The sequence below is a fragment of the Heptranchias perlo genome, unplaced genomic scaffold (assembly GCF_035084215.1).
Source record: "Heptranchias perlo isolate sHepPer1 unplaced genomic scaffold, sHepPer1.hap1 HAP1_SCAFFOLD_52, whole genome shotgun sequence".
Lineage (NCBI taxonomy): Eukaryota > Metazoa > Chordata > Chondrichthyes > Hexanchiformes > Hexanchidae > Heptranchias > Heptranchias perlo.
Window position 1 is genome coordinate 2132329 of NW_027139537.1, and position 72089 is coordinate 2204417.

A 72089-nucleotide genomic window follows, 5' to 3' on the forward strand; every position below is an offset into this window, starting at 1 on the left:
ACTAAACTATATTTCAGAAAGTTTACCCTCGATTCACTCGCACCGATTATCTCATCTTTGCTCCCCTGGAATTCTGTGACGTTCAGAACAAATGAAGCTCAGCCTTAAATAAAAACAGCCAAACACAGGCAACTTGGTTCGGGCACAGAGTAGCCACGTCTCTACGAGGGCGGAAAGGAAGGGCATCCAAAGCTCGAGCTCCCTGGATGACTAAAGATACAGAGATTTAAATGAAGCAGAAAAAGAGACTTCTGACGAATGTAAGGTTCTTAAGAGAGGAGAGAACTTGGCTGAACACAGTAAGTACAGAGGCGATCTAAAAAAGGGAATAAGAGGGACAAAGAGAGAGTATGCGAATAGATTAGTGGCTAAAAGAAAAGGGAATCTAAAAGTCTTCTATAAACATACAAATAGGAAAAGAGTATTCAAAGGAAGCGTGGGACCGATTCGGGACGAAAAACGAAACCTTCTTATGGATTAAGAGGGCAAGGCTGAGGTACTAAATGAACACATCCCTCGTCACTAGAGGAGAGGATGCTGCCATTGTCGCAGTAAAGGAGGAAGTAGCATCGGTATTGGATAGGATAAAAATAGATAAAGAGGAGGTACTTAAAAGATTGGCAGTAATCAAAGTATAAAATCACCTGGTCCAGATGGTTTGCATTCTAGGTAACTGAGGGAAGTTAGGGTGAAAATTAAGGAAGATCTGGCCATAATCTTCCAGTCCCCCTAAGATACGGGGATGGTGCCAGAGGATTGGAGTATTGCATCTGTTACACCCCTGTTCAAAAAAGGAGAGAGGGATAAAACCGACAATCACAGACCAGTCAGCCTAACGTCAGTGGTGGGGAAAATTTTAGAGGCAATAATCCGCAACAAAATAAATTGACACTTAGAAAAGTGTGGGCTAATAAATGAAAGTCAGCACGGATTTGTTGAAGGCAAATCGTGTTTGACTATTGAGCTTTTTGATGAAGTAGCGGAGAGGGTCGATGAGGGTAGTGGGGTTGATTTCATATGTATGGTCTTTCAAAGGGCATGTGACAAACTACCAGGTAATAACTTATTAGCAAAATTAAAGCCCATGGAATTAAAGGGACAGTGATGGCGCAGATACAAAATTGTCTAGGGGACAGAAAGCAGAGAGTAGTGGTGAACGGGTATTTTTCAGACTGCGGGGAAGTTCCCCAGGGTTCAGTATTAGGACCACTGCTCTTTTTGATATATATTAGTGACCTGGACTTGGGTATAGAGGGTGTAATTTCAAAGTTTGCAGATGACACGAAACTCGGAAATGTAGTAAACAATGAGAAGGATCGTAACAGACTTCAGGAAAACATAGACAGACCGGTGAAATGCGCAGACAAATGACAGATGAAATTTAATGCAAAGAAGTGTGAAGTGATGCGATTTGGGAGGAAGAATGAGGAGAGGCAATATAAATCAAATAGTACAATTTTAAAGTGGGTGCAGGAACAGAGAGACCTGGGGTGCACACACACAAATCTTTGAAGGTGGCAGGACAAGTTGAGAAGGCTTTTAAATTGGCATATGGGATCTTGGGCTTTATTAACAGAGGCATAGAGTACAAAAGCAAGGAAGTTATGCTAAATCTTTATGAAACACTGGATAGGCATCAGCTGGAGTATTGTGTTCATTTCTGGGCACCACACTTTCGGAAGGATGTCAAAGCTTTGGAAAGGGTGCAGAAGAGATTGACTAGAATGGTATCAGTGATGAGGGACTTCAGCTATACGGAGAGACTGGAGAAGCTGGGCTTGTTCTCCTTAGAACAGAAAAGGTTAAGCGGAGATTTGATAGAGGTGTTCAAAATCATGTGCGGTTTTATCAGGGAAAATAAGGAGAAACTGTTTCCAGTAGCAAAAGGGTCGGTAACCAGACGGCACAGATTTAAGGTGATCGGCAAAAGAGCAAGTGGCGACATGAGGAAACATTTTATTACACAGCGAGTTGTGGTGATCTGGAATGCACTGTCTGAAAGGGTGGTGGAAGCAGATTCAATCGTAACTTTTAAAAGGTAATTGAATAAATACTTGAAGAGAAAAAAATTACAGGGCCGTGTGGAAAGAGCAGGGGAATGGGCCTAGTTGGATAGTAATTTCAAAGAGCTGGCACAGGCACGATGTGACGATTGGCCCCCTCTTGTGCTGCAACTACTATGAAACTATGATACATCCGTTTAAAGGGAACGTGCAAACCCTCCAGTGATTAAGTCATTGTCCAGAAACTCTGGTTAACCTTCACATTCAACGGAATTTATAATCCAGCATATGAAGATCGGGATATCAGTAGGCCATTCAGCCCCACAAACCTGTTTTCCCATTTAATTAGATTATGGCTGACCCGTACTTGAAATCCATTTAACTAACTTTGATCCATTTCGCTCGATACGCTTACCAAATAAAAAACTGCATCTCTCAATCTTAAAAATTTCGATTGACCCAGAATCCACAATCTTTTGGGGGAGGAAATGTTACATTTTCCCTTCACCTTTTGTGTGAAAAACTTCTTCCAGATTTCACTGCTGAACGGCCGAGCTCTATTTTAAGTTTGTGCCCCCTTGTTTAGGACTCTCCCATCAGAGGAACTGCCTTCTATGTACCTGCTGACTGTGAGGTATTACATTTCGTAATAAGTGTGAGGTATTACCTTTTGTAATAAGTGTGAGGTGTTACATTTCATAATAAGTGTGAGGTATTACATTTCGTAATAAGTGTGAGGTATTACATTTCGTAATAAGTGTGAGGTATTACATTTCGTAATAAGTGTGAGGTATTCTATTTTGGTAGGAGGCCACATACTGCTTGGATAATAAGAGTTTAATTGGGGTGGGGAGCAGAGGTTTCTGGGTGTACAGATACACAGATCATTAAAAGTAGCGATGCAGGTTAATAAGGCCGTAGAACCGCAAACAAAGCACTGGGGTTCATTTCGAGAGGGATAGGTTTGAAAAACAGAGATGTTATGTTAAAATTGTATAGAAACTTGGTTCGACCACACGGAGTACTGTGAACTGTTCTGGCCTCCATATTATACAAAGGATATAGAGGCACTGGAAAAGGTGCAAAAAGGTTTGCTAGAATGATACCAGAACTGAGAGGTTATACTTATCAGTAAAGATTGAGCAGGCTGGGCGTATTATCTCTGGAAAAGGGAAGACTGAGGAGTAGCCTGATAGAAGACCTTAAGATTTTAAAAGGGTTTGATACGATAGACTTAGAGATGTTTCCACTTGAGGGGGAGACCAGAACTCGGGCCATCGATTTAAAATATTCATTAATAAATACAATAGGGAATTCAGCAGAAATTTCTTTACCCAGAGAGTGTTTACAATATGGAACTCACTACCACAAGGAGTAGCTGAGGCGAATAGCATAGGTGCACGTTAGGAAAGATGTGAAGACCTTAGAAAGGGTGCAGAAAAGATTTACAAGAATGATTCGAGGGATGAGGGACTTCAGTACCGTGAATAGACTGGAGAAGCTGGGGTTGTTCTCCTGAGAGCAGGGAAGGTTGCGAGGAGATTTGAAAGAGGTATTCAAAATCTTGAAGGGTCTCGACAGATTAAAGAAACTGTTCCCATTGGCGGAAGGGTCCATAACCAAAGGACATGGATTTAAGGTGATTGTCAAAAGAACCAAAGATGAAATGAGGAAAAACTTTTTTAAACAGCGAGTGGTTAGGATCTGGAATGCACCGCCCGAGGGGATGGTGGAGGCAGATTCAATCATGGCCTTAAAAAGGGAACTGGTGAAGTACATGAAAGGAAATATTTGCAGGGCCACTGGGATAGGGCAGGGGAGTGGGAATAGTTGCATTGCTTTTGCATAGACCCGGCACGGGATCTATGGGTCGAATGGCCTCCTTCTTTGCTGGAACGATTCTATGATTCTACGATCTGATTTCACCAGAAAGGCTGCTCCGTGTTCTGAAACAAACGAGGAATGTTTGTGTTGAAATCCATCCTGAGGTTTGACAGCAGCTTTCACACAGAGGGCGGAGTTCAAAATCTCACATCACAAGGTTCAGATCAAATTCATAATTAATGACTTGTTCAAATAAAACAAATAAATTGCACCTGATTGGTTGCAATGAAATAACAAGGATACAAGTTGCAAAATCGACACGGACATTGAGAGAGAGAAAATCCTTGCGGGATTAAGGTAAGCTATTGTAGCTTCTCAGCTGCATGTTGCAATTTTATTATCGTTTCCTTCCCTTCCTCTTTCTTTTCAAAGCCGATTTCCCGCGGTCAGATATGTTCCCCGGCGTGGGGAGCTCTGTATTCCTCGCGGGTGTAAAAATTCACTAATTGTTCGCTCGGACAGTGACTGAAGGCGGGATATTTTACACCCCGGATTTCTTGGCTAAACCCTCTTCGGGTCTCCACTGGTCTCCCCACAGACACAATATTAAAAGAGCGGTTACTGGACAGAAAGTAGGAACATGAACTCTGGGGATTTACCCCATTCTGGTCCAGCGGCGCCTCCTCCCTATTTTACAATTTGAAGCTCAGTAAACAGGCGTGGATAGCTCGTCATTTCTCAGTCCATATGTATTCATTTTTACTGTAACACTGGCTCTTTTTACTCACTGGACCCTTTGGTGCCCGGTACACTTTTATTTAACTGATAAAAGGCGGGACCATCTGTTCAGACCGAACACACAGTTCAGCTCAGTGAAGGGTTCACACATTCGCTCTGGCCGATTATCGATCTCAGCTGGGCAGCTGGAAAATCAGCCTCTGGTAACCCGAGGCCGGACTGAACGCGATCCAGTCAAATGATAGGAGCAATTTCGGAGATAAAACTTGATGCAGATTAATTACAATAATTCATTTCTGTTTAATGTGACAGTGTCAGTTGGAAACGGATGTGCATTAGGTGGGAAAATAGAGCAGGAAATTCCGCTTCTGCGAAAATAAGTTCGAATTACTGAGGAATTTATTTGCCAAACTGACTCAACTGAAAAACGGAGACGCCGCTCCCTTTAGAGAGAAAAAAATCAGGAATGTTTTGATGGAAACCGTTTCAGGGCTGAAACAATCTTTCACGCAGATAGGAGGTTCCTGATCATTAATTAAGGTAATTTGTGGGGATGCTTTGAATGTCAACAGGTAGGAGGGTCCATCAGTAATCTTTATATAAAAAATAACTTCATAAATTACCAACAGGTAGGTGGGTCCATCAGTAATCTTTATATAAAAAGTAACTACACAAATTACCAACAGGAAGGAGGGTCCATCACTAAACTTTATATAAAAAGTAACTGCACAAATTGCCAACAGGTGGTAGGGTCCATCACTAATCTGCTGATATTATAACCTTCCAGGATTGATAAACTAACACCAAATGGATAATATACACCGCCTTTGTCTCCTTGACTTTCTCTTCACAGATCGAAGCCCCACAATTTCCGAGACCCTGCAATTTCCGACGATTGTCGGCTGTTAAATATCAAGATGTCCACCCGGGATAGAATAGAAGAGAACAGGCAATTGATGAATATGTGGAGGGGGGCAGCTTTGTATTAAGATACAAGAAACTTTTCAGTGATCAAGGATATCAGGTAAATTGAAACAGCACAATGCTTTTGATTTAGTTCAACATTATTGGATCGATGTTCGATGTTATAATTTATTTTGGTGAAATAGATCATGCAGTAAAAACAAATCAACAGGAGGATAATGAAAAATATTTTTCTTCCGTGTAATATTAGAGATCTGGTATTTATTCCCCAATGGCCTCACTGAAACAAAGATAGCAAAGTGACGATTGACTAAAGTTCCTGTTGCTTTCCGTGTAGTTTGTGTCGATGAAACTGTTGGTGATCTCACAGCGACATGTTGTGAAAAATACAACACAGAGCACCCTGGAGAATTACCGAGGTTTATACTTACCTGGGTGCGGATCATGTGTCACGGATCAGTTTATTCAAACATTGAAATGGGAACGAGGAAGTTACCACATTTAATAAAACAACATTTCAGTGGGTGTCGGTGTATTTCTGCGTCTTTGAGGAGTCAGTTTAGGGCTGTGTCATTGGGGTGTCGATGTGGGACTGGGTCCGTGGGGTGTCGGTGTGGGACTGGGTCAGTGGGATGTGGGTTTATGACTGGGTCAGTGGAGTGTCGGTGTGGGACTGGGTTAGGGGGATGTGGGTTTATGACTGGGTCAGTGGGATGTCGGTATGGGACTGGGCCAGTGGGGTGTCGGTGTGGGACTGGGTCAGTGGGATGTGGGTTTATGACTGGGTCAGTGGGGTGTCGGTATGGGACTGGGCCAGTGGGGTGTCGGTGTGGGACTGGGTCAGTGGGATGTGGGTTTATGACTGGGTCAGTGGGATGTCGGTATGGGACTGGGCCAGTGGGGTGTCGGTGTGGGACTGGGTCAGTGGGATTTGGGTTTATGACTGGGTCAGTGGGGTGTCGGTGTGGGACTGGGTCAGTGGGGTTTCGGTGTGGGATTCGGTCTGTGGGATGTCGATGTGGGACTGGTTCAGTGGGGTATCGATGTGGGACTGGGTCAGTGTGGTGCGGGTTTAGGACTGGGTCAGTGGGTTGTGGGTTTAAGACTGTGTCAGTGGGGTGTCGGTGTGGGCCTGGGTCAATGGGATGTGGGTTTAGGATTGGGTCCGTGCGGTGTCGGTGTGGGATTGCGTCCGTGGGGTGTCGGTGTGTTACTGGGTCGGTGGCGTGTAGTTGTAGGACTGGGTCAGTGGAGTGCCGGTGTGGGGCTGGGTCAGTGGGGTTTCGGTGTGGAGCAGGGTCAGTGGTGTTTCGGTGTGGGATTGGGTCAGTGAGGTCTCGTTCTGGACTGGGTCAGTGGGGTGTCGGTGTGGGACTGGGTCAGTGGGGTGTCGATGTGGGACTGGGTCAGTGGTGAGGGTGTGGGACTGAGTCAGTGGGGTTTCGCTTTGGGACTGGGTCAGTGGGGTGTCGATGTAGGACTGGGTCAGTGGGGTGTCAGTGTGGGACTGGATCAGTGGGGTGTCGATGTCGGACTGGGTCAGTGGGGTGTCGGTGTGGGACTGGGTCAGTGGGGTGTCGGTGTCGGACTGGGTCAGTGGGGTGTCGGTGTGGGACTGGGTCAGTGGGTTGTCGGTGTGGGACTGGGTCAGTGGGGTGTCGGTGTAGGACTGGGTCAGTGGGGTGTCAGTGTGGGACTGGATCAGTGGGGTGTCGGTGTCGGACTGGGTCAGTGGGGTGTCGGTGTGGGACTGGGTCAGTGGGGTGTCGGTGTCGGACTGGGTCAGTGGGATGGTTGTGGGACTGGGTCAGTAGTGTCGGTGCGGGTCTGGGTCAGTGGTTTGTTTCCTGAGGTAGATGTCAGCTTTCAATCAGCTACATTTCAACGATTTGATTTTTTTATTTAATATGAGTAAGGGAATATTAGTTTGACCTTTACACAGTCCATATTTTCATCAACTATTCTCCTGTAAAGGGCTTTAAACTAAAAAAGTGGGGAGGGGTCAGGTGAGGAAAAATTTAGAAATCTAATGAGAACATTTAAGACAGTGGAACAGTTTGGTGACTTGGGTAAAGATAACCAGAGTGCGGCAGGGAGGGACAGAGAGTTTACCAATAATAATGCAACAACAAGGAATGTCAAAGCGGGAAAAACTGGTAAAAAGTCAAAATTTAAGGTCCATTATCTGAATGCATGGAACATTCGTAACAAGATAGATGAATTAATTGCACATATAGCGAAAAATGGGTTTGACCTAATAGCTATTACAGATACATGGTTGAAAAATTACGAAGGTCGGGAACTAAATACTCCAGGGAACATGATGTTTTAGAAAAAATGGGCAGAATGGAAATGATGGGTGTGTAGTCCAATTAATAAAGGATGACATAAGGACACGTGCAATGACTTGGATGAAGGGACAGAGGGTCTTGTGGCCAAATTTGCTGATGATACAAAGATAGGTGGAAAAGCAAGTTGCGATGAGGACACAAAGTGTCTGCAAAGGGATATTGACAGGTTAAGCGAATGGGCAAAAATTTGGCAGATGGATTATTATGTGGGAAAATATGAAGTCATCCACTTTGGGAGGAAAAATAAAAAAGCAAAATATTATTTGAATGGAGAAATATTACAAAATGCTGCGGTACAGAGGGATCTGGGTGTCCTCGTACATGTAACACAAAAAGTCAACATACAGGTGCAGCAGGTAATCCGGAAGGCAAACGGAATATTGGCCTTTATTTCTTGGGGTATGGAGTATAAAAGCAGGGATGTCATGCTACAACTGTACAGGGAGCTGGTGATACCACACCTGGAGTACTGCGTACAGTTCTGGTGCCCTTATTTAAGGAAGAACATACTTGCATTGGAGGCAGTTCAGAGAAGGTTCGCTAAGGTGATTCCGCGCATGGAAGGGTTGTCTTATGAGGAAAGATTGAACAGGTTGGGTCTATACTCATTGGAATTTAGAAGGATGAGAGGAGACCTTATTGAAACATACAAGATCCTGAAGGGACTCGATAGGGCAGATTCTGAGAGAATGTTGCCCCTCATGGGAGAATCTAAAACTCGGGGGCGGAATCTCAGAATAATGAGTCGCCCGTTTAAGACGGAAATGAGGAGGAATTTCTTCTCCCAGAGGGTCGTGAATCTTTGGAATTCTTTACCCCAAAAAGCTGTGGAAGCTGAGTCATTGAATACATTCAAGACTGAGTTTGACAAATTTTTGATCAGCAAGGGAGTCAAAGGATATGGGGAAAAGGCGGGAAAGTGGAGTTGAGGTAAAAATCAGATCAGCTATAATATCATTGATTGGCGGAGCAGGCTCGAGGGGCCGAATGGCCTACTCCTGCTCCTATCTCTTCTGGTTTTATGTTGCGAAAGGATCTTGGCTCGGAAGGTCAGGAAGTAGAATTAATATTGGTGGAAATTAGAAATAACAAGAGGCAGAAAACACTGTTGGGAGTATTTTATTGGCCCCCTAATATTACTAATACCGTTTTATAGAGTATTATTTATGAAATAATTGGAGCATGCAACAAAGGAAATGCAGTCATTATGGGGGGCTTTAATCTGCATATAGAATGGGCAAATCAGAATGGCGATGATAGTTTGGAAGACGAGTTCATGGAATGTATTCGAGACGGTTTCCAAGAGCAATATTTCATGGAAACTGCCAGGGAACATTTTATTTTCGATCTTGTATTATGTAATGAGATAGGGTTAATTGGAAATATAACAGTGAAAGAACCTCTGGAGAAGAGTGATGAAAATATGATAGAATTTCACATTGAGTTTTAAAGAAACGTTCTCAAGTCAGAAACTAGAATCGTAAACTTAAATAAAGCCAATTACATAGGTATGACAGGCGACTTGTCAAATAAAAAGGGGGAAATAAAATTAAATGGTTTGACAGTTGAAAATCAGTGGCAAACATTTGAAGAAATATTTCAATATTCACAACAAGTATACATTCCGTTGAGAAATAAAAACTTCACTGGAAAAGTGATCCGCCCGTGGGAACCTAAAGAAGTTAAGGAGAGTTTTAGATTGAAAGAAAAGGCCAATAATGTTGCAAAGAAGAGTAATAAGCCTGGAGATTGGGAGAATTTCAGAAACCAACAAGGACGATCAAAAAATTGATAACAAGGGAGAAAATGGAATATGAAAGTAAACTAAAGTCCCCTGGCTGGAGAGTCTAGAAATCAGGGGCATCGTCGCAGGATAAGAGGTCGGCCATTCAAGACTGAGATGAGGAGCAATTTCATCCAACAGAGGGTCGTGAATATTTGAAAATCTCGACCCCAGAGGGCTGTGGATGTTGAGACACTGAATATATTCAAGGCTGAGATGCATAGATTTTTTGACTCGAGGAGACTCAATGGATATGGGGATCGGGCAGGAAAGTGGAGTTGCGATTGAAGATCATCCATGATCTGATTGAATGACGGAGTAGGCTCGAGGGGCCGTATGGACGACTCCTGCTCCTATTTCTTGTTTAATGTATTCTTATGTTGTGCTGCGTTTCCGGTGCTGAATTTAAAAAAAACACACCTTCAGCAGTGACCACACAAGGAAGTGAATCGGGAGCCTGGACTGTGGAACAACAGCACGGGACTGTGAGAGGGCAAGCTCCAGGTTACAAAGCTTCACTGAGAGAAAGAGATGGCGAAGGTGCTGCATTTTTCTGAAGCAGTTTTGTAAAATGAGAATATTGGAAGCTTTGCATTAATTCTGTAGCCTGCAACAAGCGAAATCCTCTGGTGGAGCAGGGGGATTCTATTGCCCCGCACGAATTACCCAGCCCGAGACTGTGGATTACATTAATCCACAAATTAGACTTGTGTATTTCACAGCGGAGGGTTTGATCAAAGAGACACGGCCAGTTTGACAAGTGGCTGAACAGTTACACATGTGGATCACCATCTCCAACTTCCCTTCACTCTCCATTTTTCTTTGCCTCCCAAATCTTTCTCATAACATCATAATCGAACTAGTTCAATCCATGTTCCGCCCCGACCTCAGCAATGAAATGGCCCAAATTACCGTCACAAATCTCGCCCTCTGTAACTGTGACCGCGGTACTCTATCCCTCCCTGTCCTTATCCCCCTCTCTCGCCCTTTCTGACTGTGACCGCGGTACTGTATCCCTCCCTGTCCTTAGCCCCTCTCTCATCTCTGTGACTGTGACCGCGGTACTCTATCACTCCCTGACCTTATCCTCCTCTCTTACACTCTGTGACTCTGACCGTGGTACTCTATCCCTCCCTGTCCTTATCCTCCTCTCTCGCCCTCTGTGACTGTGACCGCGGTACTCTATCACTCCCTGACCTTATCCTCCTCTCTTACACTCTGTGACTCTGACCGTGGTACTCTATCCCTCCCTGTCCTTATCCACCTCTCTGATCCACCGACACGGTCGACCAAACCATCCTCCGCCAATGCCTCTCCTCCATTGTCGAATTCATTTGGACTGCCTTTTACTTAGCTTTAGTTTGACCTTTCCAGGTGTAGCCAGAGCATCTTCAGCAATGGGTTCTCTCCCCGCGTCCGCAACGTATCTGCGGAGACCACAGCGATCTATCCTTGGCCCCCTCCTGTTTCTCATCTACACGTTGCTGCTTGAAAACATCAACTGAGGACATGGGGTCAGCTTCCACATGTATACTACTGAGACCAAGATGTACCTCACCATCACTTCTCTCGACCCCTCCACTGCCTCCACATTACCAGTCCGCTTGTTCAACCTCCAGTCAAGGATGGGCCACAATTTTCTCCAAATAAACACCGGGAAGTCCGACCCCATTGCTCGCTCGCCACTGATTCCATTCCAGCCCCAGCGATTGCCTCTTGTTAAACTAGACTGTTCACAGCATCGATGTCCTATTCGACTCCCGAGATGAACTTCCGACCAGATATTCTCCCCATCACCAAGACCGCCTACTTTCACCTCCATCGCCCATCCTCGTCCCTGCTTCAGCCCATCAGCTGCAGAAATTCTCTTCCATCTCTTGACTCAACTATTCTAATGTTCTGCAGCTTAGCATCATCTGGCCTCAATGTCCTAACCGGGCTTGTCCCGCCCACCGATCACCCCTGTCCTTGTAAACCTCCATCGGCTTCCGGTCCTCCAGCACCTCCATATTAAAACTCTCATCCTCGTGTTGAAATTCCTTCATGGTCTCGTCACTTCCGATCTCTGTAGCCTCCTCCAACCCTCCAAGCCCCCATCGCCAATATCTCTCTGTTCCTCCGACTCTGGCCTCTTCTACAGATCACCCTCTCCTCACCCCATCCATGGCGTCCTTGCTTTCAGATGTCCGAGCTCTCTGTTCTCACCCGAGACCTCTCTACCTCCCTCTGCTCCTTTTGGACACTTCCAAAAGCTACTTCTTTCACCAATCTTTTGACCATCCCTCCTTTTACCTCCTTTATTCAGCGCCCATCTTTTGTTTGATTCGGCTTCTGTGAAACGCCAAGGGATACTTTTTCGATGTTAAAGGCTCTTTGGCAATGCAAGTTGTTGCTGTTGTGTGTTTATTATTATAGTGTCAGTTTGAGTGAAACAGCAGTAACTGAATTTTAAAAAGTCTCAAACTTGGTTATAATTTAAATCTGCAGAATAACTTCAACTATAGTTTGGAGAAATTACTGATCCGAGACCTAATAATTTTTACATTTCCATTGTGGGGAAAGGAAAGGGCACTGACTGATAGTTTGATTGGGCGCATGTGCGTTGACACATACACAAAGCGAGATAGATGCACAAGTGTAGAATATTCACTGAAAAATTGCCGTCAAATCTACCACTTCTATATTCAAGGTATTTTTTGAGATTGAAAGACCACTAAATATATGGAAAACAGAAATTCTGTGCACATCTAACTGCTTAAAGTTATATGATTCATAGCATTAGACATTTGTGTTAATATAAGTTGAACACTGGTAAATCTCCTCACCTCCTAAGTACTCATTAGTGTTAATATTAGAACAGTGGTAAATCTCCTCACCTCCTACAGTGCTCATTAGTGTTAACATTAAAACAGTGGGAAATCTCCTCACCCCCACAGTGCTCATTCGTGTTAATATTAGAACAGTGGTAAATCTCCTCACCTCCTACAGTGCTCATTAGTGTTAATATTAGAACAGTGGTAAATCTCCTCACCTCCTACAGTGCTCAATGGTGTTAATATTAGAACAGTGGTAAATCTCCTCAGCTCTTGCAGTGCTCGTTAGTGTTAATATTAGAACAGTGATAAATCTCCTCACCTCCTACAGTGCTCATCAGTGTTAATATTAGAACAGTGGTAAATCTCCTCACCTCCGACAGTGCTCATTATTGTTAATATTAGTACAGTGGTAAATCTCCTCACCTCCTACAGTGCTCATAAGTGCTAATATTAGAACAGTAGTAAATCTCCTCAGCTCCTACAGTACACATTAGTGTTAATATTAGAACAGTGGTAAATCTCCTCACCTCCTACAGTGCTCATTATTGTTAATATTAGAACAGTGGTAAATCTCCTCACCTCCTACAGTGCTCATTATTGTTAATATTGGCACAGTGGTAAATCTCCTCACCTCCTACAGTGTTCATTAGTGTTATTATTAGAACAGTGGTAAATCTCCTCACCTCCTTTGTGCTCGTTAGTCAGGTGCTGACACCATGAAGGATGTGGTAAATATATACAAATAGAAGCACCAACCAGGACACATTTCAGTAAACACACGGACAATTTAACTGCCCGTAGAGACCAGAGGAATCACACCCAGCTATTGATTGCGTATGTGGCTAGATCCATATTCATAAAGTACCAGAATTTAATATCAAAACATAATAAATCAAAGATATTCAATGTAGATCTGTGACTATAATGTTTCACTAGCCCCAGACTATGTAAAACAGAGTGAGGGTCATTTGATTGATCAATGAACACCCTGTTGCAGAATTTCCTCCAGAATATTCACTAACTCAAGAATAAGACCTGCACTTTGTGAGTAAATCTTACCAATTGGCGCTCTCAGTGCAGAATCTCGGCCGACGGGGATCCCTCTGGAACTGGGTTGTGGAGATCAGCGGGACTGACTGGGTTTCACTGGGCAGCTGTCTGTGTCACACCTGATGTGGAGTGTTTATTATAACACTCAGGAAATGCTCAATCCCAGAACTAACGGCTATTGTACTGATGGGGGAGGAGGGACTTGGTATCATGTTTAAAAAGGGAACGCTCTCCTGCTCATTTTAGTATCTCTGTCTAACCCTCCTATTAATATTCTATTTCTTACAGAGCATCAGAATCTGGGAACGTCTGTCACCACCATGGCTGACGGTCCAAACAGGGGAGAAGATCCAAAATCTTCAACAAGAATGAGAATGGACACAGGTAGGTTCAGAAAATTATTTAAATGTCAATTGTGACAAGACAAATGGTCCGTATCACGAACAGGAACCTGCAGCTCACACAAGAAGAAATAACAGCACAGAAACTGTGTAGATAGAGGGAAGTGAGTGACCATCTCGAGGGACAGTGCAGTCACATGTGGAGGGATCTCCTGAGCACTGGAACTGTCCAATTGATACCTGGTGTTGGGGTCTGTAAGGTGGATGGAGACATTAACTCAGAGGATGGTCTTCCTGAGTAACAGCGTGAGACCGGGGAGCAGGTGGAGAAGAGGCAGGTGGGACACAGGAATAGGAGAGCGATAGTGGTGGGAGATTCTATAGTCAGGTGACTAGACAGTCTCTTGATCAGCCCTGAGCTGGTCCCAAATGATACGTTTCCTCCCTGGTGCCAGAGTGAAGAACATCCTGGAACAGGTGGGACCATCTCTCGGAAGGAAAGGAGAGCAGTGAATAGTCATTCTTGGAACCAGTAACACAGATAGAAATACGTTTATAGAGGGAATATTCAGACTGAGGCGGTATATCAAAAAAACAAGGATTCCAGGTTTTGATCTCCGGATTGTTTTACACTGGGCCGCTTAAGGGAGGAAACATGAGGCAAGTGAATGTGTGGATGCAGGGCTGGAGCAGGCGGGAAGGGTTCACGGTCTTGGGACAGTGGAGTGAGTTCAAGGAGAAGGGAAGGGACAGTCACGGTCTGAACCGACCAACAATGGTTTGACAGACTGGGTGAATGGAGCAGTGGGAGGGATTCAGTTGATATGACTGGAGGTTGGGAAATATCCGGACCTGAGACTAGAGAGTGGAATTTATAAAACCGTTGGAGGAGCAACAGAAGAGTTATGAAATTGTGAAAAATTATTCGCAGGAAAAAAGGAAGGGGGTTTTGAAGTATTGAGAGTTAAAGCCAATTGGTAATAAAAAAAAACCCGAAGAAACGAAAAGGGGTCAACATTCCAAAAAATCGGAGTTATGGTTGAGTTTTTTTTCTGTGAATCTACAAATCATTCCAAACACATTTGAAAATTCAGAAGCATAAGAGATGTGATCAATATCTATAAGACAGGGTTTGGGTTTTCACAGGACTCAGAGCGAAATGTTCCTGGTTACAACATTTTGAGTTGAACGAAAAATAGTTCTGGACGTCAGTATTAATAAAGGGTTCTATGACAGAGCTTAGATAATTAAACATGCATTTATATAGCGCCTTTAATGTAATAAGACGAACCGGGGCGCTTCACAGGAGAGATTATCAAATAGAATTTGACAGCGAGTCAAATAAGGAGATAATAGGACGGGTGACCAAAAGTTTGGTCAAAGAGGTAGCTTTTAAGGAAAATATTAAAGGGGAACAGAAAGGTAGAGAGAATGAGGGGTTTACTACATAAGGATGTTCCAGGGAGCTGTATTAAGATAGAATCCATATGCACACAGTTCAGCAATAGGAAGGGAAATAGCACAATTCTCCGTGGGTTTTGCAGGCCAGCAATCAGTGGAGGTGAGATAGAGGGGGAACTGGGGGGAAACTAGTTGTGGATTAAGTTTTGGAGGAGATACAAAATATTTCCTTTAGTTTCTAAAAATGATGGTGGAAGTGAAAATGTTGGTGCACTGGAGGAGGATGTGGGACCACAGTTAGAGATAACTGTGGAGAAGGATTTGGATCTGAGAAACATCGCCGAGGTGGATAAATCACTGGGCCCAGAGATAACACACCCGAGGCAGTTAAAGGAATTCAGAGAGGAGATAGGAGAGACTCTGATCATAATTTCTCAATCCTCATTTGTTTTTAAAAATATCCAGGTGGACTGAAGGAGCCCAAGTAATGTTTCTGTTAAAATAGGGAGAGAGGGTCTCCGTCAGTAGTGGGAAAATTCCTCGAATCTGTAATTCCAGTTCGAAATAGTGAACATTTAGAGATACAGGAGATGATCGGGGGAGCGGGAACTGATTCGCTGCAGCTATGTCGTATTTGACAAATTTGATACAGCTTTGTTGAAAGGTGACTATATGGATCGATGGGATGTAGAACATGCGGTGTATATGGGTTTTCAGAAGGTGTTTGATAATGTGACTCACAGGAGTCATCAACCGTTTGTTATAAGAGGAAATGTTGCCGCTCTGATAGAAAGTCGATAATGTGTTTAGTTTTCTCCATTTTTGTTCACAGATCCGAACACTGCAATCAGTGAGTTCCTGACAATGTGCGACGGTTACCAACTGTTCCAGTTGACGAAATTCTACCGGGACAGACTAGAACAGGCGATTGAAGAAGGGGTGGACAGAATCAGCTCTTTGTTAACATACGAGAAGAATTTCAGTGGGCAGGAACATCGGGTAAGTGCGAGGGACACAGAATTTTTTTTTTATTCGTTCACGGGATGTGGGCATCGCTGGCGAGGCCAGCATTTATTGCCCATCCCTAATTGCCCTCGAGAAGGTGGTGGTGAGCCGCCTTCTTGAACCGCTGCAGTCCGTGTGGTGACGGTTCTCCCACAGTGCTGTTAGGAAGGGAGTTCCAGGATTTTGACCCAGCGACAATGAAGGAACGGCGATATATTTCCAAATCGGGATGGTGTGTGACTTGGAGGGGAACGTGCAGGTGGTGTAGTTCCCAGAATGAGTCTGAATTATTTAAACATCAGAGAACGAACAGGATATCAGATCTTAGAATCATAGAATGTGACAGAAGAGAAACAGGTCATATCGGAAAGAAATTGATCAAACTGAAAATACAGTGAATCTGAAACAATGATACAAAGAGGTGAAAATACCCAGTGGAACGGTCAGTGTCTGTACACAGGACAGGGGAACGTTTCGGGTATAACTCTTGTGTGGACTGAAAACAAAAAGGAAACAGTTGAAGTGGGACGGGGAAAGTGAGGGATCAATATATTCATTGTTATTGTTTACAGAAAGTCGTTGATCTCGTGGAGAAGGGAAACAGGGCGGACAGTTCCAAACTTCTCCTAAATCTGGTGATGGAGAAAGGCTCTCAGGCCCGAAGGGTGATGTGGGAATCCTTTGTGAAAATGCACCATGCGGTACCAAAGTTGGACAAAATACTGAAAGAGATGCAGGAACTTGGTACGGTAAAATCACACACTGAATTCAATTTCAGATTGAAACACTGCAGAATTTACTATAATATTACACAGATCGGATTTCATGAAAGCTCATTGATTTAGACAGGTCCTGATCCATTTGTTTATATGAACATCAGACGAGGTTCATCTGAAATACCCAGTCACCTGAAAGGTAAGTGATGAAATTGGGATTTCAAACTGTTTATTTCACTTGTGAGAATCAGAAAGTTTGACTGTCGTCATTTATTAGAGATTGTCACAATCTGGGAATCAGAAATTCAAGGGCTGGGGAAACAGAAATTAACCTCGTTTAGATTTGTCATCAATACTCAACTATTCTGCGTAGATTCAAATTACAGTTCATAAGATTTCTCAATTATCCATGAATATGTGGAGGTTGCATTATTTCACTTAATCCAGCTGCTGATCGTTGTCACTTGTGAAATCCCCATACACACCTGGCAGGATCCTGATGCACTGTGAATTCTCACTCACAACTGGCAGTATCCTGATTCACTGTGCATCCCCACACACCCCTGGCAGTACCCTGATACATTGTGAATCCCCACACACACCTGGCAGGATCCTGATACACTGTGAATCCCCATACACACCTGGCATTATCCTGATACGCTGTGAATCCCCATACACACCTGGAAGGATCCTGATACACTGTGAATCCCCATACACAACTGGTAGGTTCCTGATAAACTGTGAAATCCCCATACACACCTGGCAGGATCCTGACACACTGTGAAATCCCCACACACAACTGGCAGGATACCTAAGTGCCGTCATGACATTCTGGACTCACAAGTAAAGAGCAGTGCCTTGAGACGGATGCTGTGGGTCACCTGCTCCCCGAGATATCTGACCCACCATCAACTGTAGGGAAATTGGTGGAGAAATGCAAAACATTAAAAATGATTTCATTTCACAGCACAAAATGAGACAAATTGTTCGGTCTGATCTGAGAAGATGCACAGATGTTCACACAATTGATCATGAATCCGTGGAGAAATGTGAGGGAAAGACAATGTTCAGGGTAATTAGGAGGTTTTGAGCTGGCTCCACAAAGGCAGTGAGAGAGAGAACATATTCTACTCAAGGAATAGTCCTTTAAATCAGAGTCTTTTTAGACCGAATCGAATGAGTAATGGCAGTGAAAGGGAGAACTTATTCCACTCAAAGAATAGTCCTTTAACTCAGGATCTTTTTAGACCCAATGTAATGACTGATGGCATTGAAACAGAGAACTTATTCCACTCAAAGCATCGTCCTTTAAATCAGCGTCTTTTCAGACCCAATGGATTGACTAATGGAAATATAATTCAATTTCCCAAACCTGCATTAGAGGAAATTCAGACCAAAATGAAACAACGGAGTGCAATTATTAGGAGAACAGTTGAATTGAACCGTGAATGTTTTCTGCTCTAACTTTACTCTGAGTGGGCAGTCGTTCGAAATCTACTTCTAATCGGTGATATGAAAGGACTGTTCGGAAAACACATTCAATGTAGGTGTAACACTGCTGAAAATTTGTTCACAATTTCTGAAACACAATACAACAGGAGAATGATTCGAGACAGGAAAAGGTCATTTGATCCAAATATGCCTGTCCCTGTTAGAAAGATGACCCCACCTGCACCTCCTCTCAGTGAATTCACAGAAACTCTTCCAATTGTCTCTTCACCCCAATTACACTGCCCCTTTAGTGTCATTCCCTGGTAACTGTGTTCCCTGATGTCCGACACATTGGGTGAAAAAATTACTCGAATTTCCATTCTTATTTCTGACTTTCAATTTTCTCCGTTATTAATTATTTTGCTGATTGTGAGCCTGTTTCCTGCACTAATGTTGGGAATTCCATTGAAACATTTCAATACCGAAGTCTCTTGCTGAAACAAAATATATCAAACCCCCACACCCTTCCCTCGACCAATACTCCAATACCTTAAATCATCTTTCTGATTCACCTCTGTACCTTCAGAATTGCTGTAATCTTTACTTGTGCTCAGGTGACAATAGAACTACTAGTAACACCCCAGATAACCAGCCCGAGTCCAGTTTCTAAAAGCTCCCACAACACAGAGGTTAAACAGTGGAACTTCTGTCCATTCACAGTCTGTCGCTCTCCCAGTGCCCACAATATCCCAGATAACCTGCCCGAGGTCTGATACAATAACAGTGGGACTTCTGTCTATTCACAGTCTGTCCCTCTCCCAGTGCCCACAATATCCCAGATAAGCTGCCCAATGTCTGATGCAATAAGAGTGGAACTTCTGTCAATTCACAGTCGGTCCCTCTCCCAGTGCCCGCAATATCACAGATAAGCTGCCCAAGGACTGATGCAATAGGAGTGGAACTTCTGTCCATTCACAGTCTGTCCCTCTCCCAGTGCTACCCAATACCCTATTTCCCATTTCCACAAAAGGTCAGCAACACCGACAGTTTCATAGATTGATCCATTAGAACCTCCACTGTTGTATAACCAGAATCACGTTTCGATTATAATGAGATGTCCATAGAACAGGGCTGGGCTGATAGTGTTAATCATCAAAGGGAAAATATCACCTTCATCGAAATCTCCATGTTCAGTAAATATTGGAATCAAGTGAGGATTTGAAACGTTTATCAGCCATTATTCACTTTCAAGCGAGGTTTTCAGAAACTGAGTTTAATTTCCTGCTTGCACCTCTATTGAAGCTGTGAATTAAATCGCGGAACATTTTAATGAATTTGTTTTTATGTCAATACAACTAAAATTGAGAACTACATTCTGTCTGTTCTAATTGAAGATGTTCAACAGAAACACAATGAAACACTTCAGGTCCAAACTGAAACACTGAGAGTGAACACGATCCTAATAAAGGAGAAGGTTAAGATTTTCCAGCTGGTCACTCTATACACTGAGCTAACGGTCATTTCTACTGTTCGAGATCGGACGCTTGTGGAACATGAACTTCTGGCAAGAGGCCGAAACCATGAAGAGTGGAGAGAGAAACATCTAAGGAGAGAACTGGAAAAAATCCGAACTGATCAATTGTTCCAGAGCAGTTTTTCCCGGAGAAAATCCAAATCTGGGAGTTCAGCAGCAGTGAGTGGAGTCGCGGGGATTGGAAAAACAACAATGGTACAAAAGATTGTTTATGACTGGGCCACTGGGAAAATATACCCACACTTTCAATTTGTTTTCAGTTTTAAATTCCGGGATTTGAACGCTATCAACTGTAGAATAAACCTGATGAATCTGATACTGGATCTGTATCCTTACTTTGGGAATATTCTGGGAGAGCTCTGGAAGAACCCAGAGGGATTACTGTTTATATTCGATGGTTTAGATGAATTCAAGGACAGTATCGATTTTGCTGACAATCGGAGAAATACAGAACCTCAGTACATGTGCACAGATCCTGAAGACTGGTGTGAAGTGTCTGACATTGTGTACAGTTTAATACAGCACAAGCTGCTCCCAGGATGTTCAGTGCTCGTGACCAGCCGCCCCACTGCATTACATTTATTGGAAAAGGCTGAGATCAGTGTCTGGGCTGAAATCCTGGGATTTGTTGGTGAAGAACGGAAGGAATATTTCAACAAGTTTTTTGAAGATCAGGTGGTGGCAGCAGCTGTTTTCAAACATGTGGAGGAGAACGAGATCCTGCACACGATGTGTTACAACCCTTCCTACTGCTGGATCCTCGGTCTGTCACTCGGTCCCTTCTTCACACAAAGAGACAGGAAACATCAGCGAGTTCCCAAGACCATCACCCAACTATATTCCTACTATATTTACAACATTCTGAAAAACCATGGCCGAGAGATTGAATCCCCCCGTGATGTATTACTGAAGATCGGTGAGATGGCCTTCACAGGAGTCTCCGAGAAGAAGATTGTGTTTAGAAATGGAGATTTGATCAAGTACAATCTGCAACCTTCCCAGTTCCTGTCTGGGTTCATGATGGAACTTTTGGAGAGAGATGAATCTGCCCAGAGTGTAGTTTACACATTCCCGCACCTCACCATCCAAGAGTTTGTAGCCGCACTCGCACAATTCCTGATTCCAGATCCAGGGGACATCCGGAAACTCCTCAGTGAAGCCCACAGGAAGGAAGATGGGCGATTTGAGATATTTCTCCGTTTTGTTGTTGGTCTCTCCTCCTCACAGTCAGCTCGGCCCCTGGAGGAGTTTCTGGGTCCATTTCTTCATCAAACAATCTGCGGAGTGATTGACTGGGTGAAGGAGAAGGTTGAAGGAGAGACTGGAAACACAGAGAGTGAAACTGGTAAAAAGAACCTCCTGAACACATTCCACTACCTGTTTGAGTCTCAGAATCAAACACTGGCTCGGGTCACTGTGGGATCTGTGGAAACACTTACATTTAGTGGATTGCGACTGACCCCGATTGACTGTGCCGTTCTGTCTCATGTCATTGGACTCTGTGATACAATAAAACACCTCGATCTACACCACTGCTCCATTCGGTGTGAAGGACTCCGGCGGCTGGTACCCGTACTGCACAAATGCCAGGTGTTGAGGTAACTGTTCATTTGTCTCTAACTGTTGGGCCAATTTTGAAACAGTCACGGATTGTATTGTTGCTCCGCAATGAAGGGAAACAAACAGTTCAGTTGAACCAGGGAGAAGCAAATTCAACACAAATATGACAAATGATAATAGCATCGGTTAGTAATTCCCGAAGGATTGAAGAATCTAAAATGGATTCTGATGAACACGTTAGGATTTTACAGTCTTTATCCGATCAGTAAATACAGGTCACTGAAAGAGTGATAATTGAATTGCAATAAATGATATTTATGGCTGCAGCAGTCTGTGTGTCGAGTTATCCCACCCACTTACCGAGGTGTGGGGGCTAGTGACGGTCACCGGACTGTCAACATGTGTAGGAGAGGGAAGCAGAAACACCAAACATTCAGTAACAAAGAGCAAAACACAGATTTCGGGCAGTCAACCGTCAGTGGGCGAGCTGAGCTTTCCCGGCAGGACGTCGGTCCGTCATGTTAACTCATCAATGACATAGCCCTTCACACTCTCCAATACATCCACCATCTCTTCACCCAGCTGGCAGCACACGTGCCTCTGAGTCAGACGGTCGTGGATTCAGGCCCCTCGCTCATTAATCCAGGCCGAAAATTCAGTGGGATTTGGGAACTAAAATCTGCTGGTCGAAAGGTTGAAATCGAACGGGTTGTGGCGTTTTCGCCCAGGAGTATAGACATACACCGGCCAGCGGTGGGGCCTCACACACAGCGGGAGGCTCCTAGGTTAACCAAGGGGCAGTGAACCAGGGAATTTCCCATAATCTGCCCCCTGTGTGTGAGGTCCAGCTCGGGGAGGGAACTTCAGAAAATTCCCCATAAACTGTCGGGCCCGTTAAACCTAAAGTAAATGTGGAGCCATTTTAGTGGGAATAAAGAGAGAGCCTCCCCTCCCCTATAAACTAGGAGTACAGGGACATTTAAAACTTGTAACGGGACAGAATAAATTCTCCTTGTCACATGAAATCCTGTGGGACGGATTTTACAGCAGCCATGAGCGCCGTTTCACAATATAACTCACTCCGAGATATTGTACAGATTAATATAATACTGCATAATGTACAAGAAATCACCGCTTTATCATTTAATTCGGGGAAAATCATCACATTCCCATTAAATCTGGGCTTTAAGAAGCAGCAGAAATGAGACACGTTTCCCCAAACATGAAGGGACCGTCCAGGAGGGTAATTCTGATCATCAGGGAATGAGACCGGACTGAGGGACATTTAAAGGCTTCACACAGACAGCACTTTATTTAATAAATACATTTACTGACAGTCCGTGAATATATGGGCCGTTGGACAGAGTGAGATTCATTGTCAGTGACAGGGAAATCTGGTTATTAATTTCCTGAAGATTTTTCAATTGTTTCCTGTAATATCAGAGAAATTGTATCAGATCGGGGATTGGATTCAGTTTGTTTCTCACTCTCTGTCTGTTTGTGTTTAGACTGGGGAGGAATGAACTGGGAGATTCAGGAGTGAAACTTGTGTCTGCGGCTCTGGGAAACCCGGACTGTAAAATACAGGAACTGGGGTAAGTACTAGACTGTGTGAGATTGTGTTTATAATAACCGGATGTCTCCCACCGTATATTAATGTCAGTATAAGCAATCATAATACAAATAAATACTGGGAATTTACTCTCATTCCTGTTATCTCTGCTTGTCTCTCTCTCTCTCTCTGATCTACAGGTTATGGGATAACGATCTCACAGATTCTTGTACCGATTATCTCTCCACCGCTCTCAGTACAAACCGGTCACTGACGGAGCTGAATCTGGGTAAGAATAAACTGGGAGATTCAGGAGTGAAACTATTGTCTGCGGCTCTGAGGAACCCGGACTGTAAAATACAGAAACTGCAGTAAGTATCAGACTGTGTAAGAATGTGTTTATAATAACTGAATGTCTGACACTGAACTTTATTATTAGTACAAGTAATAGTGTTATTAATAAATACTGTACATATTATTAGTGTCAGTAATAGTGTTACGAATAATAATTTACAGTGTTTATTAATATCAGTAACAGTGTTATTAATAAGGACTGTACAATTTTATTAGTATCAGTAATATTGTTATTAATCAACACTGGGGATTTACCCTGATTCTTGTTATTTCTCTCTCTCTCCGATCCCCAGTCTGGATGATGTTGGTCTCACAGATTCTTGTACCGAGGATCTCGTCTCTGCTCTCAGTACAAACCGGTCACTGACGATTCTGGACCTGGGATTAAACTCCTTCACAGACCGATCTGTCCCCGCTCTCCGCTCCCTCATACTGACCCGCAGGAATCTGAAGCGGATCTGGTGAGTGTTTGTGTTAATGTTTAATGTAATAAATAAAGTATCACTGGGATTCAGTCCCTCTTATGGGTAATATTTGTCAGTAATTATTATTGAAATATTAACCCCAGTCTCCCTGAAATTTACACTGTTGTTCAATCTGTTTAATTCCTGTTGAATCTTTAATCTGTTTCAGGTTGAGGGGGAATCGGTTCAGTTCAAACGGAAAGAGACACCTGGAGTCACTGCGGGAATCCAGACCCGGACTGAGTGTGGGAGTCTGAACATTTCAATTTCCAACCATTTCTGGTCTCATGAAATGAACATTTTTGGCCGATTCTCTGTCCCTCCCCTTTAACTGGCCGCGCTCCAGGTTTAAATCCTAACGGCCCTTTAACAGGTTCCAGCTCGAGCTGAGCGAGCGTCGTCTCCCATTGTGACGTCAGAGGCCCAGCGACAGGGTCACGAGAATCAGTCACCCGGTCCCACAGCGCTGATTCTGCCGGATATCCGGGACTGGATGGTCCCCAATGGGACACTGGGTCAATGTACAGACAGGAAGGGCCCAGGGTGGGGCTCAGTCTGGGCTGCAGTGGGACACTGGGTCAATGTACAGACAGGAAGGGCCCAGGGTGGGGCTCAGTCTGGGCTGCAGTGGGACACTGGGTCAATGTACAGACAGGAAGGGCCCAGGGTGGGGCTCAGTCTGGGCTGCAGTGGGACACTGGGTCAAAGTACAGAGAGGAAGGGCCCAGGGTGGGGTTCATTCTGGGCTGCAGTGGGACACTGGGTCAATGGACAGACACGAAGGGCCCAGGGTGGGACTCAGTCTGGGCTGCAGTGGGACACTGGGTCAATGTACAGACAGGAAGGGCCCAGAGTGGGGCTCAGTCTGGGCTGCAGTGGGACACTGGATCAATGTACAGACAGGAAGGGCCCAGGGTGGGGCTCAGTCTGGGCTGCAGTGGGACACTGGGTCAATCTACAGACAGGAAGGGCCCAGAGTGGGGCTCAGTCTGGGCTGCAGTGGGACACTGGATCAATGTACAGACAGGAAGGGCCCAGGGTGGGGCTCGGTCTGGGCTGCAGTGGGACACTGGGTCAATCTACAGACAGGAAGGGCCCAGAGTGGGGCTCAGTCTGGGCTGCAGTGGGACACTGGGTCAATGTACAGACAGGAAGGGTCCAGGATAGGGTTCATTCTGGGCTGCAGTGAGACACTGGGTCAATGTACAGACAAGAAGGGCCCAGGGTGGGGCTCATTCTGGGCTGCAGTGGGACATTGGGTCAATGTACAGACAGGAAGGGCCCAGAGTGGGGCTCAGTCTGTGCTGCAGTGGGACACTCGGTCAATGTACAGACAGGAAGGGCCCAGGATGGAACTCAGTCTGGGCTGCAGTGGGACATTGGGACAATGTAGAAACATGAAGGGCCCAGAGTGGGGCTCAGTCTGGGCTGCAGTGGGACACTGGTTCAATGTACAGACAGGAAGGGTCCAGGATAGGGCTCATTCTGGGCTGCAGTGGGACACTGGGTCAATGTACAGACAGGAAGGGCCCAGGGTGGGGCTCATTCTGGGCTGCAGTGAGACACTGGGTCAATGTACAGACAGGAAGGACCCAGGATGGGGCTCAGTCTGGGCTGCAGTCGGACACTGATATTTGGATTCGGTACTTCTGGGTGCCTCTCCCAGTGACGAGTCAGAATCTGGAACGTATCCCTGTGCACTGTGCCTTCAGCTGCCGAGGCCCTAAGCTCTGGAATTCACTCCCTAAACCTTTCCACCTCTCCGCCTCTCTCTCCTCCTTTACTATGCTCCTTAAGAACCCCCTCTTTGACCAAGCTTTTGACCACCTGTCCTAATATTTCCTAATGTGGCTCAGTGTCAACTTATGTCTGATTGCTCCTGTGAAGCACCTTGGGATATTTTACTACTATAAAGGCGGTATGTAAATTTAAGTTGTTGTCCGTGTGCTGTGTTAATAAAACTCCACCGTTTGCTTCAGCTCCGGCCTGGTCTCCTCATTATTTAAAAATAAAATTACTGGTTTTCGTATTTTGAAATATTGAATAAAGGTTCCTGGAAACTGCATCACACATCCTCCAACTGGTACCACAGATGTGACCGGTCGGTCTATTAACCGGGTGGGTCTTGCGCGGGGTGGGGGAGCTCAGCTGGGACTCCACAAAATGGCCGACCGACATGCGACGTAAAATGGCCGCAATGCAATTCAAAATGACTGCCATGCAACTTTTGGAAAATGGCCGCCAAGAACGAGCCAGCAATATCAAGAATGATATTTCACTGAAGCAGTCCATTCGGCCCTTCGTGCCTGTGCAGCCGCTTTGGAGCTGGTCCCATTCCTTTCCCCAAACCGAACAATTTGTTCCTTTTCAAGTATTTATCCAATTTCCTTTTGAAAGTTACCATTGAATCTGCTTCCAACACACTTTCAGGCAATAAATTCCAGATCATAACAACTCACTGCGTAAAAATAATCCTTCTTCATGTCACCTCTGGCATTTTTGACAATTATTTTGAATCTGTGTCCTCTGGTTACCGACCCCCTGCCACTGGAAACAGTTTCTCCTTGTTTACTCCATCAAAACAGCTCAAATGGCCGCTCCTTCCCATCAAAGTTGTCCCATCTCTCCGAAACACAAGCATCATTTTGAGATTATAACAAACCCTCGAAGCCCGTACAGGGGTTCACGTTTCCGACATTAATCTCCTCTCGGCCCCTGTTTGTCTCACTCTGGGTTAACGTGTTTGTATAACATTGCAGGCCGGGCTACTTTAACCCCAGGCTTTAACCTGGTTAAATCACAACGGTCACAATCGAACAGGAACATGTTAAACCGAGGCCCCAAAACCAGGGCCCAGAGAGGAAATGAAACCCCAGGGCAATAAACAGACCGAACTCACCTGGGCCCTGTTTGGGTGCAGCTGTGGAGGAGGCCTCGGTCGGTCCCCTCTGGGTGAGGGCTCGGTCTTTTCCCTTTCCGGGAGGAAGCCTCGGCCGGTCCCCTCTTAGGGAGGCAATGGTCACCCCAGAGTAATCCAGATTAGCACTCTTTATATTTAGGACAACACCACAATAACTGCTACTACAACAACAATAACTGCTATTCACAAAATATATATACATATATATATATATATGCATTTACACATGGCCTGCACGGCGGCAATCTTGGACAAAGTGGGGGCAAGTACGGCGGTCATCTTGCACAAAATTGCGTGAAGTGCGGCGGCCACCTTGGACAAAATGTGGGCAAGTATCGCGCAGAGTGTCCCCAGTGATATCACAGTTTCTGCAGAGTGAACCCAATAACCCCAGTGTTTTCCAGATTGCACCCGGGATCCCAGAGTGTACCCAATCACCCCGGAGGGATCGCAGAGTGGCAGTCTTCATATTTAGACCAGCACCACAACAACAACTACAACAGCAACAACTAGTATTTATAATATATATCTATTTACACACGTCCAAAATGGCGGCATTTTGGACGAAGTGGGGGTAGGTCCGGCGGCCATCTTGTACAAAATGGCGGCAACAATTGCGCACAGAATGTTCAGTGATCACACAATGAATCCAGAGTGCACCCAGTCAAACCACAATGAATCCAGAGTGCACCCAGTCAAACCACAATGAATCCAGAGTGCACCCAGTCAAACCACAATGAATCCAGAGTGCACCCAGTCAAACCACAATGATTCCAGAGTGCACCCAGTCAAACCACAATGATTCCAGAGTGCACCCAGTCAAACCACAATGAATCCAGAGTGCACCCAGTCAAACCACAATGATTCCAGAGTGCATCCCGGGATGCCAGGGTGCACCCAGTCGCTCCAGGGAACATCCAGTCACCCCAGAGTGAACCCAGACTGCACCCAGGCACTCAGAGTGCAGCCAGTCACCCCAGAGTGATGCTCGAATACACCCAGGGATCCCGAAGTGCACCCACTCACCCCAGCGTGATAAAGAGTGCAACTAGGAATCCCAGAGTGGCAGTCTTTATATTTAGACCACCGCTATAACTACTGCGACAACAACAGCAGCTTCTATTTATAAGATATATACTATATATATGTATTTACAAACAGCCAGCAAGTGCCGCGCAGAGTGTCCCCAATAATCCCACGGCGACCTCAGATTGTCCCAGTGACCCTACAATGACACCGGTGTGCACCCAGTCACCCCGGAGAAATCCCAAATGACAGTCTTTATATTTAGACCACCACCACAACAACTACTCCTGCAACAGCAACTTGTATTTACACAACTGCCACCATGCCATCTTTGACAAAATGGCAGTAAGAATGGCCACCGTCTTGGATAAATTGGCGGCAAGAACACAGCCATCTTTAGATCATGGATGATCTGTATATTAACTCCATTTACCGCCTTGTTTCCAGAATCCTTAATAACCTTGCCTAACTAAAATATATCAATCTCCGTTTTGAAATTTCGAATTGACTCCCAGCCACAACAGACTTTTGTGGGAGAGAGTTCCAGATTTCCACTACCCTTTGTGTGAAGAAGTGTTTCCTGACATCAGCCCTCGACGGCCGAGCTCAAATTTTAAAGTTATGCCCCCTTGTTCTGGATTCCCCATCAGGCGAAGTAGTTTCACTTTATCTACCCTATCAACTCCTTTAATCATCTTAAACACCTCAATTAGATCACCCCTTAATCTCCTATATTCAGGGTAACACAAGGCTAGTCCATGCAACCAGTCCTCATAACTTAACCCTTTTAGCCCCGATTTCATTCTGGTGAATCTGAGCTGCAGCCCTTCCAAGGGCAATATATCCTTCCTGAGGTGCAGTGCCCAGAACTGAATGCACTCCTCCAGATGGGCTCTAACCAGAGCTCTGTACAGCTGTAACATAACTTCCACCCCTTTATATTGCAGCCCTCGAGAAATAAAGGCCGACATTGTATGAGCCTTTTAATCATTTTTTAAACTGTCCACCAGCTTTTAATGATTTTTGTGCTTGGACCCCTACATCTCTCTGCTCCTCCACAGTTCCGAGCTCCTCACCATTTAGAAAATTCTCTGATCTATCTTTCTGAGATCCGAAGTGGATGACCTCACATTTTCCCACATTGAACTCCATTTGCCACAGTTTTGCCCACTCACATAACCTCTCAATGTCCTGGGAATGCTTGGTACTTTTGTTTGGTTGGAGAATGCTTTATATCAGGTCGTTATATTAAAAAGATTACAACTGATTTTTATTTTGTACTTTTTGAACAAGATCATTATTCCCCGATCAGTAAAATGTCCGTGTTTTTCGGATCGTGGAGACAGTTCAGAGATGGTTGCCTTTTTGTCTACTTTAATGAAGTGAAATTTTGCTGATTTAAAATCAGCTGTATTTCTAAGCTTGAAAAAGCAGCTCCTCTGTTAGGTGAGGCTTCACTCCCAATGTCTCAGTGTTTCTACTTGTCCTGATATCAATGTAACATTTGAAGGGCTCCAGATAATGAACAGTGAAACCCCTTCAGATTATCTCAGCCCACTCGTTCCATCCAGTGCCGAATAGTGCCTGCTCTTCAGAGGGTGACAGATTCACACTAGACTAGACCTTGTTTTAGACTTTAACTGCCAAACAAATTGATGAAACAGTAAGAGAATAAACAAATAGCAGCAGTAAGACAACAGTTTTACTGTAAAGCTCAACCAGATCCTGATTGGAAAATAAAATAATGAATAATTCACAAATACTATACGAAACTGTGACCGAACTTTCGAACATCCTGGTTCTTTGTTGTCTTTTTCTCACAAACTATGGAAGCTGTCGACTTGATGAACATTCTCAGAGATTCCAAACAGACTCACCAGTTTGAAAAAGACAGGCTGATAAATGCCTTCAAAACAGTGACTGGGAGCCAGTCATTTTAAGCAATCATCTGTTTAATTCAAAAGAAGCTGAAAATCAAAACTGCACAAGAAGAAATGACCCCGGAGGTATGGATCTGAATCAAATGTTTGACTTTGCGAGGTGCAACCTGCCTTTAAGAGGTGTAGCCTGCATTTAAGAGGTGCAGCCTGCCTTTAAGATTTGCAGCCTGCCTTTAAGAGGTGCTAACCACTCACGCAATATCGGGGCCCCCTCCCCTGCTGGTGAGAAGCCGCTCAACAGCGCAGCCAGGCCTGACTGCTCGCAGGAATCAGGTAAATCACCAGGCAGCACCAATCTCACGGACTGTCTGCATCTCAACGACCGGGTTCAGGTTAATCACTCGGGGGTTAATCGACCCCCGCGCCCGGATTCGGGGGATATCCAATTTAACCCCGGACATATCTTTATATATATTTTACATAAAATACAGCACGGCACAGAAATAGGCCATTCGGCCCATCTGGGTAAAGAAGTTCCCCTGAATTTCTTATTTGACAACAACTTCTGGAGTAGAAAATATAATACAATATATAATCAAATATTATATGTATATATATTTAACATCGAATGTACAGTACAGCACAGTACAGTGTCCATTCGGCCCGACTACTATTTCTGTTTTACAACAGCCACTTCTTTTATAAAATACAATACAATATATCTTTATATTAATATTACATAGAATTCAGCACGTCACCGAAACAGGCCATTCGGCCCACCTGGGTAATTAAATATCCCACAGTGTTCCCACAGTGACCAAGTGATCCCACAGTGCACCCAGTGATAGTGCCCCATTGATCCACAGTGTCCCAGTGATCTAAAGTGCACCCAGTGATCCCAGTGATCTAAAGTGCCCACAGTGATCCCAGTGATCTAAAGTGCCCACAGTGATCCCAGTGCTTGCAGAGTGACCCATTGATACCACAGTGCATTTGTGATATTGCTTCAGTCATGCACAGTGTCGCAATGATCCACAATGCACCCAGTGATCCCACAGTGAACGCAGCCTGACCCAGTGATCCCACAGTGCACCCAGTGATATTGCCGCAGTGATCCAAAATGTCTCAGTGATGCCAAAGTATCCCAGTTCTCTCAAAGTGCCCCCAGTGTCCCCACCGTGCACCCAATGATTCCACGGTGCACCCAGAGGTACCAATATCCAAACTGCATTTGTGTAAACGTTGGAGAGACTTTCTTTATATACAACAACTTGTGCTTATGAAATAACGTGTTATATATATATATATATATATATATATATATATATATATTATACATATATATATAAATATATATACATATAACATATTACATAGAATGGGTAATTAAATTCCTCCTGTAACACCATGAAGCTGAAACGAAATGGCGACCATTAAGGCGGTCATCTTAAACAAAGTGGTCGCCAGTGTCCCAGTGCTCCCACATTAGCCCAATGATTCCACAGTGTCCCACGGATCCCACAGTGTCCCAGTGATCCCAAAATATCCCAGTGGACCTGCAGTGTCCCAGTGAACCCACAGCAACCTGTGACCCCACAGTGCACTCAATGATCCCACAGTGACCCAGACAAAACTCACGTGAGTCTCATTGGGTGCAGCCTGTGGTGAAGGCCTCGGTCAGTGCCCTGTGGAGAGAAAGCCTGCAGTTTGTAGTCAACTTACAGTTTGTGGCTTTTTGCAATCAGCCAAAGAGTTCAAACTAATTCATGACATTTAAAAGAGCCAAAGCAAAAAGTTTTTTAAAAAACCGAACACACAGCATGATCCCTCATCCGTTACAGGGACAATCTCTCAGCAACATTCAATTACACAGAAACAAAGCCCAGTTTATAAAGGAGAAGAATCTAAGCAGTAAAAGATTGAGAGACAATCTTTATCGACAACAACTTGTATGTCTTACAGCAACGACGACAACATCAATTTGCATTATTACATATATATGTATTTGCATAATACAACTACTATTACAAAGCCTCCATAAAGGATGTGGGGAAAAAGCAAAGGAGGAAATGGGACGATTTCGACAGCCCTTTCAAAGAGCTGGCACAGGCACAGTGGGGCGAAAGGCCTCCTCTTGTGCCATAGTTACCATGAAACCTTAAATCTATGAACAACAGCTTCAATGTCATGATCCTGAAACAAAATGGACACCAGTAAGGCAGTCATCTTACTGAGGGGCAAGCTGGACATCTTCCTGCGGGGCAAGGCTGCCATTTAACTGAAGGGCAAGGCGGCCAAATTACTGGGGGGCAAGTCTGCCATTTAACTGAGGGGCAAGGCGGCCATTTAACTGAGGGGAATGGCGGCCATTTAACTGAGGGGCAAGTCTGCCATTTCACTGAGGGGCAAAGCGGCCAAATTACTGGGGGACAAGATGGTCATATTGAACAAATTGACCGCCATGAAGCTTAAACAAATTGGGCGCCTTGATCCTGAAACCAATAAGGCAGCCATCTTACTGAGGGGCAAGATGAAGCGAGCTGTGTTGTGAGACACGGAGAGGGTTCATTTGCTGTTTCTGTTAAATCACTGTTGAACTATAGTTAAAGATACAAACGGAGTGAGACTGGCACTAGCTGGTGTTTAACACAAAGACAGCGGTGCAGTGAGGAAATCAAGGACCAAAATGTGAACATCTGCAAAAAAATGGATTAACATTTGGTTATTTGGACGTAATGCGTCTGGAGAAGGAGAGACCAGACATTCGGAGGAAAAGTCAAATGAACCATTTTGAATAGCGTTTGTAATTCTAGCTTCTATCAAATAAATCAGAGTAAAATTGGACTCAACCTGAATGCAGTTCTGATCTAGGATTTGGTTCATTTCTCCATTATTCATATTTTTCTTTAATCTGAAACAATAACAGTATTTGTAACAGTAACAGAACAGGAGAGTGCTGCGGGACTCTGCCCAGTTTAGTAAGACAGCAGAAGGGGTAAGAGTACATTGTGATTTATTACAGAATACAGCAGCTCACTGGGAAAGTTACACATGGTACAGATGGAGGAATAAAAAGGTGCAAAGTGATTTTACACTTTAATTTGGGACAGTGCCTTTTTATCTCCAAAAGGTTAAAATTTATGTTTAAATAATGGGCTCTTTCTCCTAAAGAAACTGCAGGCACAAACCATGGCTTTATGAACAAAACAATAATTTATTATTCTTAATGCACTAGAAAATTTTACATTTGAATTTAATCAATATCTTGGGATTATACCCGATTTAGAATTGCTTTAACACCAATAAAACAACACATTCTGAATTCCCAAAATGCATAACCGTTTGGAAATCCAATGTCTATCTTCCACTAAGCTGATAACGAAAGTTCAATCCTTATGGTTGACTCAAGCTTGCCTGGAAGATTCCAGGCGTTTTGATGGATACCGTGTCGTGTAGCCCGTCTTAGTCTTGTATCCAGGTCATCTGCTTCACAGGCAATCTGTAAACCAGCATCGAGGCATCCAGCTGGGAGGTAGCGAGCAGTCAGGAAGATTCCAGGTGAGGGCGTGCTGCCAGGAAGCGAAAGGTGAGTTTGGAGCAGCAGTGGTGGATCTGCGTCTCTCCCCACTCACCTTCTGCCCAGCTTCTTTATAACATAGAATCACACCGCTGGGGCGTTAGCTTATCAAAAATAGTTTCCTACAAATACAACCAATGATTGATTGACACTTCACTTGTTTTCTCTCAGTGTCCACAACGTAACCAAGTCAAGCCGGCAGGAGTTCAAACCATCTCCAGCCCTCCTGGAATCGTTCTTATTGCTATGGTGATCTATCCTCTGCTGTGTGGTCTTTCACAACGTGTCATTAACAATCCTTCCAACAGCCCTTCCTCCTTTTAATCGACCTTTTCCTTCAGACATGCTGAAGCCGATTTCGTCTCAGGCTTTCGTTTATCAGATGATTTTTTACTACACAGAGCAGTTGGGAAACTCCTGCATTCAGTAACGGTCAGGGTCAGGTACACAAGGCTGAGTGACTTTATTGTGCAGCCTCCTGGCATCACCTCTCTCTTTGTTTCTCTCTGTGGATCGACTTTTCCCTTTTCCTTCTCTCTATCTGTCTCTTCCTCCTTCCCTTTCCATCTGTCTTTATTTCATTCTGTTTGCTTCTCACTCTCTCCAGATCGACTTCTGTCTACTTCTTTCTCTCTGTTTCTATTTGACTTCTCGAACTCTTCTTTGCATCTGTTTCTGTATTTCATTCCATCTCTCTCAGTCTCTGTTTTAATATTTGTATTTCTCCTCCTCTCTCCTGTTTTCTATTTTCTCCCTGCGTTCTGTTCCTCTTGTTCTCTTTCTCTTTGTCGTTTTATGTCTGACACTCGACTGCTCTGAATCTCCCTCAGTCTCTAGTTATTTTGAATTGATTTCTTCTGTCTATTAACCTCTCCTCTCCTTTGTAATTATTTGGCAGTGTCTCTCTCTCTCATTATATATAGAGAAAGAAAGTATATATATATATATATATGTATATATGCTTTCTTTCTCTCTTTATTTTTCTCTCTTGTCTTAATAACTTACTCTTTATTTCTCTCCGTCTCTGAGTAACTCTCTCTGCCCTTCTTTATTTCTGCACTTTTCTAATTGGTACATTTATTTTGTCCTTCTGTTCTCTCTCTGTCTGTCCCTCTCTCTGGCTCTCGTCTCTCACCCTCTGCCTCTCTATCTGTTTATCCCCCTTTCTCTGCCCTCTCTGTCTCTCATTCTCTCTGTGTCTCTCTTTCCCTGCCTCTCTCTTTTGTCTTTCTCCTGGTCTCTCGCTCTGTCTCTATCTCTGTCTCTCTCTGTGCCACTCTCTCTCTGTCTCTCTCTCTCTCTCTGTCTCTCTCTTTCCCTCGCTTCCCTCTCTCTATATCTCCCTCTCTGTCTCTCTGCCTCTCCTTCTTTCTCTCATTCTCTCTCTCCCACCCTCTCTCCCCCTTTCCCTCTCTCTTCCCCTTTGTCTCTCTTTCTCTGTCTCTCTTTCTCTGTCTCTCTCCAACTCTCTCTTTGTCTCTGACTCTCCCTCTCTCATTCTCTCTGTCTCCCTCTCTCTGTCCCTGTCTCTCTCTAATTGCCTCGCCCTTTCTCTCCCTCTTTCTCGCTCCCTCACTCCCTCTTTCTCACACTCTCGATGTCTCCCGTTCTCCCCCTCCCTCTCTCTCTCTGTCTCTGTCTCCCTCCCTCGCTCCCTTCCTCTCTCCCTCTCTCTCACCATTTATGTGAAGTACACACATCCTGATCAGGTCCACAGAAGTGACTTTGATTTCGAGCTTTGTCCATTTGGTCTTGCGGTCAGTTAATTAAAGTCCAGCTGAGCTCTTTAGTGCCGTCATTTTGAACAACAATTCACGTGTTGTCTGCAAAGCAAACCCTGCCTCAATCGGTTAGATTATCAATAAAATATAATCTCAGAATCAGATTTGAGATCATTTCAGGGCCCTGTGCTGCTAATATAAAATGTACTTTCCGTCCCCTGGGAAGTGTAGGGGATGGAGAATGAAATGAGATTTAGTTCTGGTGCTTGAAACCCTTCAGCTCTTTCTATGATTTCACTAATTTAACAATTAGATTGAATGGGTATTTCACCGCGTTCTTCAGCTCCTCTCTGAATTTAGTCTGGGTCAGGACATAAATACACGTGTTTGTGCAGGAACTGAGAAGCTGCAGCATCCTTGATATCTGTAGCGTGATATACCCAGGGTCAGAGTAGGAATAATAAGACCGAATGTCTGCAATTCGTAGATAAATGTTGAATGCAGCCTGTGTCATCCACAACAGTATAAAACTGCCCGATATACTGAAGAGTAAAATGATGGATTTCTTTCGGTTCTCCATCTCTGGATCATTCTGATTCTCTCCATTACTGCGGCCCCGGAGTCCGCTGCGGACTCGACTGGACACTAAAATACGCCTGACCGTCAGAACATTGAACAGCAAAATCAGACAGAACGGGACACAAGGGGTTAAAATGAGGTTAAACATGTCAAATGCGGCCCATGCTGGGGAAGTACGGAAGCTCGGTTTAATTTCACAACCCCAGGGAACATTATCAATTATATCGTCAGGTTCATATGCAAAGTACAAGGGGACACTCTGTGAACAGCCCAGCACACTCACTGTTCCCAGAACCACAGCCGCCGTTCTCTCGGTGCAATATTTAGTTTTCAGCTTCTCACAACAAATGGCCACAAATCGATCAAAGGTGAAAGCGACCGTGAACCAGACAGAAACAACCGTGGTTGCATCACTCAAGGAGATAATAGAACTACACACGGGAGTAATGAACAAGAATGAACCTGGGAAATAAATCGGACCAATCCAATTCAATATCACACCAATGATAACGACCATGAGATCGGCCACTGCCATTCCCACCAGGTAGACGCTGATACATTTGGAGAGACCGCACTTTCCTCGGGACAGGATCACAATCGCCACCAAGTTAACTGTAAGAGAGAGAAAAGGAAGCTGAGAAATTACTGCTCAAAGCTGGCGCCAAAGCAGCAGTTTGAGAGGATCTGGGGTAAAATTTCCAGCTTTGTTGCTGCATCGAAGGGTGGAAAGTGATTGATTGACCTGGGCAGCGCTTTCGGGCAGAGAGATGTTTTTAAACACAATGATCAATAATGAATTGGGAGATGGATACAGAAAGTGAATAAAGTGAGCACCGGATCCACTGGAAGGGCTGAGTGGGGGGCGCAGTGCCGGTGGGGAAGGGAGAAGGGGTTTTACACACTGGGAATCCAGCGGATTAAAGCCGGATTTGGGCTCCAGACTGACGGGAAAGACAGGGAAGTGTCGGGAAGGTGAGGTGTCAGAGGTAGGTACATCTAGTTTGTTGTTCTGGTTTAAGAGAGCTGACAGGGGCTGGCACTAAACTGGAAAGGCGGCTGAGGACCGTCCCAGTGAGACAGATTGGGAGGTAGACAAGGAAAAGGACATGTCAGAGCTGGAGGGGAGTCAGGAGCAGATAATTTTGGAACTTGCACGAACTGAAGTAAGGGATGAGGAGACAGAGGATTCAATGCAGTGGGAGGAGAGGCTGGGATTCACAGGGAGAGAAGGCAGCAGAGTGTGAGAGGAAATCTAATCTATAGGTCCCAATAACACAATCCAACTAATGCATTCAACAGTTCATTTCTGTGGTTATTGGTGTCAGGCAACCTTTGTTGGGTATTAATTATATCAAACTTGTTGTTCATTGAATTCAGCCTCGCTTTGAAAACACTGCATCTTCATAATTCATCACGATCAATAAATTGCTAATTCTACTCTTGAAGTAAATTTCAATTATATTTGGTACTAAGTTGGAAAACAAGGAACATTCACAAAAACAGACTGAGGACCTGACAGGGATATAAACATGAGGAGCGAGTCCCACAATAAAAACTCACCCATCTGACCACATCATAATGACACCTTCAAATCACATTTTTCAATATTTAATTTTACTGCAAGTTTCAGCAGTTCATTCTGATGAATTATTCACACCACAGCCTCTCGCTTTCCCTCTCAGTCGCCCTCTCTATCACTCAATCTATTCTCTTTCTCAAGTCCATTTTCATATCCGATTAAATCCTATCATCCTGTGCCTGCATTCTGTTCACCAACCCCGTGTTCCACCGATCTTATTCTCAGTGTCGTTTTGTTCAATAGTGAAGCCGCTGTGGAATAGTTCAATGTTTCCACAGATCATCCGAATCTCCACCTGTTCACCTACACTGTTCACTTAATCTGCAACAAATGGAATAAACAGAATCGAATGCCTTTCCCAGACAGATCTCACAATAATTGAGATTCCTTCTCCTGTAATTATAAAGTAAAGGGATAGATGGCGGGATTGTTCAATTAACAAACGCCAATATCACACTTATAATCTGCAGATACATAGAAGAGCTCCTGATTCCAACAGATACAGTGCAAATTTAGACAACATAAGAACCAAACATTTCATTTTACAATGAAGTCCATTGACAGTCAGTGAATTCATCCACAGTGAAGCAGAGAAGGAGATGTGAAAGAATCAGCAGCAAACTCAGTTCAGTAGCCATGCATCTGAAGCGGCGTCAGATACACACATAATGAAATAATATTTCATAACAGTGATCACCAATAAATACATTGAAATCCGAGTTAAACTGAAGCATATTATTGGGGAGTGACGACACTGCGCTGCCTCCTTGTAACACTGAGACCGTGAGCTGTCTCATTATCAATCACTGAAAACACATTGATGAAAACTTATTCCAGGACAGATTACTTCCACAACAAGAAACTGTTATCATCTCCTGATGGTCTGATACCAACTCTTAGCCCAGACACATGATTCCAATACATTCAGCACAGAGAATAATCCAGTCACAATGCCAGGGTTGGATATAAAAGGGTAATAATGGATATACTGCAGCTCCTACAAGACCGAAAGAGCAGAGACTTAACATATTCCATCATTCAACCCATAGAACAGAACAGGTCGCTGTGTTAAACATGGTAGGAGAAAAAATCATGTGCCAATACAGCAGCGGAGTCAACACTGATTTACGTCATTAACAGCTGGGATAACGGCTTACCTGGAACTCCAACCGCTGCAAGAACAGGAAAATAAATGTCTTGTACCAGAAATATTACTGGATATCCCATTTCTGTGAGAAGCACTGACTTCTGTTGACCAGGAAACCACAGCTCCAGCAGGCACTCTGAGCTGATCCATTCCAACAAGCCCTGATTTATACAGGGGATAAGTCTCCACTGACACGGTTATACTCCTGACCATTGCTATTAGTAACAGTCAGTTTAACAAACACATTAGATCAGCAGCTTTGACTCCGCTGTAAATAATGTGGTGAATAAAACACAAACATCTCAAAGTCCAGGTTATTACTCAATCAGACCTCTCTCAGGAATAAAGTTTAAATCTGTTCTCATACAGGACTGATCGAACAATAATAAACGGCTTCATTTACAGCTTTTATAGAACTATATTGACCATGTTCACTCCTGGTGTTTCATTTATAATTTAGACAGATGTCTCCGCAGTGTGCACTGAATCCAGGGACACGAGCAGACCCGTTTCACTCTGTTATTGCAGTTTCCCAGTTAAAATATGAATTGTGAGTCTCTGATACGAGGACAGTTAAAGGGCAGGTTGAGGATTGCAGCCTAGAAATGACTGTGGGTGATATGAGGGGACGGACACTGAACGTGTCCCATTGACATTCCTCTCTCCGCTATTTTACTGCGGATGTTTATCCGTTTATTCTACATTGGTTAACGGCTCCAGTAAAATTGGCTCCATGTAACACCGAGCTGAGATCGTGACCCGATTTGACCTCCATCACAAAGGCGCCGTGATTCCCTCACCCGCCTCCATTCCTTCCTCAGCCCATTGCCATTGAAACCCTCATTAATATCTCTGTCCCCTCCAGACTCCATTCCTCCAATGCACTCCTGACCGGCCACCCAACCTCCACCTTCCATAAACGTGAGCTCGTCCAAAAATCATGTCCGTGTCCAACCAGCACCAGGTCCTGCTCGGCCTCACTGACCCTCACTGGCTCCCAGTTACATATTCATTAAATTTAAAATTCTCATCCTTGGGTTTAAAACCCTCCCCATCTCCATACCTACAGACAACCCACCCGTCACCATCTCATTCATCGGAAACTGGCCTCTTTTGCTGGGACTTCCCTCACTTGGTTCCACTCACCTATCTGATCAGAGCCAGAAGAAGCTTCTCTTCCCACCCTATCACCGTTATCTCTGATGTTTCTAAAGGTTCAATCCTTGACTCCCTCCTCTTCCTCATCCACATGCTGCCCTTTGGTGACACAGTCCGCAGACACGGACCAGCTTTCAGATGGACGCTGACGAAACCCCCGCCTCTCTTGACCCTTCCAATAACTTTGTGTTGTCAGGTCCACATTCGATTTTAGATGAGTCACCAGTTCCTCCAGTTAAAAATTGGGAAGTCATGATCTTTGGCCCCACAATCTCCACATCCTTGCCAGGGATTCCATCCTCACCCCTGGTTTTTTGATTGGTGAGTCACTCACCAATCACTCAAGCCCTTACTGACTTGCTTTGGATTCCAATCTCCTCAGCCTTTAGTTTATTTTTACTCTTTCTCACACTTGAATCTCTCAGGGTCTCACCCCTCCCTATCTCTATAAACTACCAGTTCCGACAGCCCCTCCCCAACATTCTGCTCCTCCACCTCTGGCCGCTTGTGCATCTGCAGTCCATTTGTCCCACTTCTGACAGTCGTGCCTTCAGCCAGATCCACGCTCCTGAATGCCATCCCTCAGCCCCTCCATCTCCATTCCTCCTTTCACGTGTCAGACGTGGCTCAGTGGTAGCAGTCTCACCTGTCAGATAGAAGTCTGTGCATTGAAGTCTAATTCCAGAGACTTGAACATATAATCCCGGCTGACACTGCAGTGCAGTCCTGAGGGAGCACTCGACTATCGGAGGGTCACTGCTGAGGGAGCACCTTACTCTCGGAGGGTCAGTACTGAGGGAGCACATTACTCTCGGAGGGTCAGTACTGAGGGAGTGCTGTATTGTCGGAGGGTCAATATTGAGGCAGCACAGTACTGTCTGAGGGTCGGCAGTGAGGGAGTGCTGCACTGTCGGAGAGTCGGTACTGAGGGACTGGCGCACTGCTGGATGGTCAGTGCTAAAAGAGCGCAGTACTGTCGGACGGGCAGTACTCTGGGAGCGCTGTACTGTCGAAGGTGCCGACGGTTGGATACTTTAAGCCGAGGGCCCATCTGCCCTCTCAGGCAGATGTAAAAGATCCTAGAGCAATATTCGAAAAAGAGCAGGGGAGTTCCTTCCAGTGTCCTGGCCAATATTTACCCTTCAACCAATGTTTATAAAACCGACTTTCTGGCCATTTATCTCATTGCAGTGTGTGGGAGCTTGCTGTGCGCAAATTGGCTGCCACGTTTCCTACATTAACACAGCGACTACTCTTAACAATGTACTTCATTGACTGTTTAGGGACGTCCCGAGGTCAAGAACGGCGCAAGATAAAAGTAAGTTCTTTCCTTCTTTCAGACCTTCCATGAAACCCATCTCTTGCTCCAAGCTTTTGCCGTCCTTCCTACTATTTCCTTCCTTGGTCAGGGGTCGTCGAAATTCTACTCTTGAAAACCAATCATATCCCCTCCGATTCTCCATTTTCTTCTCCTCCTTTTACATCCTCCCTAAACCCACTCTTTGACCAAGGTTTTCGCCAGTCCTCCTGATATCTTCTTATTAATTTTACTTCTCCGTGAATCCAATTGGGAATGTTTATTCCATTAAAGGCGGTCTGGGAATGCAAGTTGTTGTTAACTTTCATTGGAATGTGTTCATTAGTTGTCCACTGTATGAGTAAAAGTAGTTTCTTGGATCATATTCTTGTCCCAGAAAGAGATTTATATCAGAGACAGACTTGCTCACATAAATTAACATTGGAAACTGCTCGTGGACACCGTTTTGTTCGAACAACATAACTTGGTTTATGTTCAGGCATCGCATTGAAATCGGTTTGTACAGCCGTGAGGGATCCTTTAGGGAGTGCTCTATCTAATAGGAGACCAGCAACACTGACTAGGATGAAGATTTATTAGTTATTTGTCTTTTTACTCTTTGATTATAACCAGTTTTACTGCTCTCTGGGACTGATGATTATGATGAAGATTTATTCGTTATTCTATTCGGTTAAACGACATAGTTCCAGAGCAGTTTCGGTGTCCCATTATAGAAACAACATTAAAGCCATAGGGAGAGCACAATGTAGATTCACTCGAATGAGGCCAGGGAAGGGAAACCTATCTGGAAAGACTTGAAAAAACAAGATTATTTCCATGGGAATAGAAAAGACGAGACGTAAATCTTAAACAAAAACAGGCCATTCGGCCCACCTGTTCCATTCCGGTGTATATGCTCCACACGAGCCTCCTCCTGACTTCATCTAACTCTTTCAGAATATCCTTCTGTTCCTCTCTCCCTCGTGTACTTATCCAGCTTCCCCTTAAATACATCTCTACTATCCGCCTCAACTACTCCAGGTAGGAGCAAGTTCCAAAATTCCATCCACTCTCATGGTTAAAAAGTTTCTCCTGAATTCCTTATTGGGTTTGTTAGTGACTATTTTATATTGATGGCCCCAAGTTTTGGACGCCCCACAAGTGGAAACATCTTCCCGACCTCTAACATATCAAACCCCTTCCTAATTGGAAAGACCTCTATTAGGGCAATCCTCAGCCTTCTCTTCTCTAGAATAAAAATATCCAGCCTGTTCAGTCTTTCCTGATATTTATAACCTCTCAGTTCTGGTATCATTCTAGTGAATCATTTTTTGCACCTTCTCCAGTGACCGTGTATCGTTTTTATAATATGGAGACCAGAACTGTTCACAGACCTGAAATGTTAACACTGTTTCTCTCTCCACAGATGCTGCCTGACCTGTTGTGTGTGTCCAGCATTATCTGATTTAATTACAGTTTACTGGTCTAACCATGCTCTTGTACAAGTTCAACATAATATCTCTGCTTTTCAATTCTATACCTCGAGAAATGTTTGCATTTTTATGGCCTTCGCCCCTCTGCAAAATAGCCAGCTTGTCCCTCAGTTTGATGGCCGCCTTGCCCCTCAGTATGATTGCCAGCTTGCCCCACAGTATGATGGCCGCCTTGCCCCACAGTATGATGGCCGCCTTGCCCCACAGTATGATGGCCGCCTTGCCCCTCAGTAAGGTGGCCGTGTTGCCCCTCAGCAAGATAGCCAGCTTGCCCCACAGTAAGATGGCTGCCTTGCCCCTCAGTATGATGGCCGCCTTGCCACTCAGTAAGATGGCCGCCTTGCCCCTCAGTAAGCCTTGCTGGCAGACATTTTGTTTTCAGTTCAGGGCGGGAGTGAATGGTTCCCTTTTACCCACTGTGTGCTGTACATGTCCAGGAGCTGTCACTGTTCCATACATGGGCCGTAAAGTACAGAGAAGGAGAGACACACTGAGAGAGGTATTTTGTTCAAATGTGAAGGCACTGATTTTTTATAGGTATATGTCTCAATTTTGTGTTTATTCAGGGCCACCATTTGTTGTCAACACAGCACTGGGACATTTATTACAGAGTACCACTCGTCACTGGGAAAGAAACACACTGTACAGAGGACAGGAAATATAAAGTGAAACACAGATAAAGGTCTGAATGGAGATCAGAAATTGCACAGATAAAACACAGGTGCATATCTCGTTGTTATGTTTCATAACTGTTTTTTTTATTCGTTCATAGGATGTGGGTGTCGTTGGCAAGGCTAGCATTCATTGCCCATCCCTAATTGCCCTTTAGAAGTTGGTGCTGACCTGGCTTGTTGAACCGCTGCAATCCGTGTGGTGAAGGTTCTCCCACAGTGCTGTTAGGAAGGGAGTTCCAGGATTTTGACCCAGCGACGATGAAGGAACGGCGATATATTTCCAAGTCAGGATGGTGTGTGACTTGAAGGGGAACGTGCAGGTGGTGTTTTCTCCAAGTGCCTGCTGCTCTTGTCCTTCCAGGTGGTCGAGGTCGTGGGTTTGGGAGGTGCTGTCGAAGAAGCCTTGGCGAGTTGCTGCGGTGCATCCTGTGGATGGTGCACACTGCAGCCACAGTGCGCCGGTGGTGAAGGGAATGAATGTTTCGGGTGTTGGATGGGGTGCCAATCAAGCGGGCTGCTTTGTCCTGGATGGTGTCGAGCTTCTTGAGTGTTGTTGGAGCTGCACTCATCCAGGCAAGTGGAGAGTATTCCATCACACTCCTGACTTGTGCCTTGTAGTTGGTGGAAAGGCTTTGGAGAGTCAGTAGGTGAGTCACTCGCAGCAGAATACACAGCCTTTGACCTGCTCTTGTTGCCACAGTATCTATGCGGCTGGTTCAGTTAAGTTTGTGATCAATGGTGAACCCCAGTATGTTGATGGTGGTGGATTGGGCGATGGTAATGCAGTTGAATTTCAAGCGGAGGTGTTTATCCTCTCTCTTGTTGGAGATGGTCTTTGCCTGGCACTTGTCCGTTACTTGCCATTTGTCACTTATCAGCCCAAACCTTGATGTTATCCAGGTCTTGCTGCGTTCGGGCACGGACTGCTTCATTTTCTGAGGGGTTGCGAATGGAACTGAACACTTTGCAATCATCAGCGAACATCCCCATTTGTGACGTCATGATGGAGGGAAAGTCATTGATGAAGCAGCTGAAGATGGTTGGGCCTCGGACACTGCCCTGAGGAACTCCTGCAGCAATGCCCTGGGGCTGAGTTGATTGGCATCCAACAACCACTACCATCTCCCTTTGTGCTAGGTACGACTCCAGCCACTGGAGAGTTTTCCCCATGATTCCCATTGACTTCAATTTTACGAGGGCTCCTTGTGCCACACTCGCTCAAATGCTGCCTTGATGTCAACGGTATTCACTCTCACCTCACCTCTGGAATTCAGCTCTTTTGTTCATGTTTGTACCAAGGCTGTAATGAGGTCTGGAGCCAAGTGGTCCTGGCGGAACCCAAACTGAGCATCGGTGAGCAGGTTATTGGTGAGTCAGTGCCGCTTGATAGCACTGTCGACGACACCTTCCATCACTTTGCTGATGATTGAGAGTGGATTGATGGGGCGGTAATCGGCCGGATTGGATTTGTCCTGCTTTTTGTGGTCAGGACATATCTGGGCAATTTTCCACATTGTCGGGTAGATCTCAGTGTTGTTGCTGTACTGGAACAGTTTGACGAGAGGTGCGGCTAGTTCTGTAGCACATGTCTTCAGCACTACAGCCGGAATGTTGTCGCCTTTGTTGTATCCATTGCATTCAGCCGTTTCTTGATCTCACGTGGAGTGAATCAAATTGTCTGAAGACTGGCTTCTCGGATGGTGGGGATATCGTAGGGAGGCCGAGATGGATCATCCACTCGGTACTTCTGGCTGAACATGGCTGCAAATGCTTCAGTCTTGTCTTTTGCACTTTTATTTTATCTATTGAATAAAGGTTTCTCAAAACTAACGGGCAGATCCTCCAATCTGCATATCAGGCCCGATCAATCTGCCGGCCTGAGTTTGTACCAGTCATTTTTTCTCTTTCTGAAACGGTACTGGAACAGTACTAAAACGCACCTTATCAAATTCACACATGACATCCTATGTGACTGTGACCGTGGTAAACTATCCCTCCTCATCCTTCTCGACCTGTCAGCAGCCTTTTACACTATTGACCACACAACCTACCTCCAACGCCTCTCCTCTGTCGTCCAGCTGGGTGGGACTGCGCTCGCCTGGTTCCATTCTTATCTATCCAGTCATAGACAGAGAATCACCTGCAATGGCTTCTCTTCGCACACTCGCACCGTTACCTCTGGAGTCGCCCAAGGGTCTATCCTTGGCCCCCTCCTATTTCTCATCTACATGCTGCCGCTCGGCGACATCATTCGAAAACACAACGTTAGATTCCACATGTACACTGAAAACACCCAGCTCTTGGAGCATGATGGGAGGATCCAGTTGACGAGGTCCACATGGGAACCAACGACATAGGTAGGTCAACGAATGAGGTTCTGCTGAGGGAATTTGAGGAGCTCGGTTCCAAATTAATAAGCAGAACCTCAAAGCTAATCAGCTCTGGATTGCTACCTGAGCCACAAGCAAATTGGCATCGGGTCAAACAGATCAGAGAGTTAAAAGCGTGGCTCAAAGAGTGGTGTGGGAGACAGGGGCTTCTATTCATGGCGAAAAGTCAAGGCCATAGAGCAATGTCATGATTTGGGTAAAGATAGAGTGTGTGAGAAAGGGACAGAGAGTTTAATGGTAATAGTGCATCAGTGAATAAGGTCAAATCAGGGAAAAAGAGTAAAAAGTTAAAATTAAAGGTGGTTCATCGAAATGCATGAAGTATTTGTAACAAGATAGACAAATTAATGGCACAAATAGCGACAAATGGGTTTGATTTAGTCATCATTACTTCGACGTGGTTGCAAGGTGGCCAAGGGTGGGAACAAAGTATTCCAGGGTAGGAGATTTTTGGAAGAGAGACAAAATGTAAAAGGATCGGGGGTAGCCCTGAAAATAAAGGCTGGGATAAAGACAGTAGTGAGGAACGATCTTGTCTTGGAAGATCAGAAAGCAGAATCAGTATGGGTGTAAATAAAAAGTAACAAGGGTCAGAAAACACAGTGAGGGTAGTTTATAGGCCCCCTCCTAGTGGTTATACTGTTGGAAAGATTTTAATGAAAAAATAAGAGGGGCTTGTAACAATGGGACGGCAATAATTGTGGGAGACTTTAATCTTCATAGAGACTGGGCAAATCAAATTGGCAAAAATAGTTTAGAGGACGAGTTCGTGGAATGCATTCGTGAGAGTTTCCGAGAACGATGCTGGATGGAACCAACCATGGAACAGGCTATTTAAGATCTTGTCTTGTGTAATGACACAGGGTTAATTAATAATCGCACAGTAAGGGGTCCTCTGGGGAAGAGTGATCATAACATCATAGAATTTCACATTGAGTTCGGGAGTGACTTGAGTCCAAAACTAGAGTCTTAAACCTAATCAAAGCCAATCACATAGTTATGATGGGCGAATTGGATTAAAAGATGTGATGGTAGATAAGCAATGGCGATCATTTAAAGAAATGTTCAGGAAGGGTGCAGTTGGAGTATAATGTGGGGAAATGTGAGATTATTCACTTTGATTGGAAGAATAGAAAAATTGAATATTCTTTAAATGGTGAGAAAAAATAAATGTTGGTGCTCAGAGGGATTTTTGTTTCCTGGTACAAGAAACATGGTTCATAAGGTTGGGGGTAATTACATTAGCATGCAGGCACAACAAGCAATTCGAAAGGCGATTGGCATTCTATCCTGTATGACAAGGGGGTTAAAGTACAAGAGCAAGGAAATCTTACTAGAATTCTACAGTGCTTTCATGACACCTCGCCTGGAGTACTGTGTCCAGTTTTGTTCTCCTTATATAAGAAAGGATACACTTGCCTTAGAGGCAGTGCAACGGAAGTTCATTATCTTGATTCCTGGGATAACAGGGCTGTCCTCCGAGGAGAAATTGAGTAGAATGGGTCTATACTCTCTGGAGTTCTGACAAAGAGAGGTGATCTCCTTTAAACTTATAAGGTTCTGAGGGGGCTTGACAGGGCAGATGCTGAGAGGTGGCTTCCCTAGCTGAAGAGTGCCAGAAGCTGAGGATAAGGGGCTGGCCATTTAATACTGAGATGAGGAGGAATTTCTTCAATCAGAGGTTGGTGAATATTTGGAATTTTCTACCCCATAGGGCTGTGGATGCTGAGTCATTGAATATATTCAAGGCTGAGATCGATTGATTTTGAATTCGAAGGGAATCAATGGATAAGGGGATCGGGCGGGAAATTGGAGTTGAGGTCGAAGATCAGCCCTGATCCAATTGTTTGGTGCAGTAGGCTCGAGGGGTGCATCCAACCCCTGCTCCTATTTCTTATGTTTTTATATATCTGTTACCATGTACAATTTAACAATTAACAGCAATGTTTCCACCGTGTATCAGTTACCATGAGTATACTAATAAACAACTGTAAATTCATTCCCCAGTGTATTGGTTATCATGCCGAAATCAACAAACAACGGGAAATTCATTCCCCAGTGTATTGGTTATCATGACTATATCAACAAACAACTGTAAATTCATTCCCCAGTGTATTGGTTATCATGCCGAAATCAACAAACAACGGGAAATTCATTCTCCAGTGTATTGGTTCTCATTGACTATATGAACAACCAACTATAAATTCATTCCCCAGTGTATTGGTTATCATGACTATATCAACAAACAAATGTAAATTCATTCCCCAGTGTATTGGTTCTCATTGACAATATGAACAAACAACAGGAAATTCATGCCCCAGTGTATTGGTTATCATGCCTATATCAACAAACAACTGTAAATTCATTGTCCAGTGTATTGGCTTTCAGTGACGATATGAACTAACAAACGAAAATTCATTCTCCAGTTAATTGGTTATCCTGACTATATGAACAAACAGCTGTAAATTCTTTATCCAGTGTATTGGTTATCTTGACAATATTAACAAACACATTTAAATTCATTCGCCACTATATTGGTTATCATGACTACATCAACAAACAAGAGTAAATTGATTCCCCAGTGTATTGGTTATCATGACTGTATCAACAAACAACTGTAAATTCATTCCCTAGTGTATTGGTTATCAGTGACTATATGAACAAACAAACGAAAATTCATTCCCAGCGTATTAGTTATCATAACTACATTAACAAACAACTGTAAATTCATTCCCTGGTGTATTTGTTATCATGACTATAATAACAAACAGCTGTAAATTCATTCCACAGTGCATTGGTTATCATGATTACATTAACAAACAACTGTAAATTCAATCCCCAGTGTAATGGTTGCACATCCAATTTAACAATCACGTGTAAATTCATTCCCCAGTGTATTGCTTATCACGTCTAATTTAACAATCAACCGTAAATTCATTCCCAGTGTATTAGTTATCATGAATATATTAACAAACAGCTGTAAATTCATTCCACAGTGCATTGGTTATCATGACTTCAATAACAAACTACTTTAAATTCATTCGCCAGTGTATTGGTTCTCATGAATAAATTAACAAACAACTGGAAATGCATTCTCCAGTTTTTGGTTATCATGATTATATTAACAAACAACTGTAAATTCATTCCCCAGTGCATTGGCTATCATGACTGTCTCAATAAACAACAGTAAATTCATTGCCCAGTGTGATTATTGTGACTATAACAACGAACAACTCTAAATGCATTCTCCAGTGTATTGGTTATCATGATTATATTAACAAACATAAGTAAATTCATTCCCCTGTGTATTGGTTATCATGCCAAGATCAACAAACAACAGTAAATTCATTCCCCGGTGTATTGGTTATCAGTGACTATATTAACAAACAGCTGTGAATACTTTATCCAGTGTATTTGTTATCATGACAACATTAACAATCAAATTTAAATTCATTCCCAGTGTATTAGTTATCATAACTATATCAACAAACAACTGTAAATTCATTCCCCGGTGTATTGGTTATCATGACTACATTAACAAACAGCTGTAAATTCATCCCACAGTGCATTGGTTATCATGATTACATGAACAAACAACTTTAAATTCAATTCCCAGTGTAATAGTTATCATGACTATATTAACAAATAAATGTAAATTCATTCACCAGTGTGTTGGTTATCATGACTATGCTAACAAACAAATGTAAATTAATTCCAAAATGTGATGGTTACACATCCAATTTAACAAACAAGTGTAAATTCATTCCCCAGTGTATTGGTTATCATGTCCAATTTAACAATCAACAGTAAATTCATTCACCCATGTATTGGTTATCATGAATATATTAACGATAAAATGTAAATTCATTCCCCAGTGTATTGGTTATCATGACTATATTTCCGATCAACTGAAAATTATTACCACCATTGTATTAGATATCATGACTAAATTAACAAACAACTGTAAATTCATTTCCCAGTGTAATGGTTATCATGATTATATTAACACACAGCTGTAAATTAATTCCCCAGTGTAATGGTTATAATGACTATATTAAGAAACAGCTGTAAATTCATCCCACAGTGCATTGGTTATCAGGACTTCAATAACAAACTACTTTAAATTCATTCTCCAGTAAATTGGTTATCATGACCATATTAACAAAGAGCTGAAAATTCATTCTCCAGTGTATTGGTTATCATGACTATTTTAACAAACAGCTGTAAATTCATTCCCCAGTATATTGGTTCACATTGACGATATTAACAAACAACCAGTAAATTCCTTCCCCGGTGTATTGGTTATCATTAATATATTAGCAAACAACTGTACATCGACCCCCCAGTGTATTGGTCATCATGAGTATATCAACAAACAGCTGTAAATTCATTCCCCAGTGAATTGGTTATCATGACTACATTAACAAACAGCTGTAAATTCTTTCCCCAGTGTATTGGTTGTCATGACCATATTAACAAACAGCTGTAAATTCATTCCACGGTGCTTTGGTTATCATGACTACAATAACAAACAACTTTAAATTCATTCCCCAGTGTGTTTGTTATCATGACTATATCAACAAACAACTGTAAATTCAATCCCCAGTGTATTAGTTATCATGTCCACTTTAACACTCAACTGTAAATTCATTCCCCCATTGTATCAGTTATCATGTCCACATTAACAATCAACTGTAAGTTCAATCCACAGTGTATCGGTTATCATGACTATGCAAAAAAGAACTTTAATTCCATTCCCAGTGTATTGGTTATCATTGTCTATAAGAACAAAAAAATGAAATTTCATTCTCCAGTTAATTGGTTATCATGACTATATTAACAAACAACTGTAAATCTATTCACCAGTGTATTGGCTACAATGACAATATTAACAAACAACTGCAAATATATTCCCCAGTGCATTGGTTATCATGACTATATTAACAAACTGCTGTAAATTCATTCCCCAGTGTATTGGTTATAATGACGATATAAACAAACAACAGTAAATTCATTCCCCATTGTTGTGGTGAACATATCCAATTTAACAATCTAGTGTAAATCCATTCCCCAGTGTATTGCTTATCATGTCCAACTTAACAAACAACTGTAAATTCATTCCCCAGTCTAATGGTTATCATGACTGTATAAACAACCAACGGTAAATTCATTCCCCAGTGTAATGGTTATCAAGTCCAATTTAACAATCAACTGTAAATGGATTCACCCGTGTAATGTTCATTATGACTATATTTACGATCAAATGTAAATTCACTCCCCATTGTATTGGTAATCAGGTCCAATTTAACAAACAACTGTAAATTCATTCCCCGGTGTATTGGTTATCATGACTATATTAACAAAGAGCTGTAAATTCATTCCCCAGTGTATTGGTTATCATGACTATGCTAACAAACAACTTGAAATTCATTCGCCAGTGTATTGGTTATCATGACAACATTAACAAACAACTGTAAATGCATTCTCCCGTGTATTGGTTATCATGACGATATTAACAAACAACTGTAAATTCATTCCCCAGTGTATTGGTTATCATGACTCTGTTAACAAATAAATGTAAATTCATTCCCCAGTGCAATGATTATCATGACTATATTCACAATCAAATGTAAATTAATTCCCAGTGTATTAGTTATCATGTCCACTTTAACTGTAAATTCATTACCCAGTGTACGGCTTTTGATGACTATATCAACAAACAACTGTAATTTCATTCCCCAGTGTGTTGGTTAACATGTCCAATTTAACAAACAACTGTAAATTCATTCCTCAGCTGATTGGTAATCAGGAATTTTTAACAAACAACAGAAGATTAATTCCCCAGTGTATTGGTTATCAAGACTATATTAACAAACAGCTGTAAATTCGTTCCCCAGTCAAATGGTTATCATGTCCAAATGAACAATTAACTATGAAATCATTACTAGCGTATTGGTTATCATGACTATTTTAACAAACAACTGCAAATTCATTCCCCACTGTGTTTGTTATCAAGACTATATCAACAAACAACTGTAAATTCTTTACCCAGTGTATTGGTTATGATGAATATATTAACAAACAAAGGTAAATTCATTCCCCACTCTATTGGTTTTCATGACTATATTAACAAACAACTGTAAATTTATTCCCCAGTGTAATGGATATCATGACGATATCAACAAACAACTGTGAATTCATTACCCAGTGTATTGGTTAGCATGACTACATTGACAAAAAAATGTAAATTCATTCAGCAGCGTGTCTCTTATCTTGACTATATTAACAATCAACTGTAAATTCATTCCCCAGTGTATGGGCTATCAGGACTATGTTACAACACAACTGTAAATTCAGTCCCCAGTGTGTTGGTTATCATGACTATATTAACAAACAACTGTAAATTTATTCCACAGTGTTTTGGTTAGAATGTCCAATTTAATAATCAGCTGTAAATTCATTGCCCAGTTTATTAGTTATCATGTCCAATTTAACAAACTACAGTAAATTCATTCCTCAGTGCAATGGTTATCATGTCCAATTTAACAATCATCTGTAAATTCATTTTCCAGTGTATTAGATACCATGACGATATGAACAAACAACTGTAAATTCATTCCCCAGTGTATTGGTTATTATGACCATATTAACAAATAGCTGTTAATTCATTCTCCAGTTTTTTGGTTATCATGACGATATTACCAAACAACTTTAAATTCATTCCCCAGTGTAATAGTTATCATGCTCAATTTAACAATCAACTCGAAATTCATTCAACCGTGTATTGGTTATCTTGACTATGTGAATGATCCAGTGTAAATTAATTCCCCAGTGTGTTTGTCTTCATGACTATGTCAACAAACAACGGTAAATCCATTCCCTAGTGTATTGATTATCATGACTATGTTAACAAACAACTGTAAATTCATTCACAGTGTATTGGTTATCATGACGATATAAACAAACAAATGTAAATTCATTCCCCAGTGTATTGGTGATCATGACTTCATCAACAAACAAGTGTAAATTCATTCCCCAGTGTATTGGTTTTGATGACTATATTAACAAACAACTGTAAATTCATTCCCCATTTTAATGGTTATCATGTCCAATTTAACAAACAACTTTATAATTATTCCCCAGTGTGTTGGTTATCATGACTATATGAACAAACAAATGTAAATTCATTCCCCAGTGTAATGGTTATCATGTCCAATTTAAAAATCAACAGTAAATTCATTCGCCCGTGTATTGGTTATCATGACTATATTAATGATAAAATGTAAATTCATTCCCCAGTGTATTGGTTATCATGACTATATTAACGATCAACTGTAAATTATCTCCATCATTGTATTAGATATCATGACTAAAATAACAAACAGTTGTGAATTCATTCCCCAGTGTAATGGTTATCATGATTGTATTAACAAACAGCTGTAAATTCATTCCCCAGTGTATTGGTTATCATGACTATAATAACAAACAACTGTAAATTCATTACCCAGTGTATTGGTTATCATGACTATATTTACAAACAACTGTAAATTCATTCCCCAATGTATGGTTACCTTGTCCAATTCAACAATCAATTTTGAATTCATTACCAGTGGATTGGTTATCATGACAAGATTGACAAACAACTGTAAATTCATTCCCCAGTGTATTGGTTATCTTGACTATATTTACAATCAACTGTAAATTCATTCCCCATTGTAGCGGTTAGCATGTCCAATTTAACAATCAAGTGTAATTTCATTCCCATTGTATTGGTTGTCATGTCCACTTTAACAATCAACTGTGAATTCATTCCACAGTGTATTCGTTATCATGACTACATTAAAACCCAACTTTAATCCATTCCCCAGTGCATTGGTTGTCATGATTATATCAACAAACAACTGTAAATACATTCCCCAGTGTATTGGTTCTCATTGACTATATGAACAAACAACTGTAAATTAATTCCCCAGTATATTGGTTATCAGAACAATCAACTGTAAATTCATTCCCCAGTGTATTGGTTATCATGACAAACAAACGTAAATTCTTTCCCCAGTGAATTAGTTATCATGTCCAATTGAACAAACAACTGTAAATTCATTCCCCAGTGTATCGGTTATCATGTCCACTTTAACAATCAACTGTAAATTCATTCCCCAGTGTATTGATTATCAGGACTATGTAAACAAAGAGCTGTAAATTCATTCCCCAGTGTATTGGTTATCATGACTATGCTAACAAACAACTTGAAATTCATTCGCCAGTGTATTGGTTATCATGACAACATTAACAATCAACTGTAAATTCATTCCCCAGTGTATGGGCTATCAGGACTATGTTACAACACAACTGTAAGTTCAGTCCCCAGTGTGTTGGTTATCATGACTATATTAACAAACAACTGTAAATTTATTCCACAGTGTTTTGGTTAGAATGTCCAATTTAACAATCAGCTGTAAATTCATTGCCCAGTTTATTAGTTATCATGTCCAATTTAACAAACTACAGTAAATTCATTCCTCAGTGCAATGGTTATCATGTCCAATTTAACAATCATCTGTAAATTCATTTTCCAGTGTATTAGATACCATGACGATATGAACAAACAACTGTAAATTCATTCCCCAGTGTATTGGTTATTATGACCATATTAACAAATAGCTGTTAATTCATTCTCCAGTTTTTTGGTTATCATGACGATATTACCAAACAACTTTAAATTCATTCCCCAGTGTAATAGTTATCATGCTCAATTTAACAATCAACTCGAAATTCATTCAACCGTGTATTGCTTATCTTGACTATGTGAATGATCCAGTGTAAATTAATTCCCCAGTGTGTTTGTCTTCATGACTATGTCAACAAACAACGGTAAATCCATTCCCTAGTGTATTGATTATCATGACTATGTTAACAAACAACTGTAAATTCATTCACAGTGTATTGGTTATCATGACGATATAAACAAACAAATGTAAATTCATTCCCCAGTGTATTGGTGATCATGACTTCATCAACAAACAAGTGTAAATTCATTCCCCAGTGTATTGGTTTTGATGACTATATTAACAAACAACTGTAAATTCATTCCCCATTTTAATGGTTATCATGTCCAATTTAACAAACAACTTTATAATTATTCCCCAGTGTGTTGGTTATCATGACTATATGAACAAACAAATGTAAATTCATTCCCCAGTGTAATGGTTATCATGTCCAATTTAAAAATCAACAGTAAATTCATTCGCCCGTGTATTGGTTATCATGACTATATTAATGATAAAATGTAAATTCATTCCCCAGTGTATTGGTTATCATGACTATATTAACGATCAACTGTAAATTATCTCCATCATTGTATTAGATATCATGACTAAAATAACAAACAGTTGTGAATTCATTCCCCAGTGTAATGGTTATCATGATTGTATTAACAAACAGCTGTAAATTCATTCCCCAGTGTATTGGTTATCATGACTATAATAACAAACAATTGTAAATTCATTACCCAGTGTATTGGTTATCATGACTATATTTACAAACAACTGTAAATTCATTCCCCAATGTATGGTTACCTTGTCCAATTCAACAATCAATTTTGAATTCATTACCAGTGGATTGGTTATCATGACAAGATTGACAAACAACTGTAAATTCATTCCCCAGTGTATTGGTTATCTTGACTATATTTACAATCAACTGTAAATTCATTCCCCATTGTAGCGGTTAGCATGTCCAATTTAACAATCAAGTGTAATTTCATTCCCATTGTATTGGTTGTCATGTCCACTTTAACAATCAACTGTGAATTCATTCCACAGTGTATTCGTTATCATGACTACATTAAAACCCAACTTTAATCCATTCCCCAGTGCATTGGTTGTCATGATTATATCAACAAACAACTGTAAATACATTCCCCAGTGTATTGGTTCTCATTGACTATATGAACAAACAACTGTAAATTAATTCCCCAGTATATTGGTTATCAGAACAATCAACTGTAAATTCATTCCCCAGTGTATTGGTTATCATGACAAACAAACGTAAATTCTTTCCCCAGTGAATTAGTTATCATGTCCAATTGAACAAACAACTGTAAATTCATTCCCCAGTGTATTGGTTATCATGTCCACTTTAACAATCAACTGTAAATTCATTCCCCAGTGTATTGGTTATCAGGACTATGTTAACAAAGAGCTGTAAATTCATTCCCCAGTGTATTGGTTATCATGACTATGCTAACAAACAACTTGAAATTCATTCGCCAGTGTATTGGTTATCATGACAACATTAACAAACAACTGTAAATGCATTCTCCCATGTATTGGTTATCATGACGATATTAACAAACAACTGTAAATTCATTCCCCAGTGTATTGGTTATCATGACTCTGTTAACAAATAAATGTAAATTCATTCCCCAGTGCAATGATTATCATGACTATATTCACAATCAAATGTAAATTAATTCCCAGTGTATTAGTTATCATGTCCACTTTAACTGTAAATTCATTACCCAGTGTACGGCTTTTGATTACTATATCAACAAACAACTGTAATTTCATTCCCCAGTGTGTTGGTTAACATGTCCAATTTAACAAACAACTGTAAATTCATTCCTCAGCTGATTGGTAATCAGGAATTTTTAACAAACAACAGAAGATTAATTCCCCAGTGTATTGGTTATCAAGACTATATTAACAAACAGCTGTAAATTCGTTCCCCAGTCAAATGGTTATCATGTCCAAATGAACAATTAACTATGAAATCATTACTAGCGTATTGGTTATCATGACTATTTTAACAAACAACTGTAAATTCATTCCCCACTGTGTTTGTTATCAAGACTATATCAACAAACAACTGTAAATTCTTTACCCAGTGTATTGGTTATGATGAATATATTAACAAACAAAGGTAAATTCATTCCCCACTCTATTGGTTTTCATGACTATATTAACAAACAACTGTAAATTTATTCCCCAGTGTAATGGATATCATGATGATATCAACAAACAACTGTGAATTCATTACCCAGTGTATTGGTTAGCATGACTACATTGACAAAAAAATGTAAATTCATTCAGCAGCGTGTCTCTTATCTTGACTATATTAACAATCAACTGTAAATTCATTCCCCAGTGTATGGGCTATCAGGACTATGTTACAACACAACTGTAAATTCAGTCCCCAGTGTGTTGGTTATCATGACTATATTAACAAACAACTGTAAATTTATTCCCCAGTGTTTTGGTTAGAATGTCCAATTTAACAATCAGCTGTAAATTCATTGCCCAGTTTATTAGTTATCATGTCCAATTTAACAAACTACAGTAAATTCATTCCTCAGTGCAATGGTTATCATGTCCAATTTAACAATCATCTGTAAATTCATTTTCCAGTGTATTAGATACCATGACGATATGAACAAACAACTGTAAATTCATTCCCCAGTGTATTGGTTATTATGACCATATTAACAAATAGCTGTTAATTCATTCTCCAGTTTTTTGGTTATCATGACGATATTACCAAACAACTTTAAATTCATTCCCCAGTGTAATAGTTATCATGCTCAATTTAACAATCAACTCGAAATTCATTCAACCGTGTATTGGTTATCTTGACTATGTGAATGATCCAGTGTAAATTAATTCCCCAGTGTGTTTGTCTTCATGACTATGTCAACAAACAACGGTAAATCCATTCCCTAGTGTATTGATTATCATGACTATGTTAACAAACAACTGTAAATTCATTCACAGTGTATTGGTTATCATGACGATATAAACAAACAAATGTAAATTCATTCCCCAGTGTATTGGTGATCATGACTTCATCAACAAACAAGTGTAAATTCATTCCCCAGTGTATTGGTTTTGATGACTATATTAACAAACAACTGTAAATTCATTCCCCATTTTAATGGTTATCATGTCCAATTTAACAAACAACTTTATAATTATTCCCCAGTGTGTTGGTTATCATGACTATATGAACAAACAAATGTAAATTCATTCCCCAGTGTAATGGTTATCATGTCCAATTTAAAAATCAACAGTAAATTCATTCGCCCGTGTATTGGTTATCATGACTATATTAATGATAAAATGTAAATTCATTCCCCAGTGTATTGGTTATCATGACTATATTAACGATCAACTGTAAATTATCTCCATCATTGTATTAGATATCATGACTAAAATAACAAACAGTTGTGAATTCATTCCCCAGTGTAATGGTTATCATGATTGTATTAACAAACAGCTGTAAATTCATTCCCCAGTGTATTGGTTATCATGACTATAATAACAAACAACTGTAAATTCATTACCCAGTGTATTGGTTATCATGACTATATTTACAAACAACTGTAAATTCATTCCCCAATGTATGGTTACCTTGTCCAATTCAACAATCAATTTTGAATTCATTACCAGTGGATTGGTTATCATGACAAGATTGACAAACAACTGTAAATTCATTCCCCAGTGTATTGGTTATCTTGACTATATTTACAATCAACTGTAAATTCATTCCCCATTGTAGCGGTTAGCATGTCCAATTTAACAATCAAGTGTAATTTCATTCCCATTGTATTGGTTGTCATGTCCACTTTAACAATCAACTGTGAATTCATTCCACAGTGTATTCGTTATCATGACTACATTAAAACCCAACTTTAATCCATTCCCCAGTGCATTGGTTGTCATGATTATATCAACAAACAACTGTAAATACATTCCCCAGTGTATTGGTTCTCATTGACTATATGAACAAACAACTGTAAATTAATTCCCCAGTATATTGGTTATCAGAACAATCAACTGTAAATTCATTCCCCAGTGTATTGGTTATCATGACAAACAAACGTAAATTCTTTCCCCAGTGAATTAGTTATCATGTCCAATTGAACAAACAACTGTAAATTAATTCCCCAGTGTATCGGTTATCATGTCCACTTTAACAATCAACTGTAAATTCATTCCCCAGTGTATTGGTTATCAGGACTATGTTAAAACATAACTGTAAATTAATTCCCCCGTGTGTTGGTTATCATGACTATATTAACAAACAACTGTAAATGCATTCTCCAGTATTATAGTTATAATGATTATCTTAACACACAACTGTAAATTCATTCCCCAGTGTATTGGTTAGCATGACTACATCAACAAACAAATGTAAATTAATTCCCCAGTGTATTAGTTATCATGACTATATTAACGATCAACTGTAAATTATTTCCATCATTGTATTAGATATCATGACTAAAATAACAAACAGCTGTGAATTCATTCCCCAGTGTAATGGTTATCATGATTATATTAACAAACAGCTGTAAATTCATTCCCCAGTGTATTGGTTATCATGACTACAATAACAAACAACTGTAAATTCATTCACCAATGTATGGTTATCATGTCCAATTCAACAATCAATTTTGAATTCATTACCAGTGGATTGGTTATCATGACAAGATTGACAAACAACTGGAAATTCATTCCCCAGTGTATTAATTATCATGACTATATTAACAAACAGCTGTAAATTCATTCCTCAGTGTATTGGTTATCATGACTATAATAACAAACAACTGTAAATTCATTACCCAGTGTATTGGTTATCATGACTATATTTACAAACAACTGTAAATTCATTCCCCAATGTATGGTTACCTTGTCCAATTCAACAATCAATTTTGAATTCATTACCAGTGGATTGGTTATCATGACAAGATTGACAAACAACTGTAAATTCATTCCCCAGTGTATTGGTTATCTTGACTATATTTACAATCAACTGTAAATTCATTGCCCATTGTAGCGGTTAGCATGTCCAATTTAACAATCAAGTGTAATTTCATTCCCATTGTATTGGTTATCATGTCCACTTTAACAATCAACTGTGAATTCATTCCACAGTGTATTCGTTATCATGACTACATTAAAACACAACTTTAATCCATTCCCCAGTGCATTGGTTGTCATGATTATATCAACAAACAACTGTAAATACATTCCCCAGTGTATTGGTTCTCATTGACTATATGAACAAACAACTGTAAATTAATTCCCCAGTATATTGGTTATCAGAACTATATTAACAATCAAAAGTAAATTCATTCCCCAATGTATCAGTTATCATGTCCACTTTAACAATCAACTGTGAATTCATTCCACAGTGTATTCGTTATCATGACTGCATTAAAACCCAACTGTAAATTCATTCCCAATGTATTGGTTCGCATGACTACATTAACAAACAAATGAAAATTCATTCCCCAGTGTATTAGTTATCATCACTATCTTAACAAAGAGCTGTATATACATTCTCAGTGGATTGGTTATCATATCCAATTCTACAATCAACTATGAATGCATCACCAAATCTATTGGCTATCATGAATACATCAATAAACAACTGTACATTCATTCGCCAGTGTGTTTGTTATCATGACTATCTAAAGAAACAGCGGTATATGCATTCCCCAGTGAATTGGTTATCATAACAAACAAACGTAAATTCTTTCCCCAGTGAATTAGTTATCATGTCCAATTGAACAAACAACTGTACATTCATTCCCCAGTGTATTGGTTATCATGTCCACTTTAACAATCAACTGTAAATTCATTCCCCAGTGTATTGGTTATCATGACAAACAAACGTAAATTCTTTCCCCAGTGAATTAGTTATCATGTCCAATTGAACAAACAACTGTAAATTCATTCCCCAGTGTATTGGTTATCATGTCCACTTTAACAATCAACTGTGAATTCATTCCACAGTGTATTCGTTATCATGACTACATTAAAACACAACTGTAAATTCTTTACCCAGTGTATTGGTTATCATGACTATATTGACAAATCACTGTAAATTCATTCAGCAGCGTGTCTCTTATCTTGACTATATTAACAATCAACTGTAAATTCATTCCCCAGTGTATTGGTTATCAGGACTATGTTAAAACATAACTGTAAATTAATTCCCCCGTGTGTTGGTTATCATGACTATATTAACAAACATCTGTAAATGCATTCTCCAGTATTATAGTTATAATGATTATCTTAACACACAACTGTAAATTCATTCCCCAGTGTATTGGTTAGCATGACTACATTAACAAACAAATGTAAATTCATTCCCCAGTGTATTAGTTATCATCACTATCTTAACAAAGAGCTGTAAATACATTCTCAGTGTATATGTTATCATGTCCAATTCAACAATCAACTATGAATTCATTACCCAGTCTTTTGGCTGTCATGAATATGTCAATAAACAACTGTACATTCATTCCCCAGTGTGTTTGTTATCATGACTATCTAAAGAAACATCAGGAAATGCACTCCCCAGTGAATTGGTTATCATGACTACATTTACAAACAACCGTAAATTCATTCCTCAGTGTATTAGTTATCATGTGCAATTTAACAAACAACAGTAAATTCATTCCCCCGGTGTATTTGGTATCATGTCCAATTTAACAATCATTTTTTATGTCTTTACCAGTGTATTGGTTATCATGACAAGATTGAGAAACACCTGTCAATTCATTCCCCAGTGCAACAGTTTTCATGTCCACTTTAACAATCAACTGTAAATTCATTCCCCAGTGTATTGGTTATCAGGACTATATTAAAACATAACTGTAAATTAATTCCCCAGTGTGTTGGTTATCATGACTATATTAACAAACAACTGTAAATGCATTCTCCAGCATTATAGTTATAATGATTATCTTAACATACAACTGTAAATTCATTCCCCAGTGTATTGGTTAGCATGACTACATTAACAAACAAATGTAAATTCATTCCCCAGTGTATTAGTTATCATCACTATCTTAACAAAGAGCTGTAAATACATTCTCAGTGTATATGTTATCATGTCCAATTCAACAATCAACTATGAATTCATTACCCAGTCTTTTGGCTATCATGAATATGTCAATAAACAACTGTACATTCATTCCCCAGTGTGTTTGTTATCATGATTATCTAAAGAAACAGCAGTAAATGCACTCCCCAGTGAATTGGTTATCATGACTACATTAGCAAACAACCGTAAATTCATTCCCCAGTGTATTAGTTATCATGTCCAATTTAACAAACATCAGTAAATTCATTCCCCCGGTGTATTTGGTATCATGTCCAATTTAACAATCATTTTTGATGTCTTTACCAGTGTATTGGTTATCATGACAAGATTGAGAAACACCTCTCAATTCATTCCCCAGTGCAACAGTTTTCAGTCCACTTTAAAAATCAACTGTAAATTCATTCGCCAGTGTATTGGTTATCACGACTCTATTGACAAAAAAATGCAAATTCATTCCCCAGTGTAAGAATATCATGTCCAATTCAACAATCAATTTTGAATTCATTACCAGTGGATTGGTTATCATGACAAGGTTGACAAACAACTGTAAATTCATTCCCCAGTGTATTGGTTATCATTACTATGTTTACAAACAACTGTAAATTCATTCCCCATTGTAATGGTTAGCATGTCCAATTTAACAATCAAGTGTAATTTCATTCCCATTGTAATTGTTATCATGTCCACTTTAACAATCAACTGTGAATTCATTCCACAGTGTATTCGTTATCATGACGACATTAAAACCCAACTTTAATCCATTCCCCAGTGTATTGGTTGTCATGACTATATCAACAAACAGCTGCAAATTCATTCCTCAGTGCATTGGTTCTCATTGACTATATGAACAAACAACTGTAAATTCATTCCCCAGTGTATTGGTTATCATCACTATCTTAACAAAGAGCTGTAATTACATTCTCAGTGGATTGGTTATCATATCCATTTCCACAATCAACTATGAATGCATCACCCAGTCTATTGGCTGTCATGAATACATCAATAAACAACTGTACATTCATTCGCCAGTGTGTTTGTTATCATGACTATCTAAAGAAACAGCGGTTGATGCAGTCCCCAGTGAATTGGTTATCATGACAAACGAACGTAAATTCATTCCCCAGTGTATTGGTTATCATGTCCAATTTAACACACAACTGTAAATTCATTCCCCAGTGTATTGGTTATGAGGACAATATTGACAATCAAAAGTAAATTCATTCCCCAGTGCATCAGTTATCATGTCCACTTCAACAATCAAATGTGAATTCATTCCACAGTGTATTCGTTATCATGACTACATTTAAACCCAATCAAAAATTAATTCCCCAGTGTATTGGTTGTCATGACTATATTGAAAAACAACTGTAAATCCATTCCCCATTGTATTGGTTATCATGACTTTATTGACAAACAACTGCAAATTCATTCCCCAGTGTATTAGTTATCATGTCCAATTCAACAAACAACTGTAAATTCAATCCCCTGTGTATTGATAATCATGAAAATATCAACAAACAACTGTGAATTCTTTTCCCAGTGTAATTGAAATCACGCTCAAATTAACAATCAACTGTAAATTCATTCACCCGTTCATTGGTTAACATGACTATATGAACAAACAACTGCAACTTCATTGCCCAGTGCTTTGGTTATCATGACTATATCAACAAACAACTGTAAATGCATTCCCCAGTGCATTGGTTATCATGTCCAATTTAACAATCAATGAGGAATTCATTACCAGTGTATCGGTTATCATGACTGCATTGACAAATAACTGCAAATTCATTCCGGAGTGTTTTTGTTATCATGACTAAATCAACAAACAACTCTAAGTTCATTCCCCAGTGTATTGGTAATAATGACTATATTAACAAACAACTTTAAATTCATTCCCCATTGTATAGGTTATCATGACTACATTAACAAACAAATATAAATTCATTGCCCAGTGTATTGGTTATCATGACTATTTTAACAAACAGCTGTAAATTCATCCCCCAGTGTATTGGTTATCATGACTATTTTAATAAACAACTGTAAATTCATTCCCCAGTGTATTGGTTATCATTGACGATTGGAACTAACAACTGCAAATTCATTACCCAGTTTATTGGTTTTCATGACTATATCAACAACCAACGGTAAATTCATTCCCCAGTGTATTGGTTATCAGGACTTCATCAACATGCTAGTGTAAATTAATTCCGCAGTGCATTAGTTCTAATGACTATATTAACAAACAATTTTAAATTAATTCACCAGTGTATTGGTTATCATGTCCAATTTAACAAACAACTTCAAATTCATTCCCCAGTGTATTGGTTATCATGACTATATGAACAAACAACTGTAAATTCATTCCCCTTTGTAATGGTTATCACGTCCAATTTAACAAACAACTTTAAATTCATTCCCCAGTGTATTGGTTATCATGACTATATTAATAACAAACTGTAAATTCTTTCCCCAGTGTCATGGTTATCACGTCCAATTTAACAATCAACTGGAAATTCATTCCCAGTGTATTAGTTATCATGACTATCTTAACAAACAGCTGCAAATTAAATTCCCAATGTATTGGTTATCATGACTATATCAACAAACTACTGTTAATTCATTCCCCAGTGTTTTGTTAATCATGTCCAATGTAACAATCAACTATGAATTCATTACCCAGTGTATTGGTTGTCATGACTATTTGAACAAACTAATGTAAATTCATTCCAAGTGTATTGGTTATCATGACTATATTAATAAACAACTGTAAATTCATTCCACATTGCATTGGTTATCATGTCCAACTTAACAATCAATTGAAAATTCATTCCCAGTATATTAGTTATCATGACTATATTAACAAGCAAACGTAAATTCATTTCCTAGTGTATTGGTTATCATGACAACATGAACAAACAATATAAATTTCATTCCCCAGTGTATTGGTTGTCATGACCATTTTAACAAACTAATGTAAATTCATTCCAAGTGTATTGGTTATCATGACTATATTAATAAACAACTGTAAATTCATTCCACATTGCATTGGTTATCATGTCCAACTTAACAATCAATTGAAAATTCATTCCCAGTATATTAGTTATCATGACTATATTAAAAAGCAAACGTAAATTCATTTCCTAGTGTATTGGTTATCATGACAACATGAACAAACAATATAAAATTCATTCCCCAGTGCATTGGTTATCATGAGTACATCAACAAACAAGTGTAAATTCATTCCGCAGTATATTCGTTATAATGACTACATTAACAAACAGTTTTAAATTCATTCCCAAATGTATTGGTTATCATGTCCAATTTAACAATCAACTATGAATTCATTACCCAGTTTTGTGGTTATCATGACTATGTTCACAGAGAAATGTAAATTCATTCCCCAGTGTATTGGTTATCATGACCATATCAACAAACAACTGTAAATTCATTCCCCAGTGTATTGTATGTCATGACTATATCTACAAACAACTGTAAATTTATTCCCCACTGTATCGTTTATCATGACTATCTCAACAAACAGCTGTAAATTCATTCCGCAGTGTATTGGTTTTCATGACTATATTAAAAAACAATATAAAATTCGTTCACCAGTGTTTTGTTTATCATGAGTACAGCAACAAACAACGGTAAATTCATTCCCCAGTGCTTTCGTTATCATGACAATATTAACAAACAAATGTAAATTCATTCCCTGGTGTAATAGTAATCATGCTCAATTTAGCAATCAACTCGGAATTCATTCACCCGTGTATTGGTTATCTTGACCATATTAATGATCAAGTGTAAATTCATTCCCAAGTGTGTTTGTTGTCATGACTCTGTCAACAATCAACGGTAAATCCATTCCCCAGTGTATTGGTTATCATGACGATATGAACAAACAGCTGTAAATTCATTCGGCAGTGTATTGGTTATCATGTCCAATTTAACAATTAACTGAAAATTCATTCCCCAGTGTATTGGTTAACATCAGTGCAACAATAAACAAATGTAAATTGATTCCCCAGTGTATTAGTTATCATGAATATATTAACAAACAACTGTAAATTCATTCACCGTGCATTGGTTACATGCAATATCAACAAACGATTGTAAATTCATTCCCAGTGTATTGGTTAGCATGACTTCATCAACAAAAAATTGTGAATTCATTCCACAGTGTATTAGTTATCATGACAATATTAACAAACAACTGTAAATTCATATTCCATTGTATTGGTTATCATGACTAAATTAACAAACAACTGTGAATTCATTCCCCAGTGTATTCTTTATCATGACTATGTTAACAACAAACTGTAAATTCTTTCCACAGTGCAATGGTTATCACGTGCAATTTAACAATCAACTGTAAATTCATTCCCAGTGTATTAGTTATCACGACTATATTAACAAACAACTGTAAATTCATTCCGTTGTGTATTTGTTATCATGACTATATTAACAAACAGCTGCAAATTCATTCCCCTGTCTATTGGTTATCATGATTATATCAACAAACAACGTTAAATTCATTCGCCAGTGCAATGGTTATCACGACTGCATCAACAAACCACTGTAAATACATTCACCACTGTATTGCTTATCATGGCGATATCAACAAACAACTGCAAATTCATTCCGCAGTGTGTTGGTTATCATGACAAAATGAACAAACAATTGTAAATTCATTCCCCAGTGTGTTGGTTTTCATGACGATATTAACAAAGAACTGTAAATTCATTCCCCAGTGTATTGGTTCTCATGACTATATTAATAAACAACTGTAAATTCATTCCCCAGTGTTTTGGTTAGAATGTCCAATTTAACAATCAGCTGTAAATTCATTGCCCAGTTTATTCGTTATCATGTCCAATTTAACAAACTACAGTAAATTTATTCCGCAGTGCAATGGTTATCATGTCCAATTTAACAATCATCTGTAAATTCATTTTCCAGTGTATTAGATACCATGACGATATGAACAAACAACTGTAAATTCATTCCCCAGTGTATTGGTTATTATGACTATATTAACAAATTGATGTATATTCATTCCCCAGTGTATTGGTTATCATGACTATATTAAAAAAAACAACGTTAAATTCATTCCCCAGTGCATTCGTTATCATGACGATATTACCAAACAATTTAAATTCATTCCCCAGTGTAATAGTTATCATGCTCAATTTAACAATCAACTCGAAATTCATTCAACCTTGTATTGGTTATCTTGACTATGTGATTGATCCAGTGTAAATTCATTCCCCAGTGTGTTTGTCTTCATGACTATATTAACAAACAACTGTAAATCCATTCCCCAGTGTTTTAGTTATCATGACTATGTTAACAAACAACTGTAAATTCATTCACAGTGTATTGGTTATCATGACTGGATGAACAAACAGCTGTAAATTCATTCCCCAGTGTATTAGCTATCATGTCCAATTTAACAATGAACTCTGAATTTATTACCCAGTGTATTTGTTATCATGACTATGTTAACAAACAAATCTAAATTCATTCCAAGTGTATTAGTTATCATGACTATATCTACAAACAACTGTAAATGTTTTCCCCACTGTATCGTTTATCATGACTATCTCAACAAACAGCTGTAAATTCATTCCCCAGTGTATTGGTTATCATGACTATATTAACAAACAATATAAAATTCGTTCACCAGTGTTTTGGTTATTATGAGTACAGCAACAAACAACTGTAAATTCATTCACCAGTGTTTTAGTTATCATGACTATATCAACAAGCAACTGTGAATTCATTCCCCAGTGCATTGCATATCATGCCTTCTTCAACATGCAAGTGTAAATTCATTCCGCAGTGTATTAGTTATGATGACTATATTAACAAACAATATTAAATTCACTCCCCAGTGTATTGGTTATCATGTCCAATTTAACAAACAAATGTAAATTCATTCCCCAGTGTATTGGTTATCATGACTGACTATATTAATAAACAATTGTAAATTCATTCAACAGTGTGTTTGTTGTCATGATCTTCTCAACAAACAACTGAAAATTCATTCCCCAGTGTAATAGTTATCATGCTCAATTTAACAATCAACTCGAAATTCATTCACCCTTGTATTGGTTATCATGTCTTTTTTGATGATCAACTGTAAATTCATTACCCAATGTGTTTGTTGTCATTGACTATATGAACAAACAACTGTAAATTCATTCCCAATGTATTGGTTATCATTGACTATCTGAACAAACAACTGTAAATTCATTCCCCAGTGTATTGGTTATCATTGACTACATGAACAAACAAATGAAAATTCATTCTCCACGTTATTGTCAATCTTGACTATATTAACAATCAACTGTGTATCCATTACCCAGTGTATTGATTTTAACGACTATATCAACACACAACTGTAAATCTATTCCCAACTGTATTGGTTTTCATGACAATATTAACAAACAGCTGTAAATTCATTCCCCAGTGCATTGGTGATAATGAATATATCAACAAACAGCTGTAAATTCATTCCCCAGGGCCTTGGTTATCATGTCCAACTTAACAATCCACTGAAAATTCATTGCCAAGTTTATTGGTTATAATGACTGTATGAACAAACAACTGTAAATTCATTCCCCAGTGTTATAGTTATCATATTCAATTTAATAATCAACTCGAAATTCATTCACCCGTGTATTGGTTATCACGACTATATTAATGGTCAAATGTAAATTCATTCCCCAGTGTTTTGGTTAACATTGACTATGTGAACAAACAACTGAAAATTCATTCCCCAGTGCATTGGTTATCATAGACGAAATGAACAAACAAATGTAAATTCAGTCTCCAGTTAATTGGTCATTTTGACTATATTAACAAACAACTGTAAATCCATTCCCCAGTGTATTGGTTATAACGACTATATCAAAAAACAACTGAAATTTATTCCCCAGTGTATTGGTTATCATGACTATATTAACCAACAAAATAAAATTCATTCCCCAGTGTATTGGTTATCATGAGTACATTAATAAAAACTGTAAATTGATTCCACAGTGTATTAGTTATTATGACTATATTAACAAACATCTGTTAATTAATTCCCAGTGCATTGGTTATCATGCTACATCAACAAACAACTCTAAATTAATTCCCCAGCGTATTGGTTAGCATCACTATATTAAAAAACAACTTTAAATTCATTCCCCAGTGTATTGGGTATCATGACTGTATGAACAAACGTCTGTAAATTCATTCCCCAGTGCATTCGTTATCATGACTATATTAACAAACAACTGTAAATTCATTGCCCAGTGTAATAGTTATCATGCTCAATTTAACAATCAACTCGAAATTCATTCACCCGTGTATTGGTTATCTTGACTATATTAATGATCAAGTGTAAATTCATTCCCCAGTGTGTTTGTTGTCATGACTATATGAACAAACAACGGTAAATCCTTTCCCCAGTGTATTAGTTATCAAGACGATATTAACTACAAACTGTCATTTCATTCCCCAGTGTAATGGTTATCACGTCCCAGTGTATTAGTTATCACGAATATATCAACAAACAAATGTAAATTAATTCTCCAGTGTATTGGTGATCATGACTATGTTAACAAACAACTTTAAATTCATTCGCCAGTGTATTTGTTATCATGACTGCATTAATAAACAACTTGAAATGCATTCCCCAGTGCATTGTTTATCATGACGATATTAACAAAGAACTGCAAATTCATTCCCCCGTGTATTGGTAATCATGTCCAATTTAACAATCAACTCTGAATTTATTACCCAGTGTATTGGCTATCATGACTATGTTAACAAACAAATGTAAATTCATTCCAAGTATATTGGTTATCATGACTTTTTGAATTAACAACTGTAAATTCATTCCCCAGTGTATTGCTTATAATGTCCAATTTACCAATCATCTATAAATTCATTCACCCAGTGCATTAGATATCATGACGATATTAACAAACAGCTGTAAATTCATTCCCCAGTGTATTGGTTATCATGAATGTATGAACAAACAACTGTAAATTCATTCCCCAGTGTGTATGTTGTCATGACGACATCAACAAACAACTGTAAATTCATTCCCCAGTGTATTGGTTATCATTGACGATTGGAACTAACAACTGCAAATTCATTCCCCAGTTTATTGGTTGTCATGACTATATCAACAAACAACGGTAAATTCATTCCCCAGTGTATTGGTTATCATTGACTATGTGAACAAACAACTGTAACTTCATTCCCGACTGTATTGGTTATCAGGACATCATTAACATGCTAGTGTAAATTAATTCCGCAGTGTATTAGTTCTAATGACTATATTAACAAACAACTTTAAATTCTTTCCCCAGTGTCATGGTTATCACGTCCAATTTAACAATCAACTGGAAATTCATTCCCAGTGTATTAGTTATCATGACTATCTTAACAAACAGCTGCAAATTCATTTCCCAGTGTATTGGTTATCATTGACGATTGGAACGAACAACTGCAAATTCATTCCCCAGTTTATTGGTTGTCATGACTATATCAACAAACAACGGTAAATTCATTCCCCAGTGTATTGGTTATCATTGACTATGTGAACAAACAACTGTAAATTCATTCCCGACTGTATTGGTTATCAGGACATCATTAACATGCTAGTGTAAATTAATTCCGCAGTGTATTAGTTCTAATGACTATATTAACAAACAACTTTAAATTCTTTCCCCAGTGTCATGGTTATCACGTCCAATTTAACAATCAACTGGAAATTCATTCCCAGTGTATTAGTTATCATGACTATCTTAACAAACAGCTGCAAATTCATTTCCCAGTGTATTGGTTATCATGACGATATCAACAAACGACTTTAAATTCATTCCTCAGTATATTGGTTGTCATGACTACATCAACAAACAACTGTTAATTCATTCCCCAGTGTTTTGTTTATCATGTCCAATGTAACAATCAACTATGAATTCATTACCCAGTGTATTGGTTATCATGACTATATTAATAAACAACTGTAAATTCATTCCACATTGTATTGGTTATCATGTCCAACTTAACAATCAATTGAAAATTCATTCCCAGTGTATTAGTTATCATGACTATATTAACAAGCAAACGTAAATTCATTCACTAGTGTATTGGTTATCATGACAACATGAACAAACAATATAAAATTCATTCCCCAGTGTATTGGTTGTCATGAGTACATCAACAAACAAGTGTAAATTCATTCCGCAGTATATTCGTTATAATGACTATATTAACAAACAGTATTAAATTCATTCCCAAATGTATTGGTTATCATGTCCAATTTAACAAACAACTTTAAATTCATTCCCCAGTGTTTTGGTTACCATGACCATATTAACAAACAAGTGTAAATTCATTCCCCAATGAATTGGTTTTCATGACTATATTAACAACAAACTGTAAATTCTTTCCCCAGTGTAATGGTTATCACGTCCAATATAACAATAAACTGGAAATTCCTTCCCAGTGTATTCGTTATCATGACGATCTTAGAAACAGCTGAAAATTGATTACGCAGTGTATTGGTTATCATGACGATGTCAACAAACTACTTTAAATTCATTCCCCAGTGTGTTGGTTATCATGACTATATTAACAAACAACTGTAAATTCATTCCCCAGTGTATTGGTAATGATGTCCAATTTAACAATCAACTATGAATTCATTACCCAGTTTTGTGGTTCTCATGACTATGTTCACAGAGAAATGTAAATTCATTCCCCAGTGTATTGGTTATCATGACCATATCAACAAACAGCTGTAAATTCATTCCCCAGTGTCTTGGTTATCATGTCCAACTTAACAATTAACTGAAAATTCATTCCCCAGTGTATTGGTTAACATCAGTACAACAATAAACAACTGTAAATTGATTCCCCAGTGTATTAGTTATCATGACTACATTAACAAACAACTGTAAATTCATTCACCGTGCATTGGTTACATGCAATATCAACAAACGACTGTAAATTCATTCCCAGTGTATTGGTTACCATGACTTCATCAACAAAAAATTGTGAATTCATTCCACAGTGTATTAGTTATCATGACAATATTAACAAACAACTGTAAATTCATATTCCATTGTATTGGTTATCATGACTAATTTAACAAACAACTGTGAATTCATTCCCCAGTGTATTCGTTATCATGACTATGTTAACAACAAACTGTAAATTCTTTGCACAGTGCAATGGTTATCACGTGCAATTTGACAATCAACTATAAATTCATTCCCAGTGTATTAGTTATCACGACTATATTAACAAACAACTGTAAATTCATTCCGTTGTGTATTTGTTATCATGAATATGTTAACAAACAGCTGCAAATTCATTCCCCTGTCTATTGGTTATCATGACTATATCAACAAACAAATTTAAATTCATTCGCCAGTGTAATGGTTATCACGACTGCATCAACAAACCACTGTAAATACATTCTCCACTGTCTTGCTTATCATGGCGATATCAACAAACAACTGCAAATTCATTCCGCAGTGTGTTGGTTATCATGACAAAATGAACAAACAATTGTAAATTCTTTCCCCAGTGTGTTGGTTTTCATGACTATATTAACAAAGAACTGTAAATTCATTCCCCAGTGTATTGGTAATCATGTCCAATTTAACATTGAACTCTGAATTCATTCCCCAGTGTATTGGTTCTCATGACTATATTAATAAACAACTGTAAATTTATTCCCCAGTGTTTTGGTTAGAATGTCCAATTTAACAATCAGCTGTAAATTTATTGCCCAGTTTATTCGTTATCATGTCCAATTTAACAAACTACAGTAAATTTATTCCGCAGTGCAATGGTTATCATGTCCAATTTAACAATCATCTGTAAATTCATTCCCCAGT

At 40.4% G+C, this 72089-nt stretch overlaps 1 protein-coding gene across 1 annotated transcript; it reads left to right on the forward strand.

Moving 5' to 3' along the window:
* Window positions 1–20670: 20670 nt before the first annotated feature.
* On the forward strand, window positions 20671–23404 carry LOC137314530 (NLR family CARD domain-containing protein 3-like). Its single transcript, XM_067979836.1, has 3 exons — window positions 20671–21515; window positions 22986–23072; window positions 23230–23404. Exons 1-3 carry the CDS (start codon window positions 20839–20841, stop codon window positions 23402–23404), a joined length of 939 nt encoding a protein of 312 aa, XP_067835937.1. The 5' UTR covers window positions 20671–20838.
* Window positions 23405–72089: the final 48685 nt, after the last annotated feature.

Coding starts and splice junctions, on each gene's coding strand:
- LOC137314530 (XM_067979836.1), top strand. CDS start 20,839: ATGGCCTTCACAGGAGTCTCCGAGAAGAAGATTGTGTTTAGAAATGGA. Junction 21,516..22,985: donor CACAAATGCCAGGTGTTGAG/GTAACTGTTCAT, acceptor GTTTGTGTTTAG/ACTGGGGAGGAATGAACTGG. Junction 23,073..23,229: donor TGTAAAATACAGGAACTGGG/GTAAGTACTAGA, acceptor TCTGATCTACAG/GTTATGGGATAACGATCTCA.